The sequence below is a fragment of the Aptenodytes patagonicus genome, unplaced genomic scaffold (genome assembly GCF_965638725.1).
Source record: "Aptenodytes patagonicus unplaced genomic scaffold, bAptPat1.pri.cur scaffold_49, whole genome shotgun sequence".
Taxonomy (NCBI): Eukaryota; Metazoa; Chordata; class Aves; order Sphenisciformes; family Spheniscidae; genus Aptenodytes; species Aptenodytes patagonicus.
Genome location: NW_027472004.1, coordinates 199,882 through 270,806, shown reverse-complemented (window position 1 = coordinate 270,806; position 70,925 = coordinate 199,882). Strand labels below are relative to the sequence as shown.

Below are 70,925 nucleotides of genomic sequence, written 5' to 3'. Positions count from 1 at the left end.
AGCAAAACCATTCTCAAGCATGCATTTTTCTTAAACGCTAATAACCTGTTGGACTAGCAAGGAAAAACCTACCTTGTTGCATGCTGCATCTGAGTATTTCTTCATTAAATCACTTAGAGAAAAACCTCAGAAAAACAGATGAAAGTGGAGAGTTTGGGGTTTCTGGCTTCGTTTTGTTTTTAAGATGGTTAAACTGGCAATTTTATTGCTTCAACCTCTCTGGAAGCATTTTCTTTGTTTAATAACGGATGAGAGTTTAGCTAAGTCAATCTAAGAGGTACTCTTGTTTCTTCTCAACGAAGCAGTCATCACCATCTGTTCGCATTGGCCAAACACACATCCAGTAAGACCAAGAGAGCAAGGGGTCCCATCTGCTCTGTTTCCCTCACATGGCAAGGAGGATGACAGCAACAAGCCCATGCGAGCAAACAGCCACCGCGCTAAGGAACACAGCCCGCTGCTCAGAAATCACTGGCCTGTATGATGGCTTTCCATAAAGGTACAAATGAGAAGGACAAAAGGAGGACCAAGTCCCTGCAAGATCCGAGCAGAGTGAGAAAGCCAAGAGCATAACTTGGCAACGCTCCCCAGTTAAAAAAACAAACCAACCTCTTATGAGGATGTCACATCAACTTGGAAGAGCAGTGCACTTGCCTGCGCGCTGGCAGGACCCAACAAAGTCTTACTCCTGCGATTTTCATCATCTGTTGCGGCAGGCCACTGGGCACGCCTCCTTAGCTATAGCCTCAACAGCTTTAATTGACGACTATAGCACTTGGGACAGACAAACAGGTGAAAGGCTAACCGAGGCTGTAAGGAAGAAAGAATCCCATGCTACGTCTACATATAACGAGCTCTTTCTGAGTGACAGGGGACTCGTACTCCTGGGGTAAAGGTGTCCATTTTAAATGACAAATCTACTCAATGGGATCGCTGTCTTCACAAAGAGGCACTCTTACTCACCCTGCCGCAAAGGCGGCGAAGAGAAAGGGAACATATGAAGAACACCCAAAACTGAGCTGGGACGGCTCCCTCCCTCTTTGCTTTTGTAGCCCTGTCCATGGCTGACAGCAGCCTACTGCAAATTGCTTACCATAATTTAGCTTACTAAATGCAGTAATGCATTCATAGAGACAGGACCCAGTAAGAAGTGGCACAGCGAGGAACGGGATTTTTGCCAAACTCGACAAAGACACCCTGTGCAAATGAAAGCCCTTATATTTGAAAGAGCACAAGCAGCTTTAAGAACAGGGGCACAGGGGGAAAGCTTAAAGAGGCTCTGTAGCATTCTCAGTACTTTCCCCTGGAACAACCTAAATGAAATCAAGGCGCAGCCTTCCTGATTTCTGTCCCTTATTTCCAGACACTGAAAAAACAACCAAAAAATACTACCCTCTCCAGACTGCACACACATGTTAATATTTTTTACAAGAAAAAATCGCATTAACGCTGACTTTAAAACTGTCCTCTCCACTTTCTAATTAACTTCCTAAGCACCTCTTCCACCTAACATTTGAGGATTCATACATGCACTCTAGTGTGCCAGATGAGCTGGCTCAGCGTAGTGGTACGCAACTCAATGCACTGCCACAGCCGTATGACAATTTTCAGGTTTGTTGTTTTGCTGGTTGTTCATTTAGGAGAGGAACTGATTTTAGGTTCTGTGAAATTTTGAAAGTATGGCTAAGCCAGGTTTTAAAAGACGATGTGAAAATGCTGTAGGAAAGGCAATTCGTAACCTGTTCAACTCTGCAGATATCCACAATTGCTGTATAATTAAAATGTAAGATGGACAAGATCTTTGAAACTAAGTTAGCAGATTGACTCGTGCAAGGCTTTGCAATAAAATTCACAGGGAATGTTCTCCAGCTTATGTCTTTTACTGGGTTTAAAAGTAACTGCTTCAGCACACGGCCTCACCCTGCTCAATTCCACTGATTTTCCCAGAAGAACTTTCCAATTTAACTTGTAACTTTTAAAAAATATGGCACATATGCAAACATCTCCAGGATTAGAGATATTAACTCTATTGTCTCTTTTATAGGGGTGTTTGTATTCAGGTATTCTATGGCACCTGAATCAGTAAATTGGTTTGTTCCTAACTGAACCTCCCAAGAAATACATCAAGGCCCATCCTAGCCAAGCTAAAAACACACAGTACACAATTACCTTAACATTTAACGGAAGGAAGCGTGTTGTATGTAGTCAAACCTCTGTAAGTACACGGAATGACAAACTGGGTATCTTCCCACCTCGTTATGCTCCTCCACAATAGCACCGGCTCCAATCCCCGTCTTCTCAGACACACCCTGAATATACAGTTAGCATAAGGGATTCTGTAAGCAGTACCAGACTCCCCCAAATGGGCAAGAACAGTATAGGTGTGGAAAATCAATTCATAGAGGCACACTAAACACACGGGAGAAGAAATTCTTAAAAGCAATCTTTAAGAACTTCAGTTTTCAAAGACAGGGAGAAAGGAGGAGAACTTACATACTTAAGGGTAATTTACAGGCTTTGTAAGTCACCACCTAATGATGCTGCTACATATCCTCATAGCTGTTGTGATAAGTTTCCTTTGACCTGCAACTTTCTTTTTCAAAGGATTCCTGCCTCTAGGGCAGTTGCCATTTTGCACTGCTGCAGCCTCTTCCACAGGCAGTGCAGTGTGTCATTTCGGAATGTCTTTTGTTTGTTGTTTTCCTAGATGTAAATTGAAAGGCCAAGGATAAAACCCTCTGCAGTGGTCCTTTGGTATGGAAGCCCAGGTTCATGTTCACAAGCCCAGTAGCTTTTGTGTATGCTACAGCTGGTAGAACTGGCCAACATCTCATCCAACCACTGGTTATTGCCCCTCCCTCCCCGATTTTCTTAACACAATGCTGTCATGAAGGTCAACATCTACTGGTGGGAATCCCTTATAAGACAGGGTGCTTAGCCATCCAGTGACCACTCTTACTGGCTCCTTGCTTCCTCCCATCCTCCCCCACCGTATTTCAGCCATCATACCTCAGCAAACTGAAACAATGCAGGCTCCTCGGTTTGTTTTACAGCTCCTGGGACTCCAGGCTGTGATGCGCTTGAAGACATCTGTCAGGAAAACAATTACGTTTGTATTACCTAACTCTTCAGTTTCAATATCTAACTTCAACATGCTAAATTTCTGATCCATCGTGCAGAAAGACTCCTGGTACCTAAGAACATGCAGATGAGCCCCAGCACGCCTGTACAATGAACAGTAGCTGCCTTCCCAGGAGACATGTGAATGGGTGATCTGTGAAAGAGTGATCCTGAATAATTTTTCACAAGAAAAGGCTTTCCTAGGATCAACAGAACAGGCTAAGACTTTTTTGAAGGGCTTTTATTTGCCCACTGGTATGTCAAAAGAGGGTTAGCAACAAAACGTAACACTATATTGTATTTCACAGTTCAGTGAAAGGCCTGAGACTGCAGAACAGTGGTGCTGATAGAGCACAAATTGCTCCTTAGCACGGAAGACAAGTGTGGACAGGGACACAACACGTGCAGGTACTTTAAGAAGAGATACCAGATCCACCCCAGACACCAAGGGAACTGCATTTTGTACTCTTTAACTTGTGTCAGTTATTTTTGTTGCAAATGACACCTCTGATTAATGTTAGACCTAGGCACAGTACCAATTATTGTGCCATTGACACACATACCTACCACGCACTGTTTAGGTGCAGCCTCACCACAGGCTGTTTAACACCCTTGAAAAATAAGACTAGCTAATATGCATTTCTAATTACTGATCATCAGGGAGCTGCTTCTAGACCGCATCGTTTAGCGGTGCACATGAGCTTGTTTCCTGGCACCCACGGAAGTTCTTCTTCGATGGGCAGGGAAAAGCCAGCGGTCACAAGCCCTTAGCAAGAGCGCATCTTGCAGCACACAACACAATCCTTGCCTACTACCACATGGCTCTGGCACTTTCCTTCTCGGGCGCTGTAACATGAATGGAAACCATTCGGTGAGCTGGTATTTGTCTTACTCTTTAAAGGACGTGGCAATGAAATTCAAGAAACAGACCGTTATCAAGGGGAACTATACAAAAGATTACGTTGCTCAACTGACTGTGTAACTGACAGCTGAAGTATGCAAAAGCATCGTAGAAATACTGGGAGATGGATGTTGAATTATTGCCACAGAAGTATCATAAGTGACACTGGAATGAACCCATTTTAAGAAGCCTGTAAGCATTGCTTTGCATTGCTGGCAAACCACGCGTTTTATTGTCCTAACAAGAAAAGCCAGCAGGCTGTTTAAGAGCCTCATCACAGGTTATGTACTTCACTCTGGCCATTACCTTTAATCAGAAATAAAGGATCAGTGCTTTAATGGCTTTCTCATACGTTTTGAAAGCCTCAGTTCTGAAGCTGGAACTCAAGGTCTTGTGGGTTGATGTTCAAGCAAACAAACAAATCATATTTTCTGTGTGCTAGGATTGCAATGTATCTGCCACGTAAGGGATGGTATTTAGGGAGGAGTATGAAGGTGCACACAGCAATGAGTATTAAAGACATGGGAGTCAGATTCACGGCTGGTGTGAAAATGAGTAATAAAAAGAAGCCCCTGCTATGACAACATTTCTTTCCATAGGCACTTACTCAAACACCACCCAGCGTCCTGTACAATCAATATTTACACAGCTAAATATTTATATGTCACTTGGTTATGACCATTTCAAAACATGGAAAGATATAAACAGGCAAGTGACGCTTGCAGAGGGCCAGGATTCTTTGCAACCTCATTCTTGTCTTGTGACTTATGCCAACGAAATCCATTAAGACTTTGATGAAACAGCGTCTACTTAAAAAAAAAACCTAACAAACAAACCAAACACCACAGTTGCACTTCTACCAATTACTGGAAATATGTTGACAAAAAGGTTGTACATTGCAAAACAAAAGCATAGTTGCATAGAGCTATTTGGTGGTTATAGAGTAGAAGAAAATTTTGGAAATTCCCAAACTACAGTTATTTTTGATGGAGTCAACGACTGAAGCAGCCACAACAGATAAAGGACAGAATGTAACATCCAAATATACTTGTGAAAACTTTAGTTACTAAGACTCCAGTCAAAAACGAAGTGCAGGAATGACACATCTCTCAATCACTGCTTAAACCACAGCTCCATTATTGCACGAGGGTTTCCACCATGTTCCTAAACACACTCTCCTGCACTTCAAGTTTGACCTATCTAGCTGAGAAATGATCCAGTACCATAAAACCAAAAAGAAGGAACAAATAAAAGCATGAATTTTAGTTAAAAATCTTGGATTTCTCTTTCAGCTGAACATCAGATGCTTCTTAAAAGGAAACACTGGGGAAGACAACCCTTTTTAAAGAAACTCACCTCTGCAAACTGAAACAATGATGACTTCTGACAAGCTTCCCTAGAACTGGTCGCACCAGATTGGCAAGTCCTCCAGGAAACCTGAAACAAGGAGTGTGGAGAGTAAGACATCCTCAAGGATATTTCTTCCAAGCCAAGAACAAGAGCCAGCAAAACAAAATACCAGGCAGCAGTAAGACAAAGCAGTCTTTAAGAGAAGATGGACAATCTAATGCTTCACAGTCCGGGACAGGTTAAATCAAATTAAAAGGTGAAAACAGAGTTCAGCGCCTATTTTAATGTATTTGACAATCACCTAAGAGGAGAGCACAAAAATTACCAGGATTTTTTTTTTATTCCAAACTTTGCAAAGGAGTTTTATGCAACAGAATACTAAACTGATGATTTTGAGCTACATACACAGGTACCTTGTATAAGTGATGCTATCAACACTGCTATATCTGTAATTTATACTACCACTCTGAACAAGAAAATTACTTAGAAGCTAAAAAAAAAAAAGTTTTTTAAGACACTGAGGGTTGCTAAGTGACAAAATACTTATTAGAAAAATAATCCCCAATCACCTAACAGCATGACAATAAGTAGTTAAGGGTACCAGTAGCCTAAAATTGCTCAAGTAATGTACCTAAACATCCATTTAGGGGTGCTTATGAGAAGCAGGACAAGAAAGAGTCATAACTTCTGAAATCAAAATACAAAGAAATTACTGCTCAAAACCAACAGCCTTATTCAACTTAACACAGAGCTTAGCTGTACCATTCTTATTAGCCAGAAATGTGTCAATCAAACATCATCCTGTAAAGGAATTGTATCAAATATGATACATTCATTAAATGTCACATTTGAGTACAAAAGGTTCACATGTGTAACTCCTAGAAGCGTGAGGTACCGTTAGTATAAACGAAGGTATGTGACATTGCTCATAGGAAACTGAAGAAAGGAAGGAGGCTTTGTGGGATTTTAGGAAAAGTAACAGGATGGAATTTTTTTCCCTAACAATTTTTAATTTTTCATGACATTTCAGTTTCTTTAAAACATTTCAATGCAAATGTGGTTTTTACCTTATTTATTACCAAAACAAGTATGTCAATAGCACTTCTTAGTGAATGCACACATGAGATTTAGCTAGCAACTGCATCTCTTGCCTGTAAGCACAAAGCACCACAGAATAAGCAGGCCTCCAGCACACGCAGCTTGTCCTGCTGCTCCTGCCGCTGTTTCTCCGAGATGCTCAAGCACTGCAATAGCCCCAGTGGTGTTTTGTTTCGGGAATCTGCTACCCATAGTCCCCTGAAAACACGAGATCCCAGTGTAGCGACCCACAGGCCAAGAGGAACTATAGCACACGACTATTTGCTTACGTACACACTTGATCTTGTTTCTTCCCTGCCATAAAACCAAGCAGTAAAAGAGCCTCCTACAATCTATGCTTCCATTACATTTATTAAACACCGAGCAGGAGGTTTTGTCAGTGCACTATGGGAGTACACCAACCCAAAGGGTTACAAGTAACATATTTTTCAGGCCTGTCTTTTGCTTTTTCAATGGTTTGTGTCCCTGTTTGCACTGACGTAATGTTTATTACTGCTTTTCTCATGTTTCTGTGTTGGTTAAGGTGTCTGTGCCTCAGCAGCAGTGTGGATTGTACCAGAGACGCATACCGATCTGGCTGCTGTTGACTGACCCGCCTCTGAAGGTCTCAGTCTCTGCACTGCTGTGAAATATATAAGGATGCTGCTTGCACGTCTGAGCGCTCACTTGGTTATTTCAGGCCACTTCACTGCTGGGATTCTCCCAGGAATAGCCAAACTGGGATTTAGTTCCCAATATATCTTAAACTTTCCACAGTTCGACCAGCTGCCTTATGGACCTTAGTTTGTGGTGTCAATTGAAGCAGTTTGTTGGCAAGCGGCGCCTACTCGATATGCCATACGAAAGGGCACTATTTTGCTTAGGAGAAGCGATGTGAACGATGTGAAACCTCTCCGCTCCCTGAGGCAGGCACTGCAGGGCCACGCACGTCTGAACTCTGCCCACACGCTGTAACGGAGACCGTGGCTTCACAGCTTTCTTGTCCTACCTAGGGGCACGTCCACATGGACGTGTCGACCCACCCCCGAGCTGGCACGGCACAAACCAGCTCCAATTTGGGAGCCATCAACCCGCGCCACCCCAGGAGCACTGTGCTGGAGTGGAGGAGCCCTCCCAAGAGGGTCTATTATGGCTCAGCCTCTGCAACACCAGCGCTGTAAGGCACTTGCTCCCCGGGCGGGCACAGAGAGGGAGGACGAGCCTTCTCATTGCCTCTGAGGCCAGATGCTGGGGCCTGTTCACCTTGCGGTACAGGAACCACAAGCTGTGGGAGGTGTGAAGCCCAGTTGCTTACCGCTTTGTCTGTAAAGGACAGATTTTTGGTGCCCAGTAAGTAACTCAGAGGTGATTTTGTGCTTAGAACAACCATCACCTTTCCTATCAATTTCCGTTAGCTTTAAGAGGTTAATGCTGTTGCCTTTGCTTGACAGAAGCACTAATTTGAGCTTGGTTCTTCTACTCAGCTGCTCCCCACACACTCCCAGCTTGTGGGAAGTTTATCTCCAGGACTTCTAACTTCTGCCAGCCTGAACCTGATCAAAGTATTAAAATAATTACCGGGGAGAGTGGATGCACAGATAGTGCCATGCATACGTCTCATTTCCTGCCACAATAAAACGTCCTCGGCATCTCATTTCTTCTCCTCTTTCCTCCTCCCGGCTTATGCTCAGTTGCACTGAGAGATTTTTCACTTCTGATTTACACCCCGGGCAATACCACCCTGCGCAGACCCGGCATTGCATGCAAGATAACCTTTTGTTCTCAAAGAGAAGGAAACCACAAGGATACCGCCTCCGGAGCCTCCCTTTCCCTTGCAGGTTACCGTAACCTCCTCTAAAACAGATCACGCCGAACGAGGGCGAAGGGCAGCCCCCGGCTCACCTTCCGCACTGACTGATGCGAGGCTTTAACACCGTCCTGATGTGCAGAGCAGCGGTGAGGGGGAAACTGGTAGAGGAGCCGGGTTTTGGACTACACAACAAATCCCAGGATTGCTGGGCAGTAACCGACAGACAGGCCACTCGGTGCTGCTGAAAGGCAGGCAAAGGGCCTGACGGGCAAGTAAGGAGATGTGCAGGGAGGTGAGCATACAAGCAAGGAGCGCTCCTCACCCAGCTTCAGGCCTTCTGCTAATAAACCCGCTGTGAGAAAGTGAGAGGACCAGGCTTTGCCGGGTACTGCAACAACAGTAGCTGGAGCAGACCCATCTGGCGTTTCTGCTCGGGTATTCAACAAAATATGCTCATATATACACCACAGTCTTGCATAACTGATGAAAGGACCCACAAGCCAGGTGGAAACCCAAGTCCTTTGCTTACTGCTGGTAAGGTCTGTAACTTCTCCTGCCTATCCGCTTAGTAACTCCAGCCGCTGCTTGGAAATCAATCACCTACCGACACTGAATTCTGTTATCAGAAGAAAACTCTCTAGTCTATTGAAAAAAAATTACAAAAATAGCAACATAACCAGTGACCTACAGAGATGGCGACTGAAGCCCGTAGGCAATTTTGTAAATACCACTGTTGTGCCTCTTCCCGTCCTCCCGCTGGCGCCTCTTCTCTTTGTTACCTGACATCTGGGCTTCCGACAACTCAAAGGTTAAACAACGGACTTGAAAAGTCCCTGTACGTCCATCCAACATACACTTGACAGAAAATCAGTGGGTGTTGAATACATTTACGTGGGATTAGCAGGCCTCTAAGCATCATTTCCCTCATCTTCTCCCAAGTTCTGAGCAAACTGTGCCACTGCTGCCTTCCTTTACCTTAACCGTTTTTAAGATGATAATAGTATTTAAAACCTGTGCTTACAAGGCCACCCAAGCCTGCATAATCACACATATACACAAGCAGTCACACTGCACGTTGACAGGCAATCTTCACTAACTCTGGCCGTCCCCCAGTTTAAGAACCACATATATGCACGTGTATCTTACACGTACACGCACACTCTTTAATGATAACAAAGACTACATGAGATCATTCAGAGCATTCTTTTAAAAATTACACTGCATCTGTCCTTTGTTTAAATAGAAATGCCAGGGGTTTAGATAGATGGCATATTTATATAATGACAAGCATATAAAAACAGTCTGTGTATTTTCCATAATGAAGCAACTACTGGACCTCTTCACTGACAATAAATACCTCAACCTTTACCTGAGTACCCCCCGCCAGTACCAACTCTAATGCAACATAACTAAGAAACCGCCACTGAAGAGGAAAGCAGCTTACCAATTCTGCTATTAATTCTTGAGCTTTTCTTATTGAGCCTGTCAGACCACCTCCTAGCACGTTCTGCTAACCTCCCAAACACTGGTTTGAGCGTGAAACAGTTCACAAACATAAGCATGGAAATCCAACCACAGGTTGCCCCATAGGCATGCCAAGATGAACATCTTATGTCTCCTCTGTCCACGCTCCCGAGGATGGGAAGCCAGAAGTGCTGTTCAGCTACCCAAGTCTAGATAGGTTTAGGATCTTTCCTGCATTTGGGGAAACACAAGCCTAAGAAATATTTGCTCTGTATCTAACCACCACTGAAACACTGAATCAAAAGGAAGCAAAGGAGAATGGAAGACACGCCAGGGCTGCCAAGCAAAGAACCTGAGGAAGTTTCTCAGTGCACAGAAGCACAGCTGGAGACGTAATTCCTGCTGACACGCAGTCAGGAGGACTGAACTTCATCCATTTGGGTCCCTTGGAGAATACGAAGCACCCACATTGTTCGGGAGGATGCATTTGACACAGGGGGGCCTCTGAAAGAATCGGAGGTGTGCAGTTCTATTGCCTGGGCAAGTGCTCTGACACTTACCTGCTTCTCAGGTAGCTTACGACAATTAAAATACAGTAACTCATTAGTAAGTACGGGCTAATTTCTGGCCCATCATGATTCTAACAACCGCCAACAAATCCCTCAACTAGCCTTGTTCAGACTGTATTTATGACGAGTTATTTTGCTCGACGTGGGGGGAAAGCAGATTACACAGCTTGCCTCTTTGATGTAGAGGGCCAGGTTTCAAAAGAATACTGCAAGCCCAAACGAGCACAGCATAGTACAGCTTACACATAAAGTAAATATTACATCACAAGCCACATTGCATGCTTCTACCAGAGAAAATGGGGTTTATGTAGGCACATGGGAAGTGGGTCTTTTGCTCAAAAAAAAGAAAATCCCGATTAAAAAAATTCGTATACTAAACCAATCACACAACATCCTTTTTGATTTGTCTCTAAATCCACACGTAGATTTCATCCCTTCACTGCCATCTGAAATCGTACTACTTGAGGCGCTTTTCATGTGAAACCAAGAAAGCTCAGCTCAGAAGGCAAAGACCCTCCTTAATGGAACTGAGCATCTGTGACTACAATACACCTTCCCTCTCATTTAAACATAACAGCAGAGCAAAAACAGTTTTAAAGTTCCAAGCTGAGAGATTCAAAGTTTGAAAACTACAGGACATTCTCATTTTAGCACAAAATTTCTTTTCACTTCTTTTCCATTTCTTTTCTTTTCCATTTCTTTTCTTTTCTTTTTTTTTTTTCCATTTCCATTTCTTTTCACTTCTCTGCCAACCTTACCCTAGTGCTTCTTAATTTTCAAGCTGCAGCACAGAAAGCCAGTACCCACATCTGCACAAAAACTTCCACTGCTTAAACCAGTGTGCAAAGCGTTGAGGAGCCTTGGCTCAGTCTTGGCAGTACAGGAGCAATCCATCTCAAATGCACTACACATTTTGCATTTGGGGGTATCACATACAGATAGTTAACTATTGCTGTTCCTCCCAATAACAACAGAAAAAGAAAAAAGAAACCCTCCTCGCTTCCACAGCTCTTCTTTCCAGGCTAGAGATTTTTGGCAGTGACTACCTCTTTTACCCAACATACAAGCCGGCCCAAAAAATAGATCATAAATAGTAATTAGTCTAAAGAAAGACCAGAGGTCTCTGCGCTACTGGAGATACGCAGGAACACTTCTTTTTACTCGACTCCTTCGTAAAAACAAAATGTTTGTGATGGCAACTGAACTACAAGCTTCTTTTTTAGACATAAAGACTGAGTGGCTAGGAACATTCTGCAATACTTGGATTGCTTGTCAGCACTTGCATGGTTTCAGAATGCATATATAACGACACTGGCTGGCTGGAAATTATCAGGTATTTATTTTGCTACTAGTGCCAAGGCCACAGTTGTGTGAGGCATTACACAAGCATATGAAATCCTTGCCCAAAAGAGTTTGCAAACCACCTGTTTGTTAACACAGTCACTGCATTTCAACCCTTCCACCTGTGACAATATGCTCCCAGGGGGCAGACTTGCCTGGTCTGATCAAATATTCAGTCAGCAGAGTTAATATTGAACCGATAGAGAAACTGGGCCCAACCTCTACGTTCACGGCTGGGATACAAGACTCGTACCACAGGGCTCACACGGCAGTCCCACCTGAGGTATGTGTCTTAAATTTCATTTCCCACTGGTCAAATATTCCTCTTCAGAGCTCTCTTTAAACTGAGGGCTCGCGGTAGGGGAGAGAAGAGAGTTCCTTACCTCTTGAGCAGTCAGGGCATGCTCCCCTGCTAAAAGCAGCACACTCAGGCTCCCATTTGTGTAGGATCTGTTAAAAGAGTAACACCACGGCTTAAGTTCATTCATTTCCTTGTTTAAAGAACCTACCATTTGCAGCATTAAACCCCCAAGAGACTACTTGCCACAGACACTCTAAGCAAGCTGCCAGGAAAGGCAGATCAAGAGAATCACAAATAACCATTTCCGTACCCGCTGGGAGAGGCTTTCAAAGCAGTTTGAAGGATTTAATTGGATTTGTGCGCTTAACACCCCACTGCGTGGATTTACAATTTTACTGCCAAAGGTTTTATGTGCTACAGAGATGGATATCTTTAAAACAGCAACTGCAATGATCTCATGCATAAATGTACACAAAGATGCTCTAATATCACACACGTTTGCCACTCAATGGATGCTCCTACCAAGGGAGTGGTTCCCCTCCGTAGCCACTGAACCAGCAAAAGGATGGAACAAAATGACATGATCAAGCTCTGACACAAAATTTCTATTTTCATTTACCTTTAATTTAGAGCTGCATTTAGTGGTGAAAAGTGCCAGCCTGACAGCTCTGAAGCGTGAGGCGCTTGATCCTCTGCGCCAGAACAGCGCAGGCACTGGCCAGGCAAGCTGCCTGCCTACTTCTTGCCCTGACAATACAATACACAATTGAGGGAAGTAAAATGGAGATAGAAATGTTCTTTCTCCAAGTATTTGATGCTGACAGCTTCTCCCCTCCAGCCTTCTTGCACCTCAGGAGCTCAGAAAACAACAACAAGAAGTGAAAGCAATGAACGCTGGCACTGCATTACTCACGGAGTGGCTCTTCCACTCAGAACAGCGGTTGCTCTTCATCATCCTCAAGACTAATTGTCTGGTGTTGGGGGAGTGCCTTGGAAGCAATGCAGGGGCCCAATTTAACAGAGTGTCATCTAGAGAGAGGCAGACAGCCTGTGCCCCAAATGTCTCGCACAACAGCCACAGTGTGAGTGAAAGGGAAGCATTGTCCTTGCTGTATTGCTGACACACCAACCTCAGGAATGATGAGACACCGAAGAGAAGTAACTTTCCCCAGGTCTCACTAAGCGCGCACTCACGTTGTCCAATTTCCTTTCACTAAACTATACAAAACCTCTCTCCCCAACAATAAATTACACGTGCCCATTCCCTGGAATGGAGGCCAACTGCCACAATTACCCTTGTCCGTTTGGTTGCATTTTGTTGTGCAAAATTGGGATGCAGAAGAGCTGCATCCAAAATGCCCACTGGGAAATCCCCTGGCCCATTCCCACTCGTGAGCGGTGACAAGGAGTTTGTTGAGCTTTTCAGCTGACATAGGCCAAACCTGTACCTGTAAACCTCCAAACGATTTAGCACTACAGATGATCAAGGTCCAGTTCACGGGAACACTCACTGGCGCTGTTTAATTCAATACCACAGATGCTGCCAAAAGTTCTCCCTCAGACAGCACCTCGCGCTAACATACACAGGGCAGGTTTTTCCAATACTCTCTTAGAACAGCAGTAAACAGAAGCAGAGGAAAGCAAGATGAACAAACCAAGGTCATCCACTATCTCAAGGATAGAAGAGTGGCTCATTATCTTAAGAAGACAGCCTAAAGAGCATCTGGCTTCAAACCCAGACATGGGTTCACGTTCATTTGTTCATGTTCAACTGGAATTCATTTTTTCCGTTACTGTGATGAACAGGTAGAAGGTGTGGGGCTGTTTTTTGGTTGTTTTTTTTTTTTCTTTTTAAACGTCTTATTTTTACATTAAAAAGGGAACGAAAGGTATTAAGCGTCTACAAAGAGACAAGGCACTATCAGAAGTGCAGGATCTAGTAACAAGAAGTGACTGAAGAAGTGGAGACAGAAAATGGGAAGGGTCAGCAAGTACCTAAGCACAATTCACAAGCGAAGCGATCCTGTCAGCATAGCACTTATTGCCATCAAAAGACTTGATCAGCAACATTTCAGTCCTTCAAACAAGACGACATCAGAGCAATTCAAAAGTGAAAAGGGAACACATATCCTGAAAGACAATGCCTGAAGAGGCAGTTCATTTGGAGGAAGGGGAGATTGGAAGAGATCTCCAGGCCCATCCTAAACTTAATGAACTCCATATGAAGCAAGAAGGGGTTGGCTGGTTGCTTTCTACTTCCTTTATTTCCATTGGAAGGCTGTGGCAGAACCCAAATCTTCTCAGCAGTAAGAGTTTGCTTCCAGTTTTCAGCTTAAATTTACTCGGGGCCAGGTGGTACTCATTTCTTCTGGTGCCCACACCTTCAAGCTCAGGAACTGTTCTCCCTAAGTGCTATTTCCCTCTTCTGCATTTACAGGAGTCTCTCCACTCTTCTTCCACTTGCTCTTCTAGCCTAAGCAAATCAAGAACTCCTGATATTGTCACGCATGTCCATCTCCCATGTCCCCGCAATCCCTGCAGCTCTCCTCTCCAGTTATTGCAGGGGGAGTTCCTCTTTCTTGTACGTGAATGACCAGCAGGACAACCACGTCAGATAAGCTGTGCCCCGTTAATGGCATTAACTCTTCTCTACAGTTCCTGAAAATACTTGGCCTGACACACTGTGGTATAGCGCTTTCTTACACCCACATCACACTGTTGGCTCCCAGCTGCTCTCTTGGGCTTCCCTTTAGCTACCTAAAGAGGGTCTTCTTCCCTCTCCTCAGTTTTGGCCAGCTGAAGAACATCCAACTCATGGCTCTAAAATTCTTCCCCCTCTTCTAAGTATCTTCTTGGTGGTCTCAGCTTTCTGCCCTTCAAGTAAGTAGCTTATCATAACAGGACAAGGATAGCACTGTTTTCTCCCCGAGTAAGCAAACACTTAAACTGTTTCTTCAACTATAAAAATTAAAGAGGAAGGCAAAAAAAGACAGCTAAGTGGAAAGTGAAAGTTTAAGTTGGTGCTTAAACAACCTGAGCACTTAGGCTGCAGCTGTAGCAGAGGGCTGGCACTTAGATGTCTGATCATGATAAAACCAAAAATCCTTCCACTAAGGTTTCAAATTACAAAATCACTTCAGCTAAGGGAAGACAAAATGTATATAGACAAGCACTGCCATATGTTTACAGTGCCTTCTCAGCACAACATTTCTCTTGTGGCACCAAGAACTTACTGGTATGAAAAATTACAACTTTTAAGAGTGATTTTAAAGCAAGTTACAGTTAAAACAACAGTAGTGAGAAAATAGTCAAGAATTTGACTTGCAGAATGGGAGATGACTCGTGGCTTTCTCAAGAGCTTTTACTATTGATGAAGCTTACAACCACCTCACTGTCTGGGAATGACACACTTTGTTACTATTGGTCTGGTTAGAAACTCAGCAGGCTGGCTTGTTCAGCACTGCAATTTTTCAATCAGAGGAAAGACAGAACCAAGGAAGAACTAAGCAGGAAGAAGGCCAGCAGGTACCAGGTTCAACTAACCTTCACCTGGGTGCAGAATGAAGCTTCTTTTAAAAACAAAAATTGCATCGCTGTCAGGATATTGGCTATTCTAGGAAGTGTCTTTTTTCCACCCTTTGACCTCACTAAAAAGCTTTTTGGCCCAGATGGCTTTCTCCTGCTTCAGAAATGTGGAAGTATTGGGAATCTTGCACATTGGTATAAGAAAGCTGTTGTCCACTTAGCTCTGTAGCTGTGAGGGTAGATGCTGCAATGGTCACATTCACCTGCAAACAGCAGTTGTCTTTGCCTTACGCCCTAACTTATCACAGGTGAGCCACGTCATGAGAAAAACATGTTCAATTACAACTTCCCAGCTGGACGAGCAAGGACACCACTGGCGGGTCTGCAGGTCAGAAGCCCAGTGCTGGTGCCGCACCTCAGGCTCTTGACACGAGAAGCTTAAAAGCGGGGTGGTTACTGCTGGAATGCCAAAAATAAAGGAGAGAGATGGCCTGTGTGGGACTTAAAAAAAGAAAGGAAGAGCTTACTCTCTCTCTAGTACATTTTCCAAAATGAAATGTCATCTGTAAAAAGCAATCAAGACAGGATTAACAACTACCAACAAGTAAAACAGATTTCCTGGAATTATTCTGGAATCATATCATCCCTGTCCCAAGGAAGCTACCTGCCTTCAAGATGCAGGACAGTCAGTGGCATTTCTACGGCTGCTCACCTACATTTTAGTTCATCGGTTTAGCACGCATCCTGGGTTTTAAAAGAGGTTGTACTGGATAGAAGAGTCAAGAGTTGAATTGAACTATCACGTGAAGTTGAGGGGAGGAGAATACAACAAAACGTATTTACCACAAACTGCTATACACTTGACAAAACAGTAGTCCATTCGGCATGGCAGGCTTGCCATGATTTAGATGCTGCTAACATCTCTTGTCAGAAGCTGTCGTTATTTTGTGGGCTGTTGTTATACTCATGAAACAGCCAGCCTCCATGGGCATGAGGACTGGAGTGAGACCCCTGTCATTTACTATGCTCACTGACCCAGTCTGCAGAAAATAAATAAACAAATAAAAATAATAACAATAAAAAAAATCACAGGTAGCACAAAAGAGGGCCTTCTTCAGAAATGAATGGCTCTATAGGTAAAACAATCGATTAGATTAGTTTCTAATTAATTCTTAAGTTCTCCGTCCTCTGCTTTGACAGGTGTTGATTCAAGATCTCTCCGAACTCAGAAGCTCTACAGCTGGATATCCCAGCAGGAGCGGTGGGGGACAGCAGCCAGGTAGACCAAGACCTACTACTTGTTCTTTCCGTTAAGTCAATCAACCTGAAGGAGCATAAAAGTTACTCCTCTGATAGCCAAAGCAGAACGGGATGAAGGGGCTGGAGACTTTTAGAACTGGTCTCCCACATAGCATAACTATGTAGCATGAAAAACGTTCTTTTGATCACATTTCAGTTCCTTCGCAGCCGGAAGGAATTTCATTGCAGGAGTTTTCGTACCACCAAACTGGCAAAAAGGTACACAAGCCTTTTCATCCCTTTTGATCCTTTTACACCTGTTCCAGAAAACCATTTGCCACTCTCCAGCTCACGATCGCTCTAAGCAGAAAAGTCCTAGCTGCCACACACTTGTCATAAACTAGGTAGGATATGACAGAGTTTCAAATACCTCAGTATTTATAAAATTAGAAACTATAAAATGCTAAAAAGAAAAAAAAAAAAAGAAAAAAGGGTGCTGGGGGAAATTTCTGTCTACCTTGACTGTTAGGTTCTTAAGCTGCCACTATTTAACATTAATGTATTTCAAGGTCAGGATTGCAACAGTTCTGCTACTTGTGGATATCAGTGAGAGATTATCTGCCTTTCACCAGTTCAGGCGCTCCACCTACACTTATTCACGGATCTGATTTTATGTTTTTTTAAATGTTTAAAAGGTTAGAATACGCCCCTGCAAGGTATAATGGGCAAGAGAGCATGTTTTAAGTGCAATTACATTATGCTTCTCCTGATATAAAGACAAAAAGTTAGCTCCACTGGTACATTCACCCACAAGAACGTTAACACCCCCAACTTCACAGACACCCATAAGTTATTTTTGTTAACAGTAAATTACTAAAGATAGTACAACACTCTATGAAAGAGAAAAAGAATGCACACAAGCAGCATTTTCCTTCTTGACGAGAAAATGAAAATCTCTGGCAGCAGATGAGCCTGAACTAAAAATCAATCAAATCTGGACCCCAAATGGGGTACGGGTTATGACATGCCACATGTCTGGACTCGACTCTTGAAAGCAATCATGCGCCAAGGAAAATTTCAGGTTCTTATGCAGAGGTTTAACTAGAGTCTTGGCAACTTAATTTGGGACATGAAAGGTATTTGCACTACAGTACCACGTGCAGTAAAGAAAACTGGTCTTGCAGTTTGATTCCAATGCCGCATCCTCAAACAAACAAGGCTGCTACGTTTGAGGAACAGGGATGGAAATCTCACCTGCCATCCCAAAGTTACGCTGTGGCATTTCTTCACTTTTTGCCACTTTCCTCGGGCTTGGTAAATCTTTTGCAGAGTCTGAAGCAAAGGCCCGTAGCTTCTTCCCGTGTGTAACAGTGGATGTCCGGGTTTTCACAGGTTGGTTTCTTGTGGGGCACCACTTGTACCCTGGATTTGCCTTCGTAAATGCATCCTCGTACTAGAAAAGGAAAGGAAAATTACCAGTCATGCCAGTCACTGTCCACAGGGCAACAGAGTGCACTGCTTGTAAGAGGATTTAATACAGTAAATAATCCTTCAATATCTTGATTTTTTAACAGTTTAATCATGTCCTTAGAGTCTGACCGTCAACACAATCTAACAAGAAGAAATATTAAGAGAAGTAGAGCTGTATTCAAAAAAGTGGGGTTTCTCTTTCCTTTCCTGAGGGTTTATCACCCAGAGCGGGCTGAAGATCCTGCAAACTGCTCCCCAGTGCTTGTATGCTCACTCTGGGAAACAGACGGACATTCGAATTCTTTTGCAGGTACAATCTTTGCTTACTTCCCGGTTTGAATGAAATGAAAACATACATTTAGCAATAAATGCAGCATGATGCTCCTTACCTTGCACTCTTTTTCTCTAATAGTTCTGTATCTTAGAATATTTGAGTATCTTCTTTCCCAAACCAGGCACTGAAAATGAACCACTACCAGCATCATCTCATTTTCAGTAACTTCCGATACATCACCTCAGTGTTCCTTCCAAAATGGACCATGCTGCAAGGCTGCCTAAAACAAAGTGGGACCATTGAAAACTTTCTTTGGCCTGGAGCACACAGCGCACATCTCAGCTGTTTGCTATATTCTTGGTATGAGGCAGCAAAACGAACAAAGCCAGGCTACACATAGCCGGGTAGGGGGAAAAGGTCTGGATCCTACACAGTTTGGGGGGTAGGGGGAAGGATGGGAACCTAACCTGGGTTAGGTATGGGGAAACATAACCCCCATTTTTAAAAAGGGAAAAAAGGAAGACCCGGGGAACTACAGGCCAGTCAGTCTCACCTCTGTGCCTGGGAAGATCGTGGAACAGATCCTCCTGGAAGCTATGCTAAGGCACATGGAGGACAGGGAGGTGGTTCGAGACAGCCAGCATGGCTTCACCGAGGGCAAGTCCTGCCTGACTAACCTAGTGGCCTTCTATGATGGAGTGACTACATCAGTGGACACGGGAAATACTACACTCTGTTTTTCACTCCTGAAGGACACCGGGTTCGCATCACACGTTGCGGTCCATACCTCACCCGGTGAACTTGCCAGGCTCCAGCCGGGAAGCCAGAACATTTGTCCCCTCCCACCCCGAGGCGGCTGCCAAAGCAGCGGCACAGCACGGACAGCAAGCTCCCAGTCGGGCTGACTGTACCTGCGAAACCACTGTCCGAGCACTTGCGGGGAGAAGTGTTCAGCTCTGCCACCGAACGGCAGCAGCCTGGATTCCTCAGGCTGCTCCCGACAGGAGACGCTCCCGACTGCCTGGATCTTGCCGATGCAAGGGCGTATTTCAGAACGATGTTGTTAATTTAACAATCAACAATAAATATTCATATTTAACAATGAATTTAGCAATTTAACAATATATAACAATATTTAACAAGGGAAAGAGGGCTTGAACAATAACAACCTGGCTGGCGATTTTCCAAGGCAGCTGAATATTTCCAGTCCCTGAACAGGGCAGTTGTAGTGAAAGCCCTGTGAGAGTTAACAGCAAAACACACTACTCCTATTATTGCAGTAACTAAAAATGCTGGGGCGGCTCAGGGGGGCTCTGGGAGTCAGGGTGCCCGGTGCCTGTGCCTGGGGGGGTCTGTCTGTGTCTCCTTCCCCTCCCCAGCTCTCGGGTCACTCCTGGCACTGCCCCAGCTCAGCCCGGCTCCAGCTGACCGGGACCCCATCGCACCGGGCAGTTTGCAGCTTCCCCCACCAACCCCGGGCGGTCCCGGCCCTCACCTCAGCCAGGCCGCAGCTGGAGCAGAGACTGCGCCTCCCGAGACCAACATGGCCGCCTGGCAGCCCCGTGCCCCAGGACTACAGCTCCCGGCATGCCTGGGGAGCCAACATGGCCACCATCCTCTGCTGGGCAGGGAGTGGAGGAAGGAAAACTCCTGGTGAGGAGCCGGCAGAGGGACAGAGCGGGAAAGAGCTGGAGGGGAAGGGGGGCAGCGGGGTGCAGGGAGAAAAATAGCGATGAGCAGCAGGACAGAGGGAGAGAGAGAGAAGGAGAAGGGCAGGAAGGAGGACAGAGGCACGGGCTGACACAGGCGGGGTGAGGGAGCGGGCCAGGGGGGCAGAGAGGCAGAAAAGGCACCAGGAGAGTGGAGTGATGGAGAAGTGGGACAGGGAGCAGGACAGAGGGACGGGGCGAAAGGGTGGGAGGGAAAAGGAGGGGAGAGAGAAACGGAGAGGCAGAGATGGAGAGTGGGACACAGAGCAAGAGGAGGACGGGAAATACTCCAGCAAGCCTGAGAAACAGAGGGATGTGGATCCGGACAGGGAGGCGGAGAAGGACAGAACTGCGATGGCCTGCAGGGTGGAGACGGAGGAAGAGCAAAAGGGGATGGGGAGCAGGACGGAGGCCCAGAGAGGAGAAGGCCCAGCCATCCGAGCAGGGGATACAGGCAGGAAAGAGGGGACAGGCAGCCGCCATGTTTCTTGAGTGCTCCCCAGGAACAGCACCACCAGGCAGCTCAAAAAAACGTGCTGCCTGCAAAATCTGGAGAATAGCTTAATTCTGGGCAATTTTTAGGCCTGCTGGTTAAAGATTCGTCCATCGAGAGATGGCTCAGGACCACGCCAGGACCGGTGGTGCTGCTTTCTGGATCCTGTGGCAGCGATGGGCAGAGGGACAGGTTGCCAGATCCCGGTTCCGGGTACGCATGCAGGCTGACAGGGTCACCTGTGCCTGTTTTTTCCCAGCGAAGCCCCAGCTGGTGCCGGCCCTGTGCTGCAGCCCCAGGGCCGAGGCTGAAGGAGCCAGGCATTTCTGCGGGTGCTGCACCCTGCCGGGCCCCACCACCGGCCGCCGGCTGCCCTGGGCTTCCCTCCATTGTCTCCAGCTCTGCTTTCTGCCAACGCCGGGGGCACCGCAGAATGTCTTGCCCGCTCCCCACAGCTGTCCTGACCCATGTCTGCAGCTTGTATGTTATGTCCACGTCACGCAGCTGGTTTGGGGGTGGCAGGTCTCTCTCGTTGCACTCTGGGAATGGGGACAAAGCAAACCAACTTGCTCCTTTTCGATCTTTGTCCCCAGGGAGACCCAGTGGAGATGTACCGTTTGCTGGAGCATGTCCTGCAGGGGGGTGACAGCCGTTTGCAGAGCAGCGCTGAGACCCGCCTGACAGCAGAGGCGCCCGGTGGCTGCAGAGCAGCCCAGGTGAGCTGGTTCTCTTGGAGGCCACCAAAGCAGCCTTCCTCTGCCCCTGGTTTTTGGAGAGATACGGAGGAGCATGTGCTGCATCCAGGCCTGACAAGGGTTTCCCAGTGCCCCCGTGAGAGATCCTGCTCCCAGGAAGCACCTCCCCATTGAACAAGGGCAGTATCCAGCCACCCAGCGCTGGGTGCTGGCTGCCCTGAGGGGTCTCGCAGGGAGGACGGGGTCATCTGCCCGGTGGCTCTGACACAGAAATGATGAGCTGAAGCTGGTCATGGCGGGCCAGTTCAAAGTCTCCGAGTGCCTCGGCCTTTGTCCCTGATAGCGTTTAACCTGGGCACTTTTTCAGGGTGTGACGGATGATGTGGAGATGGAGGCTGGTGATGTCCTGGTGGCTCTGTCCCACTCCCACTTCAAAGTTGTGATGTCTGAGTTAGTTCTGGGGCCACCTGAGGGCCCTGGAGGAGATCTCCAGGGAGTTTGTGTACAATGTTTTGCTATCTTAGGGCTACAATGTCCTAGGGTTACGGGGTGCTAGGGTTACGGGGTGCTAGGGTTACGGGGTGCTAGGTCTATGGGGTTCTAGGGTTATGCAGTGCTAGGGTAACAGTTTTCTAGGGTTGTCATATATTAGTGTTAGGGAGAGCTAGCGTTACTGGGTGCTAGGGTTACGGGGTTCTAGGCTTACAGTGTGCTAGGGTTATAGTGTGGTAGGGTTACGGGGCGCCAGAGTGTAAGTGGGATAGGATTAAAGCGTGTTCTTTTTAGGGACAGGATCTGGGCTTTTTGGTCCTGGCTTCCTGGGTTGTGTGGAGTTTTTTGCCTTAGCTTATGTTCTGGATGTTTTTTGGAGAGTCCTATTTTAGGTTGTTTTCTTTTTAGGGTTTGGATAGGGGGCTCTGGTTTGTGTATGATCTGTCTTCCTGTTGGTTTTTTTTGCTGTTCTGGTGGTTTGTTTTGCATTTTCTGTCTTGTAACCATTGTTTCTGGTCTTGTAAGGCTGTCCAGGTTGGCCAGTGTCGCTTCTGCTGTGGTCCAACTCATTTCCAGTGAGTGTCGGACTGTTTTAGATAGGTGTCCATGGAGAACGACTGCCAGACGACTAACGGGCACTTTTGGGGTGTGGGAGGACTTCTGGCCCACAGATAACGCCTGTCGGAGGGCTAAGTGTACTCCTAAATTTGTGTAGACTTCCAAATACATGGTACTTTCTCCTGCCTTGAGGAAGAGTCATGGGAAGACACCAGCTGCACGGAAGGGCAAACATTTCCCCAAGGGTACGTGGCTTTTTGGTTTTTGCTTTTGAGTAAGAAACCTGCCAAGAGGCTGCTGCCATGAAGTTTAGTGGCATTTGGTGAAGTCCTGGCTTGAGTATTGCGTGACTTGAAACATCACTGAAAAAATGGTGGAGGTTTGTCTGCATGTTCTGGATGCTTCAGATTTGAACGTCTGCTCGTGGTGGTGACTTCATACTGTCCTTAGCTGCTATGTCAAGGCACGACATGTGCTCAGGGTGAGGTTCGTCATCCACGACAGGAGATGTGAATCCGTATTTCAAATAGACTTCTTGATCATTTTGAATTTTTGGGGGTCAAATTCTTCTCAGATCTGTTGAGTCATCCTTGGTTTTGCCTCTTCATGTAACTGGTGAAGAGCTCGTAGGAGGAGCAGGAGAAGGGTCAGTGCTGCCGTTTCCATGTTGGTCACTTGTGCTGCAGTTATCAGGGTTATCTTCCATCCAGAGATTCTTTGCAGAAATGCCTTTAAGCGACTTGTCCATTTTGTGAGGGGGAGTGGACTTAATGGAAGACATTTTGTTCCTCATTAGTGCCTCAGGGATTTACCTGTTGCTTCTTGTTTGTTTGTTTGCTTGCTTTTTATTTGCTATGCTTAATTTAAAAAGCTTACTGTAGCTCTTTGGATATCTGTCCTTAAAGGAAGCCTCTAGGATTTCTACCCGGGAGTGTCCAGAACATACTGTGCTTGTACACCGCTGTCAGCCTTCAGTGTAGAGAAATGGCTGGTGGTGGTGAAAGTTTAACAGTCACGTAGCTCAAATGCATCTGAAATATACAAGCTTTGGGGGATGATTCTCAGCAGCTCATGAACAGCATGTTCTGCTGTGCTTTACCCGTTTAAAATAGTGTATCACCAGAACTGTCTTCCCTAGTGCCTGCACGGAGCAAGAACCTCCAGTAGCAAGGGCACGCTGACCCGCTTGGGCTTCAAAGCGACGGCTAAATGTAAATAGGTTAAAAAACCAGTCCCCTGGTAGCAGTGTGTGTGTGTGTGTGTGTGTGTGTCAAAGTCCACCTGACCCTCCACGCTTACTCAGCATGTCACAACTTCATGTGGGTAAGGGTGGATGGAGTCAGTATAAGCAGGTGTTGTAACTGGCCAGGCAGTTGACCTAAAGAAATGAAAAATTACCTTTGAAGGGAGCGGCATGCCGTTAGATGTCGGGGTGTATTGCCTTTTCCTTCCTTGGTCTGAGCACAGAGAACTGGGAGGCGTTTCCATCTGGGGGAGGGAAACCCATCCGACAGCCACCATCAGCCTCAGGGCTTGTGGTCCTTGATGGAGGCGTAAGGGCTTGGGACAATTTTACTTGTGTGGTGTTTCTCGTTCTGCTCCCAGGTTTCCCCATTAACGTTTGCTCTCCGGTTTACTTGCCTTTATAGTGTTTTGTAAATTCTCTCCATTATAGCCCAGAGCCCTGCTCGACATGTTCCTTTCTCTGAAAACCCATCAATAGCTCTGGAGTTTACCTTGGGAGCAGAGAAAAGGGGGGACCCTTTAGAGTTGAGGAGAGAATTTAATATGAGAAACACTTCAGTGTTATGCATCTTCTGAGGCTGAATGTACCTGCTTTAACTTTTTTGGTTGTTTTTGCAGTCTTTATATAATACCTACTTAAACGCCTACTTCAGGAAAAGAAGAAGAAATCACTTTGATGTCTGTGTCTGACTAAAAGTACTGACCTGAACCTATAGAAAACTGATGTGGACAGCCATTTTTTGTCGTTATTGGGTACCGCATCTGACTTGTAGAGCTTTCCCTGTGCGTAGGGTGGTGGTTTGTACTTGGCATTGTCCAATCTTCTTTCTGAACCGAACAAGTTACTCTTTCACAGCTTTTTTTAGTAATGTTTTGCTTGATGTGGAACTTCTTGCTCTTCACGTGTCAGCTAGCCAGAAGGCGAATATTTGCCAAGATGAGTATTTGCTGAGAGTCGTGGGCTCTGTACTGCTGGAACACAGGCCGGTTGTGCCTCACCGGTGCCCCCGGGTTGTGTCCCAGGCTCGGGTTACCTGCTGCTTAGCACCAATGTGGTTTTGGACCGCGTGTGGTTTCTTGGGGGAGGACGAGAATTTATGTCGTCCGGTGTGTTTTAGGGGAGAGATTGGGTAATGTCTGGGGTGGGAATGTAGAAAGACTCGTAAGGAATTGTAGATGTCAGCTTTAACGTGTTTTGTTCACTTAGGCCAGAGTTTGAAAACCTATTTAACTACAGGAAATTATCCAGGATGAATATAAGGACTTTGACAGAAATGTGTTTCTTTCATTAGAACACGGTAATTTCCGATGTATTTCGCTGCTGCTTTTCCTGTATCTCGAGGTAGATTCCTTTGCTGGTCCTTCTCCAGGAGCAGCTGACGCTGTGCTTTCATGACAGCCTTTCCCTGGCTGCTCTTCAGCGAACGCTGCTGCTTCACAGACCTTCTCCGTGTGCCGCTGGCTTGCTCCAGTGCGTGCTGCACTGCTGGATGGGGCTGGGGAGCTTTGACTTTTAACTGGGGTTAAAACTCACCTGGCCCAAGCAGTGGTGTAGTTTTGGTAGCCAGTGTTACCCCTAACCTGTGTGTTACCTCCTGCAGCTCACGGTGCCGCTGCAGAAATGCATGTTCCGGCAGGACGGGGGGAGAGGCAGGAGCAGGCAGACGGGGCTGCTTGTGCTCCTGGGAACAGCGAGCGCCCCGCGGGGAGGCAGGGAGCTGGTGCAGGGAGCGGGCCCAGCTGGGAGGGGAGTGGGGAGTATCAGGCCTGTGTCTTGTAGGTAAAGCCTGAATGCAGCCTTTTGCATCAGCCTTTACAGTGCCCAGTAACTCTTTTATTCTCGCACAAGCGTTGTGAACAGGAGTTGCCTCTTACATTGGCACGGTCATCTCTGTAGGTAATGCTGCACACGTTCATGCAGATGCTGGACAGACCAGAAGCTGTAGTGCCAGTATAGAAGGGCAGCTTGGCACGAGGATCATGCTGTGGCTCTCACAACCAAGGCCATTTGTGCTTGTTAGTTATTGTCGTGCTAGAGGAATTTCCCAGGTTTGGCATCTAGTGTGAAACTCCAGGGATCCTCCGTTTTTTCGGGTCTGGTGAAAGGATCGTACGTATCCAGGTGGCTGCTGGAGTCTGGGAGTGTCAGTCCACGCTCACTGCATTGCTCGCAGACAATTGGCGTGCTTGGGGGGAGTGATGCGGGTCAGGCTGTGTTGGATCTGTGCAAGGGTGTACAGCAGCTGCAGAACGTGGACGTTCAAGCCGTGGGTGTAAACCCTGAGTAAGAACAGAGGAGGGGAAAAAGGGTCTTCAGAGGCTGTAGTCATGATCAGTTTTCTTCCCAGGGGCTCTGGGGCTTTGTGAGCAGAAAACTCTCCCTGAAACAACTCCTCCTGAAAGGTCTGTTATGCTCTCTACCTCCTGCTCCATTTTCGATCTTTTCTACAAGAAAAGTTGGGGTTTTTTGGTTTGGCTGTTTTTTTCCCCTCTCTGGGACGTGAAATGCCTCTGTTTTGGAGAAAAGCAAGCAGGTCCCTCTGGATGGCATCCCTTCCCTCAAGCATATCAACAGCACCACTCAGCTTGGTGTTACCTGCAACCTGGCTGAGGGTGCACTCGATCCTACTATCCACGCCATTGATATTAAACTGTATAGGTCCCTGCATGGACCCTTGAGACACACCGCTCCTTGCTGGTTTCCACTTGGGCATTGAGCCACTGGCTGTTCCTCTTTTGTTAACCTTTTCCGTCCCCATGAGGAGCTGGGGAGGCTGTTGGGGGCAGGGCAGAACACGGGGAGCCCCCACATTGCCTCCTGGGAGTTGCCCAAACAGAAGGCCAGAGCCGGCAACCCCAGAGAGTCCTTAGCAGCCAACAGACAGAACGGACCGTGGTGCTGCCAGCACTGCAGCTCCCACCGCATGGCCCCTGGGCCCCCCCTGGTGCCCCGGCTGCTTCAGCCTTTTGTCCATCCTGAAACCTTCTACCCCCAAGGCAGGGACCAACCCCGACCCCTGCAGCCCAGGGATGCTCTTGGGGGAAGGAGCAGAGGTGACCGCCGGCGATAGCTCCCAGCTCTCTTTCAGGCTCAGCCAAGCTGTGCCAACTGCGTGGGCAGGAGCAGCCCTTCCCTGCAGCCTGGGCACCCCAGGCACCCCCAGCACCCCCAGCAGATGTGGCACCCCCAGCAGATATGGCCATCTGTCCCATTTCACTTCCTATGAGCGAGTCTCCTTCCTGAATTGCAACCCTGTCCCACTGGCACAGCAGCTCACACCATGGGAAGTGCCCCAGCCACAAGGTCCCCATGTGCCTAGCGCAGATCCGGGGGATGTCAGTGATCGGGGCGGGCTCAGCAGGTGCCCCTGGAGGGTCCCCCCGGCCCAGCACGGCTCCCACTCACCCACGCAGGTCTGCAGATGGCTCCATGCGGCTGCTTCTTCGACGCCCAGGTCTTCTGCATCCAGTGGACGAGCACCAACCTGCCTCCACCAGCCACCGGCACGCTTGGCCACAGTGCCGCTGCTCTGCCGGGTTCTGCCCTATGGGGCCACGTGGGCTGCGGGACCCCCCCGACCTGGGCAGCCCCTGGGACCCCCAGGGCCAACCGTGACACCTCGCACCCTACAACTATCAGGGGAGAGCAGTGGCTCCAGCCCTGCCGGTACTGCTGCCGTGCTTCCCTGGCTACCAGCACATGGAGAGGCAGTTTGCACGGCTCAGTCTCTGCAGCACGGCCACCCCGGCGGGGGCAGCCCCAGGCAGCAACGTCCCCCTGGGCAGCGACATCCTCCTCAGCCACTGTGCTGCCCCCCACACCCAAGCCGTTGGGGACCCGGCAGGTGACATTGCACTGCCCAAGGAGATGCTTCGGGGTTGCTCCCTCGTCAGCCAGGATGCTCCCAGCAGCGTCCAGATGCCTGGGGACTCTGGTGGCACCGGCGGAGCCATCCCCCACTGCAACATCGGCTGCTCAACCCCGACTACAGCGTCCCTGAGATGACCAACACAGTCCTGAGCATAGAGCAACTCACTACCGTCGGGATGGAGCCCCAGGAACCATGGTGGGAAGCCTGGAGGGACCTGCCACCACCCCACCCTGGCATGTCCCAGCCTGGCATGTCCCAGCCTGGCATGTCAGAAAAGCAGGGAAAAAAGCAGAGGAGCGCCTGGCCAAACCCACCCAGCAAGCGCAGGGCTCTCTCAGCCAGCAATGGGGTGGGAGGGTGGGATTAGACCCACAGCAGGGATGAGATGGAGATGGGGGGGTGGGGGTGGGTTGGAGGGGGGTGTGTGTGTGGGGGTGGTGGTGGTGTAGTTGGGGGGGGTGTGTGTGTTATAATAGCTTTCATCACACAGTTGCTCTTTTTTTTTTTTTCCATTAAAAGCCATTTCACCAGAACCGCTCTGTGCCTGTGTGGGAGGGGGGAGAGAGCGCAGGGGGCACTGGGAAACGGCACCCAAGAGGTGCAAAAGCCCCGCTGAGCCCCAAATCAGAGCTGGTGAGCCCCGAAGGGCACGGAGCCGCCCCCAGGGCTGAGTCACCGCCAGCAGGGCAGGCAATGGTGGGGGGTGACTCCCCTGTCCCCTTCCCCAGAGGAAGCAGCCCTTTGGCAGGGGAGCCAGGACAGATGGGTCTCTGCAGGACTCACGGACACAGCCCCACGCAGAAAGCAGCACTGAGCCCCTGGGACAAGGACAGACCTGGGGGGCTGGCGGTGGGACAGACACACATGACAACAAGGGCTGCAATGCCTTCGTCTTGAACACAAACAGCGTCCCCTCCAGTGGGGACAGGGCCCAGTGCAAAGCCCTTAAAAGCCTCAAAACAATCACAGCCTTCCTCGGGTCCCACCACCCTCAGCTCCGGAGCCTGGCTTTGCTTCACTGCCACAGTAAAATAACCCCGAATCACCCCAATAATGCCGAGGGTAGGAGCTGCAGGCCAGGCAGGGACCCTGCTCCCCTTGCCTGGCTGCACCTTGGGCAGCTGCAAGACCAGGACGGGGGAAAATACAATTGAAAATGAAATCATTGCACTGGCCAGAAAGTGCCTGGAAACCTCATCTCTCTTCATGGACCATTTCCCATCCGAGCTCCACAACTTGGGGCCGATGCAGCCAACGGCGCCTTCAGGAAGCGGCCTCACCTTTCCAGGTCTGGCTTGCAGAAGGTGCAGGGTGAGGTCCCCAGTGCCAGGGGTGGGGGGGGGCTGAGCCCCACTTTAGGGTAGTCCCAGCGATGCTGCTGGGGTGGTGGGAGCTGGTCTGGATGCTGGGCAGGCACAGTCCCGTTTGCGTCAGCACGGCACTGTGCAGCTCCCTGTGCCGCTGCTGCTCAGCGTCTCGCCCCGAGCGTTGTCCCTGCCCCAAAACTCCTGTCCCCTGGAGCAGCTGCACCGCCACCCCCCGCAGCTCTCGGGGGCCGCAGAGAGTTATTCTGCTTGAGAGAAGGAGGAAAACAAAAGAAAAGAAGAATCCCAGAACACAAAATTCAGGGCTGACCAAAAGTTAAAGCATGTTATTAAGGGCATTGTCCAAATGCCTCTTAAATACTGACAGGCTTGTCCGGGTCCCTCTGCAGAGCCTTCCTACCCTCAAGTTCATCAACACTCTCGCTCAACTTGGTGCCGTCTGCAAGCTTACTGAGAGTGCACTCGATCCCCTCATCCAGATCATTGATAAAGACATTAAACAGAACTGGCCCCAAAACTGAGCCCTGGGGAACACCGCTCGTGACCGGCCACCAACTGGATTGAACTCCATTCACCACCACTCTTCGGGCTTGGCTCTCCAGCCAGTTTTTTACCTAGTGAAGAGTACGCCTGTCCAAGCCATGAGCACCCAGTTTCTCCAGGAGAATGCTGTGGGGAACGGTGTCAAAGGCTTTACTGAAGTCTAAGTGGACAACATCCACAGCCTTTCCCCCATCCCCTAAGTGGGTCACCTTGTCATAGGAGGAGGTCAGGTTAGTCAAGCAGGACCTGCCTTTCATAAACCCATGCTGACTGGTCCTGATCACCTGGTTGGCCTGTTCGTGTTGTGCGATGGCGCTCAAGATGATCTGCTCCGTAACCTTCCCTGGCACCGAGGTCAGACTCACAGGTCTGTAGTTCCCCGGATCCTCCTTGCAGCCCTTCTTGTAGATGGGCGTCACGTTTGCTAACCTCCAGTCAACTGGGACCTCCCCGGTCAGCCAGGACTGCTGATAAAGGATGGAAAGTGGCTTGGTGAGCACTTCCACCAGCTCCCTCAGTACCCTTGGATGGATCCCATCCGGCCCCATAGACTTGTGTGTGTGTCTAAGTGGTGTAGCAGGTCGCTAACCATTTCCCCTTGGATTATGGGGGCTTCCTTCTGCTCCCCGTCCCTGTCTTCCAGCTCAGGGGGTTGGGTACCCCGAGAACAACTGGTCTTACTCTTAAAGCCTGAGGCGAAGAAGGCATTAAGTACCTCAGCCTTTTCCTCATCCTTTGTCACGATGTTTCCCCCTGCATCCAAGAAAGGATGGAGATTCTCCTTAGCCCTCCTTTTGTTGCTACTGTATTTATAGAAACGTTTTTTACCGTCTTTTACGGCAGCAGCCAGATTAAGTTCTCGTTAGGGCAGTCTCGGTCTCCCTCCCCTCCAGGAGCCCCGCCCTCCCGAGGTGACATGGGGGGGTGGGGCATGATGGGGGGCGGTGCTTGGGGGAGGGGCGGCACCCCGGGGGCGTGGCTGCAGTGGGGAGGCTGGGCTGTGAGGTCACAGAGCCCCGCTGTGCCACGCTGAGATGTGCTGTGCGGTGCCGCGGGCACCGCTCCGCCAGTGCCAGCAGCGGCAGCAGCATGGTGCAGGCACGGGCGGCTGTGGCCCCCACCCGCCTCCTTATTCTCCTCCTCCTGTTGGCCCTGCGAGCCCGGGACGCCCCGGCTGCTCCGTGGCGAGCGTGGGGATCAGGTAGGTGGGCGGGTGAGGGCCGGCGCCGAGACCTTGGGGTAGCAGCGGGGCTGGGGTCATGCTGAGGCAGGGCCGGGAGAGCAGCAGGGCTGGGCTGAGCCGGGTGAGCTGTGACCAGCTCCGTGGGCAAGCAGGAGGCAGACACCGCACGGGGAGGCACAGGCGGCCACGGGCACTGCGGGAGCATTTTCCAGGTGAACGATGGGGCCGGGAGCAGTGCCGCAGGGTGAGAAACTCTCCCTAGAGCCAGCCCTGTGCTGCCCTGCCCCGGGGCAGCCTTCCCCCAGCCTGCAGGTCGGGGCCAGAGCTGCACGGCAGGGCCAGGCAATAGCCCACGGGAGCGCTTCCCCCCGCTGGGCTGCTCATGGCCATGCCTCGGGCTGTGGCTCTGCCGTTCCCCGGCTTGGTCCCAGCTTTCAGCCTCGGGGACATCCATCCTCGGGAGATGTCCGCTCGGGAAGACGGGAGCATTCCTGCTCTAGCCCTGCAGTGCTCTCCTTGGGCAAACCCAGGTCCACGACACACAGCCCCAGCCCGCAGCCCAGGGGAACAGGCGGGGCAGCGCTGGTGCAGCCTCTCACTGGCCAGCGGGCTCTTCTCCACGAGATGGACAAACGATCATTTTTTTTCCTCCAGTGCTTTCATGTGGGCTGCTTTTGTGCACAGTAGAGATCTCCCAGTAAGAAATCCCCCAAGGACCGTATGTTTGTCCATCCGCTCCCTGAGGGGTGTTGCACATGGCCTGGAAAACGGTATTTTGAGAGCTTCCAGGTGCCAGCCAACAGGTCACCCAAGGCCCCTCTGCAGCTTTGGAAATCTCCACCCGCGTCTGGGTCCCACGTCATGACGTGACCCCCTCCAGTCACTGCAGGTCACTGACAAAGAAGTAGATCACAACATCTAATGGAAACGTGCTTGATTACAGCTGTGCCTGTAGGCGATGGCTACCCGACCTCTCAGCCGGATCTTGTCCAGGAGCCTCAGGGCGTTCCCACAGGTACGTCACTTGAATGAATGAGCTTTTAGGTTTTAATATTCTGTTCATATGAAATTTCACGTAATATTTTCCTGGCCAATGCTCAGGCATGCAGAAGAGCAGAGAGGGAATGGGTCGGGCTCAGTGATGTGCCCTGGGACACTTTGCCTTGCGAAGCTGTCTTTGCCAGACGCTCCGAGCCTGCGCTGATTCCAGTGCCTGCTGCAAAGCCAGCAGGCTTGTTGGGCTTGAGTTTAGAGACGGTGTGAGCCCCAGGGAGCCCTTTCTCCCGACAGCTCCGTGCGTGGTTTGTTTTGGATCAGCATGGTCCAGGCACCCAGTAACTGTCTGCACGATGCTCCTGAGGGGAAGGGAGAGACGAGTGCCACGGAGCAATCCTGCGTTTGAAATGCATTCACTGCCGTTCAGATCTGAAGAAGTATGTTGAAATATTTCACGGGAGCTGCTCTGTTCTGCTTGTTTACAGACGTGGCTGGAGGCGATGGGTATCCAGCTTCCCAGATGGGTTCCAGGGCTGACGCGCAGGGAGATCGCATGGGTACGTCATGGCTTTTTCCTTCCTTTGAGAGCTGCCAGCTCAAAGCCCAAATGGGAGTGAGGCATCTCTTGTGGGTGTGAGAAAATAGACCTGTGTTGTGTGTGCCATGTCGTTACGTGATCCCCTCGTATGTTCTGCTATTCAGTTATGGCGGTGTATATCACAATGTATGATGGAAACTTCTCATGGGTGTTTGGTTGCAGATGTGGCTCCAGCTCCAGCTCCTCGGAAGGATCCTGCACTGGAGCTCAACTGGCATCCCAGGGGTGAGCAGTCAGTCTTGACTGATTTCACAGACTAAGCACTCGTTTTCAGTATTTTATGAGTGAGAAATTTAACTTAATACTTTCTGCGAAGGTCCTCAAAGAGCAAAGTATGAAGCCAAAATAGGGAAATCTTCCCAGCGGTCATCAGAAGTCCTAAAGGAAATCCTGAAAGACTTGGAGAAAGCAGCCCATGGTGGGTATATATCCCTCTTAACCAGAAGACTTGGGAAGCTGAGATTTTAGACACATGTATGGACAAGCCGTAGTCAACACAAGCAGAAAGGGATCGATCAGAGCCTCGCTGCACTGACACTTGATTTCACGCCTTGCAGGTGCTGGTGAGCCACAGAGATAGTCCATAGTTTCTGCTGCCATTTGTGGTTCAAGCTGAGCCCCAGGGACAGCTGCTGCCCCAGTTATACCATTCCTGGCCAGAGCTGTTCTGGGCAGACATCAGTATCCAGCTGGCAGGGACTGGTGGTGCTCGTGCCTTGCTGACAGTCGCCAGAGGGGAGAGTGCCCTTGGGCGGCAGAGAGGATGCGCAGGCAGCTTGGGGTCGCTGAGACTGGCAGACTTTGCCAGGGCTGCAGGCATGCCCTGGCCAGGATCGGAGCAGCCCCAGCTTCACAGCCTGGTCCAGCCCTGTTGTTCTCCTTGATGTTTGAGGACTCTCGGTGACACCTCGGGGTCAGGGACAGGTGAAAGCTGGACACCCAGCTTGAGGCCGGACACCTAACTTGAAGGCAGCTAAAATGAAGGGCTGTGAATTCAGTCTCGGGTGGTTTAGCTTTCTGTTTCTAGTTGTGTTTTAGATAAGCTGGCTGTGGTTTTCCTCTTGTTTTGGGGGACTGTGGGCTCTTCGCTGCCTTTGTGAAAGTGCCCAGAATACGGTTGCAAGAGCTTGGTGTTCAGTCCACTGTGTGTGTGTGTGTGTCTGTTACCCTTACTGTGTGATGGAGTTGGCATGACGGGACGTGCTTCTCCAAAGGGCTCTTTCCCCAGCTGAATTGGCTGCAGCCTCTTCCCGTCCTTTCTGAAGGAAGTAATTTACCGTCATCTTGCCGTTTGCCAAAAATGCACTAAGTGCCAACAAGAAGATCACATGCAGTTTCCTGGTTTCCCAGCAGGTCAGGTTTTGCTGTCTACTGGTAAACTGGAAAGTGCCTAGCTCTTTGATTTTTCTCCATGAATCACACATTGTTTGAACTAGTGATGAGGTGCACCCCAAATGCCCAGGCTTTCTTTCTAAGTGTTATTAATGTATTTTGCCTCCTGAAGATACCGTGTTCCTGGCGAGGAACAGTTACTTCTGATTAAACTGACCCTCTTTCCTTCTCAAGAGACGGACCGTGAGACTGTGCAGAAGGAGGCCTTTCAGGAAGGAAGCAGTCACGCAGTGCCGGTCTCTGATGAAAAAACAGGGGCAATTCAATCAACAGGCATGCCAGGTAATTGCTGTCCCTCAGTCATCCAGTGCCATCAATAAAAATCACTGGGTGTCGGCAGGCTCTTCCCCTGCTGCCCGCTACTGTACATCGTGTCAGCAGCCAAACTATTAGTACAGAGCAAGTGTTCTAAAAGAAGCCAGGAACGGCTCTCTGAGGATGACTGTCGTCTCTGGGGTGTGGAGGTTATGGCCAGCAGTGTGCCAGAGAGATGGTCGCAACCCTCTGTGGATGTGGTGCTCACCTCCCACTACACCCAGTTCCCAGGAATTTCAGAACTCTGCCATTTGGGGACTGAGGCCATCTGAACCACGTTCAGTAGACGTTGGGAAATGTGACTCTTGATCGAATGTACCTCCCTCAGTACCTGCGTCCCAGAGCTTGCTGTGAGTCCCTCGAGGCCCTAGGCACAACAGAGGGGGAGCCCTCCTGTGAACTGAGGTCCAAAGGGATGCACTGACGGGTCAGGCACGGGCTTAGAGGGAACCTGCACCGTCCTTCTGCATCCTCTGTGCCTGAGCCATGCTGAGGCTTTACCTTTCTCTGCTTCTTGGCAGTGCCGTCCAACCCCGGGGAAGCCCACCACGCCGGGATATATGAATTTTTTCACAAGAATCCAGGTACTGAGCAGTCTTGCAGGGGGCCATAAGTGGGAGACAAGTCCTGAAAACCAGAGGCATGCAAGTGGTGCCCATGCTGGAGAAAAGGCAAAGGGGGAGAGCGAGGTTCTGGCGTCTCCTGAGAGGGCCTGACTCCATCGCTTCAGGGGGTGGGTGCTGGGCTGAGGACGGAGAGCTGGGGGTGGCACTCCCTGACGCAGGGATGGTTTTTGTCCGTGTTGCTCAAAGGAGCGATTGGTCAAAGAAAGAGCTGCGCTCCCCCACGTGCTCTCCATCTGGCCTCAGGAGTTCTGTTCAGTGGGACAACTTGGCCCAAAGGGTCAGAGAGAGCCTCCGTGCAGCAGCACTAGCAAGCAAGCACTAGCAAAAGAAATTGTGTGCAAATGTGAAGGGTGGCCAAGAAGGGGGAGCGAACCCATGACACTGGGAAAACTGGATTGTGGACATCCCAGAGTGTAAGCAAAGCTGAGAGGAGAAAGAGAGCCTCCAGAGTGCCTTGATTTGCAACGGCTTTGGGAGTTTCCTTTGTTTCTACTGAAACCAAGGAAACGTTGCAGCCCCGGGATGTTCAGTGGTTCAGAGATGCAAACAAAGTGAGAAAGAACATTTCCTGGCAATGTCAGACCTCCTGTGAGATTGCCAGTAGTGCACAGGACACACTAACGTGCAGAATTGTTCCTCCAGGAGTGGATGGCAAGAGAAACTCAAATGCTGTGGATCCTAAAGATTTCCAGAAGTACTGCATAGAAGGCGCCGTGGCGGTCTTGGGCTCCATGCTGCTTGGGATGGTGTTGTGTTGTGGGATCTGTCTGTGGAGGAAGAGAAAACAGTGAGTTGTTGGGAGGTTCTTTTGCCAAACTTGTGTATGAGATGGCGGCCGTTAGCCATGAAGCATTTAGAGGTAGGGTATTCTGGAGTGCCGAGTTAGTTATTGGCCAGACTCGACTGGGATTTCTGCTGTAAGATGTTTTAACTGGCCTCTCAATTCATGGGCATTCTTTTCTGAAACCCCTTCGTACTGTGGCAAGTGTTAGTTAAAAGTGACCCTGCCTCGACATGAGCAGACCCAGCAACAGACATAGGCAGAGCAAGGTCAGAAAGTAAAAACAAGGGATGACGTTGCCATAGAAAGTGAGAACAGGGAGTGACATCTCCCTACCAGTGAACTTACCAGGAGAAATCACCCTGTTAGGTCATGCCGTAAATCCCAGATGTTCACCTCGGCCAAGGTGTCCCAGCAACTCAGACCGTGGTGACGAACCTTCCCAGCTATCAGCTTTGCTTTGGAGAAAGAGAGTCGGTCGGTCCCATCTGCACCCCAACACTGCCAGCGTGCGTGTTCTCAGCACAGGCGGCGGTATCTCTTTGGATACGTATTCTGAAGAGAGGATGGAGAGCGCCTCACCGAACAGAGAGCCGAGGCTGTCACCTTGTCTGGTCAGGGATGGGCAGGGGAGCCGAGTGCTGGTCTCTGCCAGGCACGCTGAGAAAGGGGAACGGGAGGCTCTCTTGGCCCTGCAGTGCAGTGCCCAGCTTTGGTCCCCTCGGTCTGCCAGGGTCAGGTCTCCTTCCCGGCACATGCAGAGCAGGCAGGTCAGGATGGTCAGGGCTGAGAGGAGACGGGCCACGGGCAGGCGAGCAGAGCCCCAGCCGAGGGGTGCGGGGTGCCCCGTTTTCTGCACAAAGCTCTCTGGGCCCGCAGCTCCCATGTGAAGCCACGTGCCCGAACCCCACAGGGCACCCAGCGCTGTCCCACACCCTTGCACCCGCCCAGCACCACAGCCATGGCGGGGCCTCAGCAGCCTTCTCTCTTCACAGGCGCCTCTCCGCAGCTTCGGGAGCCAGGCCCGACACCAGCAGCTGCCCCTAGCACCCGCACAGCTGTCCCGCGCGCCCCAGCGCCTCTGAGAGCCGGACCCGATGCCAGCAGCCACCGCCTGTGCCTGGAAAACCAGACCTCCTGCCACGGAGCACCAGGGAACTGGTCCCCGGAGCCTGGACAAGTCGCCCGGCCCGTTCGCCCCCACCCCGGCCCCATGGCTGTCCAACTCAGCCAGCTGGCTGTTGCGGGTCCGGCCCAGTGACCTCCAGCCCCCGGAGGAACTGAAACCATCTCCCTGTGCCCCAAGCCCATTGCCGTGATCTTCCTGCAAGGGCTGGAGGTGGCCCCACCAGGGTATGTGTTGGGGGTGCGATGACAGACTCCCCACGGACAGCCTCAGGGGTCCACCGTTTATTGCTTTGAATTTGTTGATATTTGCCTAGCAATAAATACAGAGCAATAGCACAATTGTCCAGGTCGTAACAGCAGCAAACTCAGGAATTCACCAATTCTGGGCTGAACTTCCTATCGAGGCACAGAGGGACGTGAATGCCTGTGGCGTCAGCAGGCAGGGAGCTGGGCATGGGACCCACTGATCATGAAAATGAGGGTTTGGACCATAAAAAGGAGGCTTTCAATGCTAGAATCAAAGCCTTGGACCCTAAAAATGAAGCTTTGAGCCCTAAAAGAGGGGTTGGACCCTAAAAATGAGGGCTTGGAAACTCAGGATGTGGCTTGGACCCTCAAAATGACTGGCTTTGGAGCCTGAAAATGAGGCTTTGGCAACTCAAAATGCGGCTTTGGACTCTAAAAAGGAGACTTTACAAACTGAAGTGGAGCCTTTGGACCATAAAAATGAGGCTTTGGATCCTAAAATGAGATTTTCTGCCATAAAAGTGAGGGTTTAGGCCCTAAAAATGAAAGTGTGTGTCCTAAAAATAGGCTACTGTTAATAAAAGACAGGTTTGGACCCGATAAATAAGGCTTTAGACTCCAAAAATGAGGCTTTGGACCTTCAAAATCAGACTTGAGGCCTTAAAAATGATGCTCTGGGCCCTTCAAATGAGTCCTTGAACCTTAAAAGCAGGGCTTGGAGATTGTAAATGAGAGTTTGGTCCCTAAAAATGAGGCTTTCAACCCTAGAATCAAAGCTTTGTACTCTAAAAATGAGGCTGTGAGCCCTACAAGAGGGGTTCGGACCGTAAAAATAAGGGTTTGGACACTCAAGATGTGGCTTGGATCCTCCAAACGACTGGCTGGACCCTAAAAATGCCACTTTGGAGCCTGAAGATGAGGCTTTGGCAACTCAAAATGCGGCTTTGGACTCTCAAAAGAAGACTTTGCAAACTGAAACGGAGCCTTTGGACCATAAAAATGAGGTTTTGGAACCTAGAAAGATATTTTGGACCCTAAAATGAGCTTTGATCCCTAAAAGTGAGGCTTTGGGCGATAAAAATGTGGGTTTGGGCCCTAAAAATGAGGCTTTGATCCCTAAAAGTGAGGCTTTGGGCGATAAAAATGTGGGTTTGGGCCCTAAAAATGAGGCTTTGGATCCTAAGATGAGGCTTTGGACCTTAAAAATGAGGCTTTGGGCCTTAAAATGAGCATTTGGACCATAAAATGAGGGGTTGGATCCTAGAAATGAGGCTTTGGGCCCTGAAGAAGAGAATTTGGGCTCTGTAATCACTTTTGGACCTTAAAACTGTCCCTCCTCATTCAGTTCGGTATAGAGTTACTCATGGGAATGATTCGAGTCATGTGCCACAGGGAGAGCTCCGTCTCCCTCTTCTCCTGCTGCTGTATTTACTAGATCTCCACTGACGTGGAGATATCGGCAGGTGCCTCGTGTTCATCCCCACATTGCCTTACAGAATTCAGGGTATCTGCTCAATTTCATGTTCAAATGCAGGGCCATAGAGCCACATGAGGAGCCAGGGCTGTTACGGACAGCACAGGACCTACAGGAAAGCAATTCCCATTCAGGGTGAGTGCGTGACAGACATCCCAGACGGCATCGCAGAGAGTGCGGTTTGGTGCCTGTGTGCCATACACCAATGCCATCAGTCAGAGGCATCAGCCATCAGATGCCATCGGAGAGGCAAGGTCTGTCCCTTCTCTACCCAATAGCTGCAGGCACTGGGTGAACAGACAGCACGTCACACTGGGGTCTTTACTCACTCCTTTGGTGATGCAGTCAAGGAACACACCAATCATTTTCACAGTGTGCCTGCATACATCTTGTCTTCAAGGACGACATCCTACAAGCACAGCAACGGTCCATATCAAAATTCAATTGAAACTTGAAAGGGAATTCAAAGGCACCAAGATGAGCTTTAGGCACCTCAGGAACAGCTAAAGAAGAAGCAGAGCTACTGTGGGACCACTGCTGAATTTAGAAAGAGTAGGTGTAGGTAGATCTGAGATAGTCTATGTCCTCTTTGCCTCAGTTACCACCAGAGAGGTCTCCCAGGCCTCTGTGCTTTGAGGCAGGACTCAGGATGGGAAAAACCAGCGGTGGATGGGGATCAAGCCAGGGGCTACTTGAGCAAACTACACCCTTACCGGTCCATGGGACCGGAGGGGCTGCATCCCAGTGTGCTGAGAGAGGTTTTCACCAGGAGGTGCTGGTCTGTTATGATCCCAGTAAGAAAGGCACTCCGACTCTGTGAGGTATCATTTAAAATGCTGTTCATTAGTGCTAACACTGTAAGGAGAGAATCGTATAGCTAATCTTATGTCCCTCGAGATGGGGGGAGCCCCAGGTGGTGGAGCATTGAATGGGCTTCCGACCCACACACGGCATGCCGTGCAGACCCCATCCATGAAAGAGTCTCCTGGTTTGGTCATTCAAGCTACTACAGGATTTTCTACAAGGAAGACAACACCATTTATCCTTTCTACAGTCAAACAGAAACACGTCTCTCATGAGAACTTCTTGCTGCACTGTTAGGTACAGGCAAAGCCAGGCAGGTGGCCTAATGGCCAGCACAGAGTGGGCGCTGCCTTGCAGGCTCCTCTGTGACAATGAGCTGCTGAGGTTGTCCTGCGGCCAAGGGATCTGTGCAGCACAGCACAGGCGTGAAGACCACACTGGGGGTGCAGCACAGAACAGCCCAGCACTAACTGCTCAGGTTTCCCTGGGAGAAGGCTGTCCTCCATCCTGCTGCAACAGCTGAGGTGCTGCGGCTCAAATGTGCACTGCCACGAAGAGCTGTAGGTCCATTTGCTTGTCACAGGACTGTGCTCCTTCTGCATTAAATGAGTAGAATACCAGAGCGTAGCACAGCAGAGCACAGCGTAGCACAAACCAGAAGAGAACAGTTCAGTTGGAAGGGACCTACAATGATGATCTAGTCCAACTGCCTGACCACTTCAGGGCTGACCAGAAGTTAAAGCATGTTCTTAAGGGCATTGTCCAAATGCCTCTTAAACACTGACAGGCTTGGGGCATCAACCACCTCTCCAGGAAGCCTGTTCCAGGGTTTGAACACCCTCTCGGTAAAGAAATGTTTCCTAATATCTAGTCTGAAGGTCCTTTGGCACAGCTTTGACCCATTCCCAGGCGTCCTGCCCCTGGATCCCAGGGAGAAGAGATCAGCACCTCCCTCTCCACGTCCCCTCCTCAGGAAGCTGTAGAGAGCAGTGAGGTCGCCCTCAGCCTCCTTTTCTCCAAACAAGACAAGCCCAAAGTCTTCAGCCGCTCCTCAGAGGACATGCCTTCCAGCCCTTTCACCGGCTTTGTTGCCCTCCTCTGGACGCATTCAAGGACCTTCACATGCTTCTTAAATTGTGGGGCGCAGAACTGCACACAGTACTCAAGGCGAGGCCGCACCAGCGCTGAATACAGCAGGATAATCCCCTCTCTTGACTCGATGCACCCCAGGATGCAGTTTGCCCTCTTGGCTGCCTGGGCACACTGCTGGCTCCTATTGAGCCTGCTGTCGACCAGCACGCCCAGACCCCTTTCTGCAGGACTGCTCTCCAGCCACTCCTCTCCCAGGTTAGACTTGTGCCCAGTGTTACTCCGTCCCAGGTGCAGAATCCGTCATTTCAAATTGTTAAATTGTTAAATTGTTAAATTTCATCCCATTAATTACATCCCATCCCAGCCCGTCCCCAGATCTCTCCACCTCCCTCACCCCACAGCAGTGTCCACTGCAGGGTGCTGCAAAGCTCTGGGCACCCAGCCCTCTGAAGGGCACAGCAGCTCCTGGGGGGCAGAGAGGGGGGTCAGCCTCCCCACCAGCCCCAGGGCTGATGCTGGCCCCAAGGGCATGAGGAAAGAGAGGCCACTCAATCTCTAGCTCTGCTGCATTCATATTATAGGTTATCCCCAACTCTGACTGCGTTTGTCTCCTTCTCTACCCCCATCGGCCCCACGCCCCAGGACAGCACAAGAGGCAGCTCCCGCATCTCTCCAGTCTCCCTTCCCTGTGCCTGCTGGGTTCCTACTGACTCCCACGGCAGAGTCTTTTTTTGTGCATGCCTCAATTTAGTGTTTTGCTTCTGGGGGACATCACCTCTGAGGGTGATTCACCTTGTGTGTCTCAATTCACTCCCACTCCAGGGCACGTGGTGAGCCCCCATCCTCTCCTGAGCCCTCCAAATTCGTTTCCAGAGAGACCACTATATGCCATCCGTCCTGTCATATGTGAAGCAGCCTGTGGAATTAACCGGGAGCCCATGCACCATCTCCACTGCCATCGGACACAAAGAAGAGAGCTTTGAAAACCAGAACTTTCGGTCCAGTGGAACACAATCATACCACAAGCTTAACCCCAATCTTAGGGAGAACACAAGGAGAAAAGACTCTTTAAAAGACCAATTCCTTGGACATTTTCTTGGCAGCAGCTTTGGAGAAAGAGCTCAGCCTGCAAGCACGTCACCTGGGAGATAACCTTTATACTGAAGAGCTGCATGTGGACAGGTCACATCTGACACAGTGTTGTCCAAGGGTCAGACACGACAGGATCAAGCCTCAAGAGAAGCAGTATAAACCCAGAAAATTATCTAGAAGTAGGACGATCACAAGGGAGAACAGCAGACTCCTGGCCTAAGATAAATTCTGGGAAATGTGCAGAGAAGGGGAGGCAGGGTATTGCCAGTGAAACAGTGTCCATTGTGCCAGTTTCCATAGGGCGTCCTTGAGCTCCTGATTCCTCATGCTGTAGATGAGGGGGTTCACTGCTGGAGGCACCACCGAGTACAGAAATGACACCACCAGGTCCAGGGATGGGGAAGCAATGGAGGGGGGCTTCAGGTAGGCAGGCACTGCAGTGCTGAAAAACAGGGAGACGACAGCCAGGTGAGGGGGGCACGTGGAAAAGGCTTTATGCTGTCCCAGCTCGGAGGGGATCCTCAGCACGGCCCTGAAGATCTGCACGTAGGACAGCACAATGAAAACAAAACACCCAAATGCTAAACAGGCACTAAGCACAAGAAGCCCAACCTCCCTGAGGTAGTCTGACTCTGAGCAGGAGAGCTTGAGGATCTGGGGGATTTCACAGAAGAACTGGTCCAGGGCATTGCCTTGACAGAGTGGTAGTGAAAATGTATCGGCAGTGTGAAGCACGGCGTACAAAAACCCACTGCCCCAGACAGCTGCTGCCACGTGGACACAAGCTCTGCTGCCCAGCAGGGTCCCGTAGTGCAGGGGTTTGCAGATGGCAACGTAGCAGTCATAGGCCATGACAGTGAGGAGAGAACAGTCTGCTGAGATAAAGAAGACTAACAGAAAGAGCTGGGCAGCACATCCTGGGTAGGAGATGGCCCTGGCGTCCCACAGAGAATAGGCCATGGCTTTGGGGAGAGTGGTGGAGATGGAGCCCAGGTCGCGGCGGGAGAGGTTAAGGAGGCAGAAGTACATGGAGGTATGGAGTCGGTGGTCATAGACTACAGCGGTGATGATGATGCCATTGCCCCGGAGGGCAGCCAGGTGGATGCCCAGGAAGAGCCAGAAGGTCAAGAGCTGCAGCTCCCGCGTGTCTGTGAATGCCAGGAGGAGGAACTCGGTGGTGGAGCTGCCATTGGACATCTGGTCCTGTTGGGCATCAGCACAGTCCATGGAGGAAGAGAGTAAAATGTTTAGGTTAGACTACTCTGAACAAAATCTACTTCATTTTTCCTAGTGTCCTGCTGTGTGGGAGGGGAGATCAGGGGCTTGCTCCGGGGAAGGTGTCCGGCATGTCAGGGGATGGCAGGGAGCTGCCCAGATCCCCCTTCCCCTGGCATTTCTGGGAGCAGCTCTCCTCTCACTCCCCGACTACATACGCTGCCTGGAGCTGTCCCTGCCAGCAGCTCTTTCTCTGTCCCCACATCTCCTCCCTGTCAGTGCTCACAGACTCCATCCAACCTGCTGTGTGCCTAGCTCTGCCCTGCAGACCCCTCTTGGCAGGAGGGCACCGCACAGGGTCATCTCTCCGTGTGCAGGGTCTAAGGAGCAGCTCAGAAAAGTCCTAACCAGAACTGCAGCCTCAGTGCCTTCTCCAGAGTGGAGAAGTAAATTCCCACTGCCCACCCAGCTCACCAAGAGTAGAAAACTGAAAGCACAGATTCCTTCCCTTTCAGGAAAATGCAGCTTTGATGTCATCCTTGAAAGTCTCCTCGGAAATGCCTTAGAAATGATCTGGAGCTGTTAGCAGCCTGTCGTGGTTTAACCTCAGTCGGCAACTGAGCACCACACAGCCGCTCACCCATTCCCCCCCGCCCCTGGTGGGATGGGGGAGAGAATTGGAAGAGTAGAAGTGAGAAAAACTCGTGGGTTGAGATAAAAACAGTTTAATAATTTCAATAAAATAATAACAACAACAATAATAATAATAATAATAATGTGTCCTGGTTTCGGCAGGGATAGAGTTAATTTCCTTTCTAGTAGCTGGTACAGTGTTTTGGATTTAGGATGAGAACAAAGTTGATAACGCACCGATGTTTTAGTTGTTGCTAGGTAATGCTTACACTAGCCAAGGACTTTTTAGTTTCCCATGCTCCACCGACTGAGAAGGCTGGAGGTGCACAAGAAGCTGGGAGGGGGCACAGCCAAACTGGCCAAAGGGACATTCCATAGCATGTGACGTCATGCTCAGTACATAAACGGGGGAAAGCTGGCCGGGGGGGCCGCTGCTCGGGGACCGGCTGGGCATCGGTCGGCGGGTGGTGAGCAATTGTACTGTGCATCACTTGCTTTGTGTATTATTATTATTATAATCATATTATTATTATTATTATTATCATTTTATTTCAATTATTAAGCTGTTTTTATCTCAACCCACGAGTTTTTCTCACTTGTGCTCTTCCAGTTCTCTTCCCCATCCCACCGGGTGGGGGGGAGTGAGCGAGCGGCTGGGTGGTGCTCAGTTGCCGACTGAGATTAAACCACGACAAGGACATAGACTATCGCAGATCTACCTACACCTACTCTTTCTAAATTCAGCAGTGGTCCCACAGTATCTCTGCTTCTTCTTTAGCTGTTCCTGAGGCGAGGGAGGAAGAGAGACTTTCCTCATATTGCCGGAGTTGACCAGCCAATTCATCCACTGTTTGTTCCTCTCCATCTTTCCAGGTTAACACTGCCAATGAATTGGCGTATGACGATGGTGAGCTCCTTATAAACTTCCACCACATGGGTCGTGTGCACTTGACTTCGTCTGGATCTTTGGATAGTTGTTCATTGTTCAGGTCATCATAAATCACCTCCAGCACAGCTAATTCTCTCAGAAACTGGATACCCTTCTCCATGGTGGCCCACTTGCCTGGGCGACATATGACATCTTCCTTTAAGGGATACCTTTCCTTCACGCTTGACAAGAGTCGCCTCCAAAGGCTGAGGACTCGTGTCCCTTTTCCAATTACTTTGTCAATGCCCCCTTCCCTAGAAAGGGATCCCAGCTGCTTGGCTTCCCTACCCTCTAATTCCAGGCTACTGGCCCCATTATCCCAGCATCGGAGCAGCCAGGTGACAATATGCTCGCCTGGACGACGGCTGAAATCTTTTCGTATATCTCGCAGCTCACTCAGGGATAGAGATCGGGTGGTCACTGTCTCGTTTATGAGTTCTTCCTCTTCCTCCTCCCCAATCAGTGGCCGGCTCTCCTCCTCCCGTTCTCGTGATGGCCCTTCTCTAGGGTCATCTGTCTCGTACACTTCTTCCTCCAGCCCCCTTTTAGAAGAAGCTTCTTCCTCCCTTACTAAACGAGCCGACTTCCGCTTCCAAAATTTCTTCTTGTGTACAGGGGCGACTGATACCGGCACAGGCTGGTTCTTTGGTTCAGCCACAGGGCGTGTCGCTGGGGTCTGAGTGGCCGCAGTGCATGTCACCGGAGTCTGAGTGGCCGCAGGGCCTGTCGCCGGGGTTGGAGTGGCCGCAGTGCATGTCGCCGGGGTCTGAGTGGCCGCAGGGCCTGTCGCCGGGGTCGGAGTGGCCACAGTGCATGTCGCCAGGGTCTGAGTGGCTGCAGTGCCTGTCGCCAGGGTCTGAGTGGCCGCAGACCCTGTTGCCGGGGTTGGAGTGGCCGCAGTGCATGTCACCAGGGTCTGAGTGGCTGCAGTGCATGTCGCTGGGGTTGGAGTGGCTGCAGGGCCTGTCGCCGGGGTCTGAGTGGCCGCAGGGCCTGTCGCCGGGATCTGAGTGGCCGCAGGGCCTGTCGCCAGGGTCTGAGCGGCTGCATGGCGTGTCGTTTTACTGTCAGAGCCAGAGACCTTCTCTTCCCTTTGAGGGCACTGAATGGTGTTGAACAGGGCTCGGTAGGCATGGGCCAGGCCCCAGCACGTTGCAATGATCTGCATCTCTCTGGAGTTGCCAGGGTGACAGCATACTTTGTCCAAATGTTCTACTAACACTTCAGGATTCCGCACTTGCTCAGGGGTGAAGTTCCAAAACACTGGGGGTGCCCATTGGCCTAGGTACTTGCCCGTCTTGTCCCACACACCCTGCCACTCATAATTATTCAGCCTTGGGGCAGACCTCTGGATGATATTCTTAAATTGCTTACCAACTTTAGACAAAACCGAAACAGTATTCCCAAGAAGTATTAATAGAAGTATCTTAACTGCCCAAGGATGTTCAAAATACTGAAAAGTTACTGTAATGAAGGAGGAAACATCATAGAAGAAGGTAGTGACACTGCCATTCTGTATTTCCTCCGTAAAAAAACTCTCAGAAAAGTCACTGTGATTGCTAGTTGTCTCCACGAAATGGTCTCCGTGGTACAGTAACGGCTTCATTGCGAAATTTACATACGACACTAACGTCAAGGTCAATGTTCTAAAAACAAACCTCACAAGCGAGACATTACTGTTCACTGCAGACCACAGCAAACTGCAAAACCCAACACCAATCTTTAACATGTACAGCAGGAAAAAGAGCGCGATGCAGGTTATACAAATCAATATCGAGAACAGAGAAACCAACATTGTGACCCACAACTACTAACAGATATAAGTTCTTTAATACACTCCGGTTAACCTGTTATTATCTCAAACCCTTCGAGCCCCACGTTGGGCGCCAAAAAGGACTGTCGTGGTTTAATTTCAGTCGGCAACTGAGCACCACGCAGCCGCTCGCTCACTCCCCCCCACCCGGCGGGATGGGGGAGAGAATTGGAAGAGCACAAGTTAGAAAAAACTCGTGGGTTGAGATAAAAACAGTTTAATAATTGAAATAAAATGATGATAATAATAATATGATAATAATAATAATACACAAAACAAGTGATGCACAAGAGATGGAGATGGAGGGGACAAAGCCGGGGTGTTGGAAGTGAGGACGCTTCTGCTGTGCAGGTGCTTGTGAGGTCACTGGTGTCGGAGGAGCTGATGGGGCAGGAACGGGCAGGTGTGAGCAGCCACAAAGGCGGCTGGTTAGAAGGGGAAATGACTGAGCAGAAGAACGTTCCTGCGAGCCCAGGAGCTGTGAGTGTGGCGACCAGAATCGTCCTTGAAACATGCAGCTGGTCGCTTTGCAGCACAGCCAGGTACCGAGAATCCAGACGCCTCCAGGTCATCTCTGAAGTGAGACTCGGTTACTTTATTGGTCCCCTTTGGGCTCACTTTTGGAGTCGGTTAGGTTTATCCGCCCACCTGTGGGATGGCTGGGTCCCCTCTGGGATCGGTTTGTCCTCCCCGCTGGGATGCTTTGGCCCTTTCTGAAATCTGTCTGATTCACTTTATACCAGTATTATATATCCATATAAGTAATCTATCATCAGGATATCTGCTGCTGTTTTGAGGATAAGTTCCCTGCCTAATGATAAGTTTGCAGTAACCTGCAGTAGTATACACCTAGTTGGTTATTGCTGTTCTGTTGATTATTGCGAAAAGATTGGTTGTTGCTATACGATTGATTGCTGCTGTTATTGACTGCTGCCATACTACTGATAGATACTCTGTCACTGACTGCTGATAGAAATGGGAAGCAGATCCATGCCCTGTACAGGCATCTGCCAAAGTGTTTTGTCCGGCTCTGGAGGGAGCTGAAGTCCTGGGTAGCAGCCCCAGACTCCACCGGGGGAGACAGGTGAAGAATTTGGTGTATGTTGGAGGCAGGTCCGTGCCCAACAGCACTCTGGAACTCCTCCCAGGAAGTTCCCGGACTCTTTGGGTTTCCTCCGGAGACGAGCGAATTCCCAGGCAGCAGCCCCAGAATCTTCTAAGGTAGCTACCCAAAGAGCATTGTCTATGTTGGCAGCGGGTCCATTCCTGGTTTTGCTTCAGGACTTTTCCTTTACAGACACCTAAAGTCCCAGGTAGCATCACCACAGTTTTCCGGGTTAGTTAGTTAGTTGAAGAGTTTTCTTTGTCTTGGAGGCAGGTCCATGCCCGGTAGCTCCTCAGGGATCCTCCAAGGGAGTCTCCAGAATGTTTTGACCCCCCGGGGAGACATCTGAATCTCGCAGGTAGCCACCCCAGACCTTTCCACGTACTTACCCCAAGTGTTTTGTGTATGCTGGAGGCAGGTCCATGCCCAGTAGCTCCCCAGGACTCCTCTCAGACATCCCCAGGAGCATATTGGTTTCTCTGGAGAGAGCTGAATTCCCAGGTAGCAGCCCCAGACTCTTCTATAGTAGCTACCTGAGGAGCTTTACGTAAGCTGGGTGCAGGTCCATGCCTGGTAGGTCCCTGGGAATTCTCCCAGTCATTCCAGGAGTGTGTTGGCCTCCCCTTGGGACACCTGAATGTCGCAGGTAGCAGACGCAGACCCTGCAAGGTTGTTAGTTGAAGAGTTTTCTTAAACTTGAAGGCAGGTCTATGGCCGGAAGCTTTCCCGGGACTGCCAAACAGCTCAAGAATGTTTTAGCCTCCCCTGCAGACAGCTGAATTTTGAAGGTAGCAGCCCCAGATTCCCACAAGGAAGCTAAGCAAAGAGTTTTGCGCATGTTGGAGGCAGTTCCATGGCCTGTAGCTCTCTGGGGCTCCTCCCAGGCAGCTTTGGAGTGTTTTGACTTTGCCTGGAGACAGCTGAAGACCTCGGTAACAGACGCAGCTTTGAGCTAGGTAGTTACCTGAAGAGTCTTGTTCATGTTGGAGGCAGGTCCATTCCCAGAAGCACCCCGGGACTCCTCCCAGGCATCTCCAGGAGTGTTTTGGCTTCCTCTGGAGACAGGTGAATTCCCAGTAGCAAGCAGCCCCAGACTCTTTGAAGGTAGCTATGCAAAGAGTGTAGTGTATTTTGGGGGAAGGTCTATGCTCTGTAGCTCCCCGGGAATTCTCCCAGGCATGTTCAGGATTGTCTTGGCCTTCCCTGGATATAGCTGAAGTCTCAGGAGCAGCCCCAGAGTCCTCCTAGTTCGTTACTGGAAGAGCTTTCTTCATATTGAAGGCAGGTCAGTGCCCAATATCTCCCTGGGACTCCTCTCGGGCATCTCCAGGAGTGTTGTGGCTTCATCTGGACAGAGCTGAAGTGGTGGGTAGTAGCCCCAAACTCCTCCTAGGTTGCTAATGTCCTTGTTTTGTCCATGTTGGAGGCAGGTGCATGCCTGGCAGCTCCCCAGGATTCCTCCTAGGTGTCGTGGTTTAACCTCAGTCGGCAACTGAGCACCACGCAGCCGCTCGCTCACTCCTCCCTGCCCCCGGTGGGATGGGGGAGAGAATTGGAAGAGCACAAGTGAGAAAAACTCGTGGGTTGAGATAAAAACAGTTTAATAATTGAAATAAAATGATAATAATAATAATATAATAACAATAATAATAATAATGCACAAAGCAAGTGATGCACAGTGCAATTGCTCACCACCCGCCAGCCAATGCCCAGCCAGTCCCCGAGCAGCAGCCTTCTTAGTCGGTAGAGCATGGGAAACTAAAATGTCCTTGGCTAGTGTAAGCATTACCTAGCAACAACTAAAACATCGGTGCGTTATCAACTTAGTTCTCATCCTAAATCCAAAACACAGCACTGTACCAGCTACTAGGAAGGAAATTAACTCTATCCCTGCCGAAACCAAGACACCTTAAACAAAACAGGCTTGGCATCCTGATTGCTCACTTTGCCCTGGAATAGTCCCACTCCTCATCTGAAAGCTACTGCGCGTCTGGCTGAGGACAGATACAACCCACACAGAGAGCAATCAGAGCTAAAACCTGCACTTCCCTTGGTAACGTTTCCTTGGAAAACTTCTTTGCTTGGCTGTTTTAAAACCTGTAACTGCAAGAACCAGGAAGAAAAAATCCCTGACAAGTTGACGGGACCTTCCTGGCTGTGGTAAAACCATCCACCCTTGGTACCCCCATTTCCCAAAAGCCGGCAGCACAGCTTGGGTGGGCAGAAAGGCTCGTATCAGACCTCGGGGCCGAGAGAGGAGCACAAGCATCGGCCAAGGGAGCTGCATCCAACCAGGAGCACTCCCCACTGGCTTCTCTGGCAACGGAGCCCCCGTGCGTGCTCTCACCAGGAGGGAGAAACAACCTCCATGTCTGGAAATCCCTATTTATGAAAGATTGTCAACAGTGATGGGGCTGTCCATGAGCAGGAGAACCACGTGAAGACCTGGCGACAGCAAAGACCCCTGGTCTGACCCCACCAGAGCATGCCTGCTCCAAAGCTGGGCAGCCTCCTGCCAGAGAGGAGGCACCTCTGCCAATTTCACTCTGCCTTCCAAGACCAAGCCAAGCTGTGACACAAGGACTTTGGTCCCCCTGTCTCCCAAGCAAAGCTAGAAACGGCGTTATCACCACCGAGCTCCCATGCACATAAAGGAAACCTGTCAGGAAACAGTTGCGTCCTGCTGCGTAGGCTTTGAACTAGCCCTGGTGAAACAGGTGACCAGCAGATGGTCACTAGAGGACACTCGGGCTGCAAGGGTATGCATCTCCCAGAGGTCACTTACCTGGAGGGAGGCCGGTTTTGACGGCCCTGTGCTGGAAGGACGTGGACTGCACAGGCAGGCATTTATAGATGTGACTGTTGGACTTCTCAGGGAAGTAATCACCTAGGGCAGAGGACAACAGCACAAAAGCAGTGAAGTTCTGGCCTTTTACTCAAGCCAAGGAGGCAACTTCACCAGGAGGTGCTCTCCCTAACAGCTGCAGAACAGCCTGAAAACATCTACAGCTCGTTCAAGGGGTGAGCTGAGTCTTTTGTACCCCACTTTTGCAGGGAAACATGAAAGCCTGCTTGTCTTGTCTGAACAAAGGGCTGGAGAAATGTCACTCACTTGGTCCAGGCATGATCTTGGTGTTTCTCTTGGGAACTCCACAGATGGCATAGGCTGGAGCCACATACTTCCCATTCCCGGTCATGGAGGGCTCCACACAATAACGAGGACCTGGAGAGCAGCTGTCTTCTGCGGGAGGTTTTGCCCCTTTACATGCGTAAGCGGGGGCTTTGGCTTTGGTGGGATTGTGGTTCAGGTAACCTAGGAAGAACAGCATATGAAAGGACACCTGCAGGCAGCTGCATTTCAAAGCTCCTTTGTAACTGGGGGAGACTGAGCTGCCCAGCTCATGAAATTCCCTTCCTGGGGGACTTTTTCCTCCAAGAGTAATAAAGGCAAGCTGTACAGTGCCTTGTAGTGCCCAAGAGCAAATCTCTAAGCACAAATGGTTGTGCAACTGCATTGCTAAGTAATCTTAAAAAGAAACTGCACCTCCTGCCAGCCTGGTTCCAGTCATAGCCATGGAGAAAGGAAAAAAAAACCCAAAACCAACGTAGGCACTTGCTAATTACTTGTAACATCACTGCTATTCTGTCATTATGAAGTATTTTAGCCCTATAAGCAGCTGGTAAGCTAACTTGAAGCACGTGTAAAGAACTCTTGTGTGATTTTTTGCTTTCCCGGGAGCCCAGGTGGGAGGATCACCAGCAAATGCTGCACAGTCACGTGCTTTTACTGGTGAGAAAAGCGGCCCTCTCCCAGCCATGGCAAAGCAGAGCTTTATAAGGAAAAAGGGGGCAGGGAGGGGTGGGGTAAAGGGAAACGGGTTCGTAGCTGATTTTACCACGGGTGTCCTCAATGTGCCGCACACCCCTCCGATCCTCGTTTTACCTGTTGTCCCTGGGACTGAGTATTTGGGTGAAATACTCCGGAGAAGGGAGAATTGGCCTGAAAGAGGTAGCGGCAAGAGAGCTTAAAGGAGAAGCCCTGAATCAGCAGGAAGTGGTGCTTCGCTTGCAGAGAAGGTTGTGAAATATCTCAGGAGAAACATGAGCAGCAGCTACAAGCAGTTTGTGATTAAGGAGAACAGGCCAGGAGTCAAAATGAAAATGCCTGAACGGCATTAAGCTGAAAATTGTTTGCCACTCTGGCAGAGTTTCACGTGCATGCCATCCCATGCTGTAAAAATAATGTGCCTTTTGGGGAAAAGGAGGAAAAAAACCCACCAAACCTAAACCAAGAAGGTCTTTTTCTTTTCAGACCAAACCTCCGCTTCCTGCCACACAAACCTTTCACTTGTGCTCTGCTTTTCCCTGTCGAAAACCTTCGCTTATTCGTTTCTCCTACCCCCCTGCAACAACCACCTCTCCAGGACTAAAGCATCCCTCCTCTCCTTTTACAGTCTCCCTCCCCTCCACCAAGCCTTGGCTAATCACAGGCGGGATGTTTCCTTTGGCCTTGCCTGCCTATCTGTTAGGAACTCCTTTGTCCTGGACCGACCCGGGTCTGCATCTGCAAATGGCCCGTGCTGTCCTTTGCTCCAGCCGTACCAAGCCGCTAGCAAAGTCCTACCCTAACTGGAGGAGGAGCCTTTTTTCCAAGGCTGGGGAAGACTGTGCAGTGCAGGTGAGTAGGAAAGGAGGCAGCAAGGACTTTCTCTGGTTCTTGTTTCTGCTCCTCTGGGAAGATGGGGCACTTCCCAACTCGGGCCTGACCTGGGCTGCAAAGGGAAGGGCCCGGGGGCAGCCTGGACTTGGATGATTTGTGACGGCAAACCAAACATTTCCACTTGAGCACGCGAACTACAACGTCACAATCCCAAGGGGCTCAAGTCTGTAAGACTCGGAAAGTCTTAGTTGAGAAAATAACGAGTCCAAATGAACAGGATGCCCATGCTCTGAGCACAGCACTACGCTATAAGCTTTACTGACTGAACCTCTACTTTTCTACACAAATGCTAGTGATCTCCATAGAGAGGGAAAGGTGGTTTAGCTAGTTCTCCTCCAAAGCCCTTACACTGGTAAATCCAAAGGAACAACAGGGCCCTTCTGCAGGTCGCCACAGCAAGCAGAAAGGCAATCGTTTGTTAAATCCATCTGGAGAACCATTCCAGCAGAAAACTGAATCCTTACCCGACTGTTGGCAGAACTCCCCACATCTCCCGGCCGGGGGGACGTCAGCAACATAGCCGCACCTTTCACGTTTGGGGTCCACCACAATGATGGTTTCCATTCTGTCACATCCTCTGAGCTAAAGCTGACGGCAGGAGCTGGCTCATCCTGGGACTCGGTACCACTCAGGCACGCGACCTGCAGTCCGGAAGTACCCCTGAAAAGACCTCAACGGCCTGCATTAACACACCGGCACGCACTTGGGATGTAAACACTGACAAGTCATCTATTTGCATCACATACAGAGGACCCAGTTTAGCAAATTGAGCCTTACTTCTGCTGAAACTTTCCTTACAGGCAGCTCATTTTCTGCGTTCGTAAACCGTAGTAAAGGCCTGTTCTAGCGCAAATGCTCAAAACCTGCCTATGGTGAAGAAGCCGTTTAGACAAGCCCCAGTTTTCTTTCCTCACTGCTGCCTTGCTTCCCAGAAATCAATCAATACCAAAAGCTCTTTTCCTGCTAGTTTTGCTACAGCTTCATTACCTTTAGAGACAACACTTCTTACCTCTGCTACTCCAATACAGCCTCACAGCCCAGCAAAATCATACTGCAGGTAGGAAACCTTCACCATACAAAGACAGGCACGCTACAGCACTACATTACTCTCAAAAAACAGGCTCTTTCAAACACTCTTCCTTTCGCCTACCACAGTTCAGACAGTGTTAGAAAACAAGAGCAAAAAAGCAGGGTTCTCTCACATTTGTCAGAGCCCATTATAACAGCCATTCAACGTTAAGTCCAGCTCCAGTCTGAACCCCACAATAAGAAATGCCGTCTCAAAAATCCCAGGAAAAGGAAGAGCTGTGAAACGGCAAGACCAGAGAACGTTCATGAAAGCCCCATCATGCAAGTACACATCCCTGCTCACAGACCAGCTGCCCCACTCCCTAAGTGAGTGATGTTCTCAGCTGATTTGCAGCTCGGGGTCTCTTGTTCTTTAGCGCCGAGCACGTAGGTTGGAATTGGAGCTGGGAAGAAAACCATATGCAGTCAGCCTGGCTTCATTCAAGTCCAGATAAGTTCAAGTTCACATTTACCAGGAATCACAGCAGGTCCCATCCATCCCCGCAGACCCCCGCAACACTCCTGTGCAGCCTCCCGAGGAGCAGTAAGCGCAGAACAAGAAACCTTCCTTCAAAATAAGGCCCACAGCCTGCTCTTTCAACAAGAGGCATTGAGCACCAGCTGAGGATAACGTCTCCTGTAACTACACCGAGCACCACCACCTCCATAAGGAGACCAGCTCCTAAATGATCCCTAGTCCTAAAAACACTATCTTCCCTAGGGCAATGCTAAGGAAATACCAGAGCACAGGGACACCTGGTCATTCAGTTAAGCCAATGGGGAGAAGGACAGAGGACTAGAAAGAGAAAAATATGACGAGGGAGAAGACTGAGGAGCCGAGAAAGAAAGGTCCAGGGATAAGGCAAGAGAGACGGACAGATCGAGAGAAACAGGGACGAGGAGACCTGCAGAGAGATGGAGGAAGAAAAAGCAGGGACCAGGAGCAGGACAGAGAGGTGGGGAGGGAAGGAGAGGAAGAAGGAAAGACAGGGACAGGGAAAGGAACATACAGATGGAGAGAGAAGAAGGACAGGGAAGAGAACAAAGGGACTGAGAAATAAAGCGAGGGTCAGATCCTGACGAAGAGACCATGAAGGGGGAAGAAAACCAGCAATGGGCTGGAGGACAGAGACAGAGGAAGAGGAAAAGAGGGCTGAGAAGCACGAGGGAGGACGAGAGGACAAATAAAAGGGAGAGCCAGCTGGACGGAGGGGTATAGCAAGAAACGATGGGACAGGCAGCAAGACAGAGAAATCAAGACAGAGAAGATGGGGACAGGGAGCAGGACAGAGGTGGAGAAAGAAGCAGCAGGGAAAGAGGAAGAGAGGCAGAAAGAGGGAGAGGGAGCAGGAGAGGGAGAGAAAAATAAGGACTGGGGGCAGGATAGAGATTGCCAAAAAAGTCTGGGGAAAGTCTGGGGTGGGCAGCAGGACGGAGAGGGAGTAAAAAAGAATAGGGGTAGGGAGCAGGACAGAGCGACAGACAAGAATAACAGCAAAGAGAAAGAGAAGAACAGGGACGGTGAGCAGCACAGAGGGATGGAGAAAGAAAGAGAGGCATCAGGAGCCCTGCAGAGAGACGGAGGAAGCGGGGAGGGGAAGGGGAAGGGAGCAGCAGAGAGAGACAGAGAGAGGAGAGATGGGCAGGAAGAAGGACAGGGACAGTGGGATACAGCATGAAAAAACACAGTGACAGTGAGCAGGACAGAGCGCGAGAGCGAGAAAAACAAAGAGAAGCAGAAGGAAGGAGGGAGAGGGGAAGACAAGGACAGGGAGCGGGACGCAGGCAGAGAGAGACAAAGAAGGACAGGGAACAGGCCAGAGAGACTATGAAAAACAGAGCGGGATGCAGATCAGGACAAAGAGACAGAGAAGAAAACAAGAGCAATGTGCTGCAGGACAGAGACAGAGGAAGGAAAAAAGAGGGACAGGGAGCAGGAGAGAGGGACAGCGAGGAAGAGACAGGGACGGGTAGAGCGACAGGGAAAGAGGGCCTTGGAGAAGAGAGGGACGGGGAGCAGAACACAATGCCAGAAGAAGAGAGGTACGGGGAAGCAAAAACATGACACAGAGGGAAATGGGGGGGCTGGGGACTGGGAGGGACTGAGAGGCAGAAGAGGGCTGACATGGCCCCAAGCGCCTGGGACTCACCGCAGCTCCCGCTCTCTGCACCACCTGGCAAATTTTTCAGTTCAGGCACTTCTTTCTCTGCCTGTCTGTCCTTTCCTCCCTTCCTCTTCTGTAGCTCCAGTCGCTTGCCTGCCCTCGCCTCACGGGCGGCCCCAGCCCTCACCTCAGCCGGGCCGCGGCTGGAGCAGGGACTGCGCCTCCCGAGACCAACATGGCCGCCCGGCAGCCCCGTGCCCCAGGACTACAGCTCCCAGCATGCCGCGGGGTGCTCCTCCCTGCTGTCTGACCCTGCGGGGACACCGTCCCCCGGCTGGGCCCCGCCCCCCGCAGGCCCCATGGCCGCCTCCCCGGGGCTGCCCCGGTCCTGGAGCCCTGGTGGAGCAGGGAGGAGGAGGAGAGAGGGACAGAGCGGCAGAGAGGGGTGGGGCCGGGCGGTGGGGTGCCCGGAGAGGGACGGGAGACGGACAGAGGGAGTGGAGATGGTCAGAGGGACGAAGAGAATGGGGAGGAGGAGCTGGGCAGGGAGTGGGGGAAGGAAAACTCCTGGTGAGGAGCCGGCAGAGGGACAGAGCGGGAAAGAGCTGGAGGGGAAGGGGGACAGCGGGGTGCAGGGAGAAAAATAGCGATAAGCAGCAGGACAGAGGGAGAGAGAGAGAAGGAGGAGGGCAGGAAGGAGGACAGAGGCACAGACTGACACAGGCGGGGTGAGGGAGCGGGCCAGGGGGGCAGAGAGGCAGAAAAGGCACCAGGAGAGTGGAGTGACAGAGAAATGGGACAGGGAGCAGGACAGAGGGACGGGGTGAAAGGGTGGGAGGGAAAAGGAGGGGAGAGAATCATAGAATCATTAAGGTTGGAAAAGACCTCTAAGATCATCGAGTCCAACCAGCAACCTAACACCACCATGCCCACTAAACCATGTCCCTAAGCGCCTCATCTACACGTCTTTTCAATACCTCCAGGGATGGTGACTCAACCACTTCCCTGGGCAGCCTGTTCCCATGTTTAACCACTCTTTCAGTAAAGAAATTTTTCCTCATGTCCAATCTAAACCTCCCCTGGCACAACTTGAGGCCGTTTCCTCTCGTCCTATCGCTTGTGACTTGGGAGAAGAGACCAACACCCCCCTCGCTACAAGTAGTTGTAGAGAGCGATGAGGTCTCCCCTCAGCCTCCTTTTCTCCAGGCTAAACAACCCCAGTTCCCTCAGCCGCTCCTCATCAGACTTGTTCTCCAGACCCCTCACCAGCCTCGTTGCCCTTCTCTGGACACGCTCCAGCACCTCAACGTCCTTCTTGTAGTGAGGGGCCCAAAACTGAACACAGTATTCGAGGTGCGGCCTCACCAGTGCCGAGTACAGGGGCACGATCACTTCCCTACTCCTGCTGGCCACACTCTTTCTGATACAGGCCAGGATGCCATTGGCCTTCTTGGCCGCCCGGGCGCGCTGCCGGCTCATGTTCAGCCGGCTGTCGACCAACACCCCCAGGTCCTTTTCTGACAGGCAGCTTTCCAGCCACTCTTCCCCAAGCCTGTAGCGCTGCATGGGGTTGTTGTGGCCAAAGTGCAGGACCCGGCACTTGTCCTTGTTGAACCTCATACAGTTGGCCTGGGCCCATCGATCCAGCCTGTCCAGGTCCCTCTGCAGAGCCTTCCTACCCTCGAGCAGATCAACACTCCCGCCCAGCTTGGTGTCGTCTGCAAACTTACTGAGGGTGCACTCAATCCCCTCATCCAGATCATCGATAAAGATATTGAACAAGACCGGCCCCAGTACTGAGCCCTGGGGAACACCGCTTGTGACCGGCCGCCAACTGGATGTAACTCCATTCACCACAACTCTCTGGGCCCGGCCGTCCAGCCAGTTTTTGACCCAGCGCAGAGTCCACCTGTCTAAGCCGTGAGCCGCCAGCTTCTCTAGGAAAATGCTGTGGGAGACGGTGTCAAAGGCCTTACTAAAGTCCAGGTAGACCACATCCACAGCCTTTCCCTCATCCACTAGGCGGGTCACCTGGTCATAGAAGGAGATCAGGTTGGTCAAGCAGGACCTGCCTCTCATGAACCCGTGCTGGCTGGGCCTGATCCCCTGGTTGTCCCACTTATGCCTTGTGAGCGCCCTCAAGATGAACCGCTCCAGAATCTTCCCTGGCACCGAGGTCAGGCTGACAGGCCTGTAGTTCCCCGGATCCTCCTTCCGGCCCTTCTTGTAGATGGGCGTCACATTGGCAAGCCTCCAGTCATCCGGGACCTCCCCCGTTAACCAGGACTGCTGCTAAATGATGGAGAGTGGCTTCCACAGCACAGCACAGCACAGGTGTACTGGCTGTACAGCAAGTTGTTTTCCTTGGTTTAGTTTTTCCTGGAAGAGTCTCATGTTGGTACTGAGGAGAGGCGGAATGTCAGACAAAGTGGCTCATAGAATGGGAACGATATGGGGAAAGTTAGTCGGCTCTTGAAAGCCCCATTGCTCTAGAAGTTGAATCTTTTTTCTCTAGTCCTTTTTCTTTTCTAAGGAAGGGGGCAGGGGGAGGGGCATGGATGCTTTGTCTTCACAGCTCCTAAAACATGCATTGTAGCAGTCAAGACAGAGTATGCCTTTCTCACCTACCTTTTCTTTTTTGAACGTGGTGAATTCAATCTGCTGATCAATAGCCCGCCGAGTCCAACAGACACCTTTGATTTCTGTCCTTTGGCTCAAGAGCTAGATGCAACCTCCTGTCACTGGTGTTAGCACAATTAATGCAGATAATCTGCTCTCTACTGTCCAATAGTCTAGGCTACCTACTGTCTAATGATCTATGCGAGAGTACAACCTGATCCGATGGTACACATAACATCAGCACGATGAAGAGATGTGATGTTCAAATGAAAAATGAGACGGTTTGAACACCTTCTGATAGCTTGCAGGAATAAAAAGGAGAAGCGCTGTATGTGAAATGAAAAAATATAATAAAATAAAGTAAATTTCTGAGCCTTCCGTGACAAGTTGTGTCAAATCAAGTGCATGTCTGCAACGCCCTGCGCTGCACTCTGCGGGTCCTGTTCCCATTCAGTGATCTGGATGATGGGGCAGAGCGTACCCTCAGACAGCTTGCCGATGGCACACGACAGGAAGGCTCGTGCACCAAAGGGTCGTGCTGCCAAGCAGAGGGACCTTGACAGGCTGGAGGAAGGGGCTGGCAGGAACCTCATCAAGGGGAAGAGCAAAGTCCTGCACATGGGGAGGAACCAGCCCTTGCATGGGTATATGCTGGGGGACACCCAGCTGGAAAGCAGCTGTGCAGACACCTGGGGTCATGGTGGACCCCAAGCTGACCAGTTTGGAGCCTGCAAAGTGCCCCTGGGGCAAAGAAGGCTACCTGCATTGCGGGCTGCACTAGGCAAAGCGTTGGCAGCAGGTGGAGGGAGGTGGTCCTTCCCCCCCTGCTGTGTCCTGCTCTGGGCTCCCCAGTGCAAGGCAGACATGGCCATAGTGGAGAGAACCCCCACCCCAGGGCCCCCCCAGGGCCCCTCCCACTTTCCGTTGGGCTCGGAATGTTGGTCAGTTGGAGCCAACAGCCAGCAGAGAGAGCAGGACGGAGCTGTGCTGGCACAGAGCAGCGCTGGGAGGAGGCAGGGTCTGGCCGAGCAGCGCTGCCCCGGCACCGGCACCAGCACCCCGCTTCCCATCCTCGCTGTCGCCGGCTGGGCAGCGTCCTTGGTGCACGGCGAGGGTCCTCCTGTCCCGGGCAGGATGGGCCAGGCCAACTGCTGCTGCGGCTCCAGGTGGGCTCTCCCTGGGGGTCGGGGACAGGCGGGCATGGCCGGGTGCCGCAGCAGCGGCCTTCCTCATTCCCGCCGCTCTCTGCTCTGCAGAGAGGCTCTCAGCGATGCCGAGGCGGTGCTGAGCGCAGACGTGCAGCTGACCCGGGGCCGCAAGAGGAGCGAGAGGCGCCTTCTCCTCCTCCAGGAGGAACTGGTCATCGCCAAGTTGCGGTAAGACCCTCAGAGCCCAGCTGCCTTTCCCCCAGCCCTGGCCCTGGGACCAGGGCAGGGACACCCTGGCACCAGCCCCAGGCCCCGGCACCTTGGTGCTGGATGCACCCGTGTCCGTCCCAACGGCAGGCGGGGGACAGGGCTCTGCCCGGGGCCACCCAAGGAGGCCACCTCTCTCACCAGGGCTGCCTCTCTTCTCTGCAGACACGGTGGCACCACCGTGCGCCCACAGCTCTGCCTGGCCCTGGACCAGCTGTGGGTGGTGAGCGGCAGCAAGGAGGCGGCGGGGGAGGAAGAAGAGGAGGAGGAGGAGGAAGGCAGCGATGAGGACAGGACCTCCATCATCCTCATCTGGCCCACCGGCTCCTGTGTTGCCACCTTCAAGTGAGTCGTGGTGCCACGTCTCACGGCAGGGCCGGGCAGTGTGGTGCTGGCCCCCGTCCTCTCTGGGGTCTGGCAGCTATGGTCAGGGCTGGCAAGGGGCAGGAGAGTTGCCCAACCATGCCCACGCCATCCTGTGAATGGCCTCTGCCCTCTGCACGCCGGCAGGGAGGGAGGGAGGGAGGCCGGGTTGGCCGGGTGGGGGCTGAGGGGTGGGCATGCAGGCAGCTGGAACGGGAGGGATGGGGGACATTTCTACGTCGTGCATCCCCTGGACACCTTTTGGTCCCCAGAAGGGAAGGCCGAAAGCAGCTCCTCTGGCAGGACAGAGGGAGCCAGGGCTTTGGCAGCGCCTCTGTCCTGCCCCAGGGGGCTTCGTCCTGCCCCTGTGTCCTTCCCCGCGGGGCAGGGCTGTGAAGGCACCGGCCTCTGCCTAGGGGCTGGGGGGCAGCGGGGCCTGACGCTGTTTCTCCTCTCTTTCTGCAGCTCCCGGACGCTGAAGGAGCTGTGGGTGTGCACACTGCTGGGGTAAGCCGGGGGGATGCTCTAGGCGCAGCCGTACGGGGGAACACAGTTCTCCAGCTGGGGAGAGGTGTCCCCACGGCTGTGGGCAGCTCTTGGGCAGACGGGGGATGAGCGTGGATGGAAAGCTTCTTCTTCCTCTGCAGCAGGGAGAGGCAGGTGGGGAAGCAGGGCTGAGCACGTGGCAGGCAGGAGCTCTGCAGGCAGCTCTGCTCTCTGCTTGGCTCCGGGGTGGTAGCCGGGGGGGTTTGGGATCCCTTTCGCTGGAGAGAGAAGAGGTGGCTTGGGGCTCATTCTTTCTCTGTCCCTTCCCGTGCACAGGCAACCAGAAGGAGCGAAGAGAGCCCGGGTGACGCGACTGCCCTCCGTCAAACTCCTGGAGAAGGAGCTGAGCCGCCGCCATGCCGTGAGTGCCTCTCTTGCCTCGCCTCTGTCCCCTGAGCACTGGCCCTCCAGCTGAGCAGCAGAGGCATCGCTTCTCACCTTCTTCCACTCCTTCTCTCTTGCCCAGTGGAGGACATTAAGCGCCAGGAGCCTGGAGACCCTGATCGAGGGCCAGGCAAAGGTGAGAATGGCTGCCTTTGACCCACCTCTCACTGTGCCGGCGTGCCAGGGATCTCTGTCGAGTGGGGTGACCTTCTGCGGGAGGGTCCCGCGGTGCCACTCGGGGAGCTGGGAGGGTTGGGGAGCCACCAGGAACACCAGCGTGTCCTTGCTGGTGGCACTGGGAGGAAACCTGCTGTGCGGGGCAGAGAGCCCGGCAGGGCAGACGGTTCCAGGTCTGCCACACTCAGGCTGCCAGTGCCAGGTGGCAGCTCACCGGTGGCCCTTTTGGCTGTGGGGCTGCTCTAAGCACAGCCTGGTTCTTGCAGGATGATCCCAAGCAAGGGCCTCCGCCGGTCCCTTCTGGCAATGGAGGAGGACGTTGCCACTCGGCAGGTGACTTTTGGAAAGAAAGGCAGGGAGGGCCTCCTTTTCCTTCTGCAACCCGCACTTCTGCAGAAGATGGGATGCTGCTGCGGCTGTCCTTCGCCCCAAGCAAGTCGTTCCCCATCGCTCTGCAGCAGGAGAGCGTTGAGCCCTCGGGGTCCCTTCGTTCCCACCTAACGTTTCTCCCTTGCACGCAGGGGCAGAGGGCACATTGCCGAGCGCTCGAGGTGGTGCCTGCCTCTGCTCCATCCTCAGAGCCAGGCGGATGGGTCCCTGCTCCTCGGCTGGAGTCGGCAGGAGCTCTGCTCACTTGTCCCCTGAGTGTCGCCATGCAGGTTTGGCACCCCAAGGGAGGACGTCACCTGGACGAGGAAGGACACCCGCTGGGCAGCAGCCGCCACTGAACATGGTTCTCCGAGGACACGGAGCCTCTGCTGCTGTGCACAGCTTGGAGGAGGACAGGGCGAGGGCCGGGCCAGGCTGTCACGGTGTCACGCCAGCTCTCAGGATCCTCCGAGCTGGAGCCACTGCGCAGGAGCTGTGGTTCCAGCTGCCCACTCCCTGCCTGTCCTGCTGCACTGCTCAGCACCGTGCTGCAGGCAGGGCAAGGCAGGGCAGGGCAGGGCAGGCTTTGAGAGCGCTGGCCTGGTGGTCTCCACTGATGGGCTCTTCTCTGTTTTCCTTTGTAGCAGGAAGGAGCAGGAGGAGGAGGAGGAGGGGGCTGCCCTGGCCCTTTGCTCTGCGGTGGACCCCGGCCGCTGCCCAGGCGCCAGGGCAGGCGGGCTCTGGCTGCAGCAGGGCGCTCTTTGGACAGCCCCTGGCAGCCCTCTGCGGGGAGGACGGCACGCTGCCCCAGCCCATCCAGGTAAGCCAGCCTGGACAGGGGGTCCCCAGCCCTCCAGCTGCTCCGGAGAGGGAGTGTCCCCAGGGGCTCCGGGGACGGGGAACTGGGCTTTTCACCCCTGGCTCACACCCTGATCCCAGTCCCTTTGCGGAGGGAGGGAGCCAGGTCTGGGGCAGAGCTCTGGCCATGGCCACCGCTGTCAGAAGGCAGCTCTTCAGCCAAGCAACTGTCCTCCTGCGTCTCCTGCAGGAGCTCCTGAATATCCTGCACCAACAAGGGCCATCGACAGAGGGGATATTCCGGAGAGCTGCCAGCGGGACAGCAGTTCGGGAGCTCAAGGAAGCCCTTGACAGCGGTGCGGACGTCGACCTAGGAAGCCAGCCTGTGCTCCTGCTGGCTGTCATCTTGAAGGTGAGCGCTTCTGACCGGCAGCTGGAAGGGCTTCCGGCTGGCCTGGAGTGTTCCGAGGCTCACCTGGAGCCCTTGGCATTGCAGGACTTCCTCCGAAGCATCCCCGCCAAGCTCCTCGTCATCGACCTCTACGAGGATTGGATGCGAGCCATGGAGAAGCCAAGCAAGCAGGCAAAGGTGGAAGAGCTGAAAGCGTAAGTGTGGCTGGCAGCCTGCCTTTTGAGCAGCAACTGGTAGAGGCCTGGGACTTGCCTGCAAAAGGATGGGCTCCTGAAACAGCCGTGTTTTCTGGCCGCCCGCTGTTGCATTTCAGGGGAAAGGGCATGGACAGGGAGCCTTCCCTTGCGTGGGCTTGGGTGAAATCAGGAGCTGGGAAGCAACGCCGTGCTTCCTTCCTGAAGCGCAGGAGCACTGACTGCTGGCTGAGAGCACCTGGAAAGCTGCGCAGCACAGCCGCTGGCTCCCGCCTGTGTCGTTGCGCAAGCTTCGGGGACGGCTGTGGGCAACATCTCTTTTTTAACCTTGTGTTCCTGTTCCCTCAGGGTGGCCAACAAGTTGCCTGCAGCAAACCTCCTCCTGCTCAAGCAGCTGCTGTCCCTCCTCCAGCACATCGGCCACAGCGCGTCCACCAGCAGGATGAGCTGCAGCAACCTGGCCATCTGCGTTGGGCCTAACCTGCTGAGCCCAGCCAACGAGGACCTGCTCCCTCTGGAGGCCATGCTGGAGGTGGCTGAGAAGGTACGCTGTATTGACCAGCCGGCTGCAGCCTTCCCGGCCCGTCAGAGCTTGGCTGTTCGGAGGTCCCTGGCTGCCCCCTCTCTCCAACAAATGCTGGTGGGGTGGCTGCTGGGAAGAGCAGCCCCACAGCCACAGCCTTCTGCGCAGAGGGAAGGGTCAGGAGTGGGAAAGGCTGCTTGTCATGTTTTCAGGCACCCGCGCTGAAAGCAAGGCTTTCATGTGTGCAGGTGAAGGCGCTGGTGGACTTTCTGACAGAAAACTGCTATGAAATCTTTGGGGAGGAGATGGCTGGCCTTTCCAGTCCCCCAGCTGTGGAGTCACCGGCACCCATGGGCAGATCCACAGGTATGAGGAGGGGCTGAGGGTTGTCACAGCCTGAGCAGACAGGTGAAGCTGGTGTAGGGCTTCGGGTGGGTTTTGCTTTAGCTGTTGTCCACTTCCAAGAATTCACTTGGCTGCACGTGCTTTTGCTCTCCAGAGCTGCCTTTGGAAGACCAACGTGGCCCTGCAGGCGAAGCAGACAGGCAGCACCAGGCAAAAGCCCTCCTGGACGCACCACCCTCTCTGCTTGTCCTCCCGAAAGCAGCAGGGGCAGACACGGTGGTGGGATCGGAAACAGCAGGGGTATGGCGGCTCCCCAAACACTGGGACAACGGGTCTCATGTAGGAGGGTAGTTCCTGATGAGTCCAAGTAGCTGCTGTGCCTCTTCCTGGCATTCGATCTCTTGTGGCTTTGTGGCTTTGTGTGGGGTTTTTTACCCCCCGGTGTGATACATAGTAAGTAAAAGTGGACAGGTTGTTTCTCCAATGCCTTTAGGCATGTGCTTAATCAAAGGAAACGCCTACCAAATCCCTGCGGAAAGACAGATTTCAAAAGCAGAGCCTCCCACCGCAGAAGGTGGTATTGCACCAAAGGGATATCCGCAGAGCTCTGTCTCGGGAGGGCAGCAGCAACCCCGGCAGAATGAAGTGGGCAAGCCTTTTCTTGCCCGGAGGGGGACCGCAGGCTCCCTGCTGAATGCCCCCCCCAAATTAACCGAGTGTCACACACCCGTGTGAACACTGTGTTCCAAAGTGAGGCCCTTGGAAGAAAGGGCTCATGCAAACCAGCCAAAGGGATCTTCTCCGTAGGGCTCAGGTAGCAATTTGCCAAACGGTCGCTTCCTACTCCGGGGCGTCCCTTGCCTCCTGCTAACGCCGACATTTCTGTTTTAGGCACCCGTTGCTTTGCCTCCAAGTACCCCAGAGACCACGGTAGCCTCCCTGGTACGCGTAGAACTAAAGAGCCTTTTGGAGGAAAGGAGGTAACATGAGTCAGCTTTGGTGAAATCAAGAACTGATTCCAGTTGGTCCTGGCTTTACCTATCTAATCACACTGTGGGGTGGGATGGAAAGGTTTGCAGGCTCCCCCCAGGAAAATGAAGACGGAAGAAAAAGAAAGAGAAAAGAGGCCTGGGCAGAGGAGAGGGAATGCCAACAAGAAAAGAAAAGAAGGAAGGAAGAAAGAAAAAGATATCCCGTAGTCATCAGTACGTAGCCATCCCGTAGTCAATGCCAGCACCAGCTCCCTCTTCTGGGCCATAAACAACTCCTTGTCAGCTGTGTTCCCCAAAGAAAGGGGAACCACTTCATGCCTGCTCCTGCCTGTGTGGGTTTCTCAGTGCTTTCTGACTCTATCGTTGTAGGTGCCGATTTCCTGTTACTGGCTGACCCACTGTGACTCCCGGCCTCCTGCACTTGATGTCCACAATAAAAGGATATTTTCTCTCTTCTCACTGTGTCTGCCGTACGATATTCTGGACTAGGTAGAGGTTGTTTTGTGATGAATCCTCGGGGAGGAGTTTGGGATCATCCCTTGGTCCAGAATCCTTTCCGGCGGGCATCAGGGCTGAGTTCAGGTGCCTTAGGAGTGAAACCAAAGCACAGAGTCACACAGGAGGGTGGAGGTTGGAAGGGACCTGTGGAGGTCATCTGGTCCAACCCGCCTGCTCAAGCAGGCTCACCTGGAGCCAGTAAAATGGATCACCCCAACCGTAAAATACTGCTTTCTCATGTGCAGCTGGAATATCGTGTCTTTTAATCTGTGCCCCTTTCCTCTGGTCCTCTCAGCGCACGCTCTTGAGAAGAGCCTGCCTCCCTCATCTTCTTCTCAGCAGGTTTGTATACACATTGAGGAGACACACACAGCACCCCCCCACCCCCCCGCCCAGTCTTCCCTTCTCCCAGCTGAAGAGTGCCAGCTCTCTCAGCCTCTCCTCACATGGCAACGAGAAGGAGAACTTCCACTGGTCCTCTTTTGGAAACTTTTGGAAGGCCTCCGTCTCAAATAAGAAATTTGAGACACCAGCCTTCATCTAGGTTACCTCATGAGCTGTGCGATTGCAGTTTGGTGTAGAAGTGCCAGAGCGCATCATTAAGAGGGTGTTAATTTGGCCGTTCTGGTCATGAAGCTCGTCAGAGCACTGAGCTGGACACCTGGAGACGGCAGCTGTGTGTCAGCCAGGCTGGATGCTCAGTGTTCAGCACAGCAATGGCACAGCAGTGCCACAGCCGCTGCTCGAGGCATGTGTGCACTGACAACTTGCCCCTGAGTGTCCCGGTGCCCTGAGGTTTGGGATCTCTCCGGTGGTTTTGACAAAAAGCTCTTGACAAAGGTGTGAAGGAGGCGCAAGGCACAACTGTTGGAAGAATCTGCCACAGTCCTTGTCTTGGTGGGGAAGGTGTTGGCGGGGAGAGCTACATAATGGGGGGCATTGCTCATTGCTAGTGCAGCAACCAGCTGAGGAAGGTGCTACCATTTGTCACCTACCACAAAGGTAGGCTGTGACGGAGAGGGTGCGCTGCTTTGCCGCATCCGTAACAACCAGAAGTATCCACTTCAGTTCCTTCAGTGTCTTTTGAATACCACGTGTGGCTTTCTACACGGGTGCTGCTGTTTTGCCGTCGAGGGTAGTTTCTGTGACGCCTTTTCCTGGTCTCTAGTGGCGGAGCTGATACCGTCAATGCAAGGCAGTACCTAAGAGAGCAGGGTGCCACCAGTGGGGGTTTGGGCTCACTGCCTCGAGCTACCTGTGTAAAACAAATGCAGTTGCAGGTGTTGATAGCTACAGCAATTACAGAGTTGCTAGCTACCCCACACCGACAGCCAAAGCACAACAGACTTGTTCTGAAGGCTCTACAGGAATGTGCAACTTTTAAATCTGGCACTCCTTGAAGACAGGGCTTGTTCGATAGTGGGTTACCTTGTTCCTGGCTGGCAAACGGAAAAGCACAATGAGGTTGGGCTGCCAAAAGCCGAGCTGGTGCTCTTGAAGAAAATGCCCGTCGATTTTAAATAGGCAAATGTGGCATGAGCAGTGAGGTCGCCCCTCAGCCTCCTTCTCTCCAAACAAGACAAACCCAGAGTCCTCAGCCGCTCCTCAGAGGACATGCCTTCCAGCCCTTTCACCAGCTTTGTTGCCCTCCTCTGGACACATTCGAGGACCTGAATGTCCTTCTTAAATGGTGGGGCCCAGAACTGCACAGAGAACTCCAGGTGTCAGGGAGACCCTCCCGCTGAGCCATGCGGTTCAGAAAGGACCCCCTTGCTTTCTAGACTCCTTCCCAGAGAGAAGTCTAGGTGCGGCTGGATCCAATCCTAGTCCCAGACTTGGTCAACGGTTTATGTCTAAAGGATTATACATGCGCAATTAATCCTTTATATCACTTAGATTTCAAAGTTTAGCATGCTATTAGTCACTTACCGAGTATCTGTCGCGGCAAGGAATCTCTCAACCTCGAGGAGTAACCTTGAGAGGCGTCCCGTCAAGGGGAGATCCTGGCGTGCAGCCTGCTGCCGTGCAGGAGAACTCAAAGGGCTCCTGGACTGCTCACTATTTATAGGGGTAAGATGATTGACTCATAGTCATATTTGCATACCGATAATTGTGGTTAGGTGGGCATATTTCTCACAATAGCCCTTGGCTATTGTGTTGTTATCTGGCTCTCGAATCTACTTTGAATGGACGCAGCTATCACGACCAGCATCCATTAGGACCGCCCCTGGTAGTTATCGCTTGAGCAGGGTTACAGGAGAGAAAGGTCAGGTTGGGCAGGGAGCACACCGTCACAGGAGCAGAGAAAATGAGGACCCTTTAGAGTTGAGAAGAGAATTTAATATGAGAAATACTTCAATGATATGCATCTTGTGAGGATGAAAGGACCTGCTTTAAATTCTTTTCATTGTTTTTGCAATCTTTAGCAGTACCTTCTTAAAAGTCTACTGAGGCTTAAGAAACTTTTTGACTACAGGAAATTATCCAAGATAAATATGAGGCGTTACTTTGACAGAAATGTGTTTCTTTCATTAGAACAAGGACATTTCTGACGGATTTGGCTGCTGCTTTTCCTGCACCTCGAGGTAGATCCCTTTGCTGGTCCTTCTCCAGGAGCAGCTGACACTGTGCTTTCATGACAGCCTTTCCCTGGCCGCTCTTCAGTGAACGCTGCTGCTTCACAGACCTTCTCCGTGTGCCGCTGGCTTGCTCCAGTGCGTGCTGCACTGCTGGATGGGGCTGGGGAGCTTTGACTTTTAACTGGGGTTAAAACTCACCTGGCCCAAGCAGCGGTGTAGTTTTGGTAGCCAGCGTTACCCCTAACCTGTGTGTTACCTCCTGCAGCTCGCGGTGCCGCTGCAGAAATGCATATTCCGGCAGGACGGGAGGAGAGGCAGGAGCAGGCAGATGGGGCTGCTTGTGCTCCTGGGAACTGCGAGCGCCCCGTGGGGAGGCAGGGAGCTGGTGCAGGGAGCTGGTCCAGCTGGGAGGGGAGTGGGGAGGGTGGGAGCACACAGGCGAGGGTGGAAGGAGGGTGGGGTGGGGACAGTCTAGAGTGGGGACCCTGCACGCACTGGGCAAGCTGCACGGGGAATCCTCTCTGCTGAAACAACACTGACGGGGGTCCCTGGCTCCTGTCAGCGGCAAACAAACCGGCAGGAATCGTGGTCCATTTGTTGCTGGGTGCAAAAGCAGGGAAGGAGCTCGGGAAGTGTTTGTGTCAGAGACACACAAATTACATTTTTTGCGAATCTTTTTCAATTTTTCAGAGAGCTGTGAGGCTGGGAGGAAAGACGGTGGGTAGGAGGGAATGTGCTTAGTGACATGTCCGAGGAAGACAAAGAAAATAAATATCTAAGTAAGGGTCAGCCTAACTGTTCTGAGTTTTGGCTGTTTAAATGTTGGCCTGAACTGTGGCAGTATCAGGCCTGTGTCTTGTAGGTAAAGCCTGAATGCAACCTTTTGCATCAGCCTTTACAGTGCCCAGTAATTGTTTTATTATTGTTTTATTCACAATGCACAAGCGTTGTGAACAGGAGTTGCCTCTTACATTGGCACGGTCATCTCTGTAGGTAGATGCTGCACATGTTCATGCAGATGCTGGACAGACCAGAAGCTGTAGTGCCAGTATAGAAGGGCAGATTGGCACGAGGATCATGCTGTAGCTCTCACAACCAAGGCCATTTGTGCTTGTTAGTTATTGTCGTGCTAGAGGAATTTCCCAGGTTTGGCATCTAGTGTGAAACTCCAGGGATCCTCCGTTTTTTCGGGTCTGGTGAAAGGATCGTACGTATCCAGGTGGCTGCTGGAGTCTGGGAGTTTCAGTCCACGCTCACTAAATTGCTCGCAGGCAATTAGCGCCCTGGGGGGGAGTGATGCAGTTCAGGCTGTGTTGGATCTGTGCAAGGGTGTACAGCAGCTGCAGAACCTGGACATTCAAGCCGTGGGTGTAAACCCTGAGTAAGAACAGAGGAGGGGAAAATGGTCTTCAGAGGCTGTAGTCATGATCAGTTTTCTTCCCAGGGGCTCTGGGGCTTTGTGAGCAGAAAACTCTCCCTGAAACTCCTCCTCCTGAAAGGTCTGTTATGCTCTCTACCTCCTGCTCCATTTTGGATCTTTCTTACAAGAAAGGTTGGGTTTTTTTTGGTTTGGGTGTTTCTTTCCCCTCTCTGGGATGTGAAAGGCCTCTGTTTTGGAGAAAAGCAAGCAGGTCCCTCTGGATGGCATCCCTTCCCTCAAGCGTATCGACAGACCACTCAGCCTGGTGTCACCTGCAACCTGGCTGAGGGTGCACTCGATCCTACTATCCACGCCATTGATATTAAACTGTATAGGTCCCAGTATGGACCCTTGAGGGACACCACTCCTTGCTGGTTTCCACTTGGGCACTGAGCCACTGGCTGTTCCTCTTTTGTTAACCTTTTCCATCCCCATGAGGAGCTGGGGAGGCTGTTGGGGGCAGGGCAGAACACGGGGAGCCCCCACATTGCCTCCTGGGAGTTGCCCAAACAGAAGGCCAGAGCCGGCAACCCCAGAGAGTCCTTAGCAGCCAATAGACAGAACGGACCGTGGTGCTGCCAGCCCTGCAGCTCCCACCGCACGACTCCTGGGCTCCCCCGGTGCCTTGGCTGCTTCAGCCTTTTGTCCGTCCCGAAACCAAGGCAGGGACTGACCCTGACCCCTGCAGCCCGGGGACACTCCTGGGGGAAGGAGCGGAGGTCACCACCGGCGATCGCGCCGGGCTCTCTTTCAGGCTCAGCCAAGCTGTGCTGGCTGCATGGGCAGGAGCAGCCCTTCCCTGCAGCCTGGGCACCCCAGGCACCCCCAGCACCCCCAGCAGATGTGGCACCCCCAGCAGATATGGCCATCTGTCCCATTTCACTTCCTATGAGTGAGTCTTCTCCCCGATCTGCAACCCTGTCCCACTGGCACAGCAGCTCACACCATGGGAAGTGCCCCAGCCACAAGGTCCCCATGTGCCTAGCGCAGATCCGGGGGACGTCAGCAATCAGGGCCAGCTTGGCAGGTGCCCCTGGAGGGTCTCCCCAGCACAGCATACTCCCACTCACCCACGCAGGTCTGCAGATGGCTCCATGTGGCTGCTTCTTCGACTCCCAGGTCTTCCGCATCCAGTGGACGAGCACCAACCCGCTTCCACCAGCCACCAGCATGCTTGGCCACCGCGCCGCTTCTCTGCCAGGTTCTGCCCTGTGGGGCCATGGGGGCTGCGGTACCCCCCTGGCCTGGGCAGCCCCTGGGATCCCCCAGGGCCAACTGTGACACCTCACACCCTACAACCATCAGGGGAGAGCAGTGGCTCCAGCCAGGGGGCACTGGGAAACAGCACCCAAGGGGTGCAAAAGCCCCGCTGAGCCCCAGATCAGAGCTGGCAAACCCTGAAGGGCACCGAGCTGCCCCCAGGGCTGAGTCACCGCCAGCGGGGCAGGCAATGGTGGGGGGTGATTCCCCTGTCCCCTTTTTTGGCAGTGGAGCCAGGACAGATGGGGCCCTGCAGGACTCACGGACACAGCCCCACACAGAAAGCAGCACTGAGCCCCTGGGACAAGGACAGACCTGGGGGGCCAGAGGCAGGACAGACACACACCACAACAAGGGCTGCAATGCCTTCATCTGGAACACAACCAGCATCCCCTCCAGCGAGGACAGGGCTCGGTGCAAAGCCCTTAAAAGCCTCAAGACAGTCACGCCCTTCCTCGGGTCCCACTGCGCTCAGCTCCAGAGCCTGGCTTTGCCTCACTGGCACAGTAAAATAACCCCAGATCACCCCAATAATGCCGAGGGTGGGAGCTGCAGGCCAGGCAGGGACCCTGCTCCCCTTGTCTGGCTGCACCCTGGGCAGCTGCAAGACCCCGATGGGGGGAAATAAAATTGAAAATAAAGTCATTGCACTGGGCAGAAAGTGCCTAGAAACCTCATCTCTCTATCGACCATTTCCCACCCGAGCTCCACAACTTGGGGCCGATGCAGCCAACGGTGTCTTCAGGAAGCGGCCTCACCTTTCTGGGTCTGGCTTGCAGAAGGTGCAGGGTGAGGTCCCTGGCGGGGCAATCCCCCAGCGCCGGAGGTCGGGGGGGCTGAGCCCCGCCTTAGGGCAGGTCCAGTGATGCTGCGGGGGCGGTGGGAGCTGGTCTGGACCCTGGGCAGGCACAGTCCCATTTGCGTCAGCACGGCACAGCACAGCTCCCTGTGCCGCTGCTGCTCAGCGTCTTGCCCTGAGCATTGTCCTTGCCCCAAAACTCCCGTCCCCTGGAGCAGCTGCACCACCACCGCCTGCAGCTCTCGGGGCCCACAGAGAGTTATTCTGCTCGAGAGAAGGAGGAAAACAAAAGAAAAGAAGAATCCCAGAACACAAACTTTAGGGCTGACCAAATGCTAGAGCATGTTATTAAGGGCATTGTCCAAATGCCTCTTAAACGCTGACAGGCTTGGGGCATCGACCACCTGTCCAGGAAGCGTGCTGCGGGGTTTGAACACCCTCTTGGTAAAGAAATGCTTCCTCATGTCAACTCTGAACCTCCCCTGGCTCAGCTTTGACCCCTTCTCAGGCATCCCGTCCCTGGATCCCAGGGAGAAGAGATCAGC

At 51.8% G+C, this 70,925-nt stretch overlaps 1 protein-coding gene across 1 annotated transcript; it reads right to left on the bottom strand.

Annotated features, from left to right (window-relative positions):
• Positions 1 to 41,316: 41,316 nt before the first annotated feature.
• Positions 41,317 to 49,603, bottom strand: LOC143173295 (olfactory receptor 14A16-like). Its single transcript, XM_076363496.1, has 2 exons — positions 49,580 to 49,603; positions 41,317 to 42,303 (listed from the first exon to the last, which is right to left on the bottom strand). The coding sequence occupies exon 2, from the start codon at positions 42,295 to 42,297 to the stop codon at positions 41,317 to 41,319; it is 981 nt and encodes a 326-aa protein (XP_076219611.1). The 5' UTR covers positions 42,298 to 42,303; positions 49,580 to 49,603.
• Positions 49,604 to 70,925: the final 21,322 nt, after the last annotated feature.

Coding starts and splice junctions, on each gene's coding strand:
- LOC143173295 (XM_076363496.1), bottom strand. CDS start 42,297: ATGTCCAATGGCAGCTCCACCACCGAGTTCCTCCTCCTGGCATTCACA.